At 37.7% G+C, this 71,885-nt stretch overlaps 5 protein-coding genes and 1 pseudogene across 20 annotated transcripts in view; 3 read left to right on the forward strand and 3 right to left on the reverse strand.

The window, feature by feature from the left end:
* The first annotated feature begins 1,574 nt into the window (after positions 1 to 1,574).
* On the forward strand, positions 1,575 to 2,888 carry LOC109810204 (protein neprosin). The gene is made up of 4 exons (XM_083064103.1): positions 1,575 to 1,601; positions 1,715 to 1,882; positions 2,013 to 2,066; positions 2,517 to 2,888. Exons 1-4 carry the CDS (start codon positions 1,575 to 1,577, stop codon positions 2,886 to 2,888), a joined length of 621 nt encoding a protein of 206 aa, XP_082920229.1.
* A 15,179-nt stretch (positions 2,889 to 18,067) lies between these two features.
* Positions 18,068 to 29,531, reverse strand: LOC145951916 (uncharacterized). The gene is made up of 2 exons (XM_083064104.1): positions 29,394 to 29,531; positions 18,068 to 18,481 (listed from the first exon to the last, which is right to left on the reverse strand). The coding sequence occupies exons 1-2, from the start codon at positions 29,529 to 29,531 to the stop codon at positions 18,068 to 18,070; spliced, it is 552 nt and encodes a 183-aa protein (XP_082920230.1).
* Positions 29,532 to 41,695: 12,164 nt separating this feature from the next.
* On the forward strand, positions 41,696 to 43,453 carry LOC109799502 (rust resistance kinase Lr10 pseudogene; annotated as a pseudogene).
* Positions 43,454 to 44,092: 639 nt separating this feature from the next.
* Positions 44,093 to 46,971, reverse strand: LOC109799501 (LEAF RUST 10 DISEASE-RESISTANCE LOCUS RECEPTOR-LIKE PROTEIN KINASE-like 2.2). The gene is made up of 2 exons (XM_083063444.1): positions 46,895 to 46,971; positions 44,093 to 46,180 (listed from the first exon to the last, which is right to left on the reverse strand). The coding sequence occupies exon 2, from the start codon at positions 45,537 to 45,539 to the stop codon at positions 44,181 to 44,183; it is 1,359 nt and encodes a 452-aa protein (XP_082919570.1). The 5' UTR covers positions 45,540 to 46,180; positions 46,895 to 46,971; the 3' UTR covers positions 44,093 to 44,180.
* Positions 46,972 to 53,164: 6,193 nt separating this feature from the next.
* On the reverse strand, positions 53,165 to 59,265 carry LOC109799353 (C2 domain-containing protein At1g53590). 16 transcript variants are annotated; one of them, XM_083063446.1, is made up of 13 exons: positions 58,617 to 59,265; positions 57,777 to 57,851; positions 56,946 to 57,089; positions 56,648 to 56,740; positions 56,413 to 56,544; positions 55,823 to 55,900; positions 55,648 to 55,699; positions 54,945 to 55,225; positions 54,579 to 54,689; positions 54,391 to 54,475; positions 54,105 to 54,228; positions 53,429 to 53,537; positions 53,165 to 53,275 (listed from the first exon to the last, which is right to left on the reverse strand). In XM_083063446.1, the coding sequence occupies exons 3-8, from the start codon at positions 57,021 to 57,023 to the stop codon at positions 55,143 to 55,145; spliced, it is 516 nt and encodes a 171-aa protein (XP_082919572.1). In that variant the 5' UTR covers positions 57,024 to 57,089; positions 57,777 to 57,851; positions 58,617 to 59,265; the 3' UTR covers positions 53,165 to 53,275; positions 53,429 to 53,537; positions 54,105 to 54,228; positions 54,391 to 54,475; positions 54,579 to 54,689; positions 54,945 to 55,142. The 16 variants fall into 16 exon arrangements, with proteins under 16 accessions (XP_082919572.1, XP_082919585.1, XP_082919586.1 ...); XM_083063459.1 differs by lacking the exon at positions 58,617 to 59,265 and adding an exon at positions 58,068 to 58,340 and having other exon boundaries at positions 54,945 to 55,220; XM_083063460.1 differs by lacking the exon at positions 58,617 to 59,265 and adding an exon at positions 58,068 to 58,340 and having other exon boundaries at positions 56,937 to 57,089.
* A 10,561-nt stretch (positions 59,266 to 69,826) lies between these two features.
* Positions 69,827 to 71,885, forward strand: part of LOC145951917 (uncharacterized) — an 8,176-nt gene continuing 6,117 nt past the window's right edge. Inside the window, exons 1-3 of the mRNA XM_083064106.1 lie at positions 69,827 to 69,883; positions 70,089 to 70,160; positions 71,099 to 71,885. The exon at positions 71,099 to 71,885 is cut by the window's right edge and continues 8 nt beyond it. Coding sequence (XP_082920232.1) covers positions 69,827 to 69,883; positions 70,089 to 70,160; positions 71,099 to 71,885 — 916 coding nt within the window. The remainder of the gene's footprint in view (positions 69,884 to 70,088; positions 70,161 to 71,098) is intronic.

Consider the following 71,885-nt stretch of genomic DNA (forward strand, 5'->3'; position numbering starts at 1 on the left):
CTTGGATTATAAATGCTATTTTGTCCACTAACTTCATAATAAGGATCAGCCAATGGTGTAACAGATGCTTGTGCATACTGCAAATTAAAGCACAATAAATTTAAATAACTATTCAAATTAAAACATTAGACGTGAGCGATTTATAGAAATTAATTACAACATCTGAAATTTGATTATATAAGAGAAAACTTACATGATAACCAGGAGCCTCTTTAGTCATGACATGATTTTTTAATAATAATTTGTTTCTAATGAGATCATCTTTCGTTATTCTTCGAATAGGAACGGCTCCTGTTGGACACTGGACCTTATGAAGCCCAAATATTGATCTAGTCTGTGAATTCGTCACATTTGTTTTTCTTCTTGATTTTTGATCGAAAGGTTTTTTCTATAATTAGAAAAAAGGGTTGAATTTACGAGGAAATATAATCAAAGAGAGACAAAGAAAGTTAAAAACATTTTAGCTATTAAAGGGAGTTGTTTACGGTAGAAATAGTTTTATGGATTTTTTTTACTCGAACTAGCACAGGAAATGTTTCAATTTAGGTATTTAATATTTTCATGAAATTATGAAATGTAATACAAGAAGAGAGACAAAGTAGAAAGTTTTAATGATTGCTTGTCTCTAAATATTCATTAATTATTATCAAGCAATGATGTTCATGTATGTGAATACTCAAATGCACAGAATGAACAACAAGCATATTAACGATATAAATCATGGTTCACTTCGCATAGTGATCAAATTACATTATATGTTAAAGTACATTGATCAAAGTATACAATTCTACTACGTGATTAAAAGGAGAATTAAGAAACTACACTAATTCTACTCCTAAATAGAGAAAAGGAAAATGGTCGAAAAATAGTCATACCCAAAAACAATTCCTTGCACGAAAGCCATATGCGCAGACGGAGAGTGCTTGAGAGTCTAGTTCTAGTATGAGTTTTTCCGACCCATGTAAATAACTACCTTTCTTATATTTATAGCACCATTCAAGGGTAGTTAACTTCATGCATGTATTATTATAGGGAATAACCGCTATCCACTATGCTTGTTACGTGGATTTGGGACGTAACTTCTTGTAACCGTTCTTCCCACGTATCTTATTTTTTGATCTTGCAGTTTAATAACTACCTTGATGCAACCACAAGAAACCTCCAATAACTTCTCTATTTTTCGATCCCATCAATGTTCTACTTGAACTATTTACCTTCAATTTCGAGTATGATCGAATAAGACCTGTACCATGTTCCTAGTAGGTGTTTGATTATTTACCTTATTTTCGAGTAGTATCATGCATATGGATTTCGACTCCTGTAGTTTTCGAGTAGGCATAACAGATGCCCCCTAGGAATTCAATCTAGTAAGCATTGCGATGAGAGATTTGAATTCCTATCGAGAACCATTTTCCGATCTTTCGTCGACTCGCTTAACTAGTGAATGACTATATTTCTTCGATGAAAACCTACTCTCATCCTGCATTTAATGCATATGATCATTTGACAGAACATTGATTGTTTTGACTAAAGATGATCTCATTAGAAACAAATTATTATTTAAAAATCATGTCATGACTAAAGAGGATCCTGGTTATCATGTAAGTTTTCTCTTATATAATCATATTTCAGATGTTGTCAATTAATTTCTATAAATCGCATCACGTCTAATGTTGTAATTTGAATAGTTATTTAAATTTATTGTGGTTTGCAGTATGCACAGGCATCTCTTACACCATTGGCTGGTCCTTATTATGGAGTTAGTGGACAAAATAGCGTTTATAATCCAAAAGTTCAAAGAAAGGATCAAATCTCTGCTTCTCATTTATGGGTTCAAAATGGACCGATACACGCTGTTAATAAAATCACGTTTGGATGGCATGTGAGTTTCAATTGATGCAATTATCATTTTTTGAGAAAAATATATTATATATGCATATGTTAATTATTTATTTTGAGCAAATTAACTATACAAAATATAGTACCTAATTAACCCCATGCATTAATATTAGGTGGATCCACAATTATATGGTGGTGATGAAGGAACTTATGTTTACGCAAGATGGGTAAGAAAATATATATATTATTTTACATATGTTTCATCTTTACTTAGCTTATAAAGATGAAACACATGATATTTTTGTTTGTTTATATAAATATCTAATATTTTCAATTTTCTTTGAATTCTAGTTTAACTTAAAAACATGTTTTATTTCTTCAAAATTTAATGTGATGTTTAAAAAATGACACTGTCAAATAAACTCAAGAACGGAGGATGCTTCAATATATTATGTCCAGGTTTTGTTCAAATTCACAAAGGATACTATCTTGGTGCACTTGTGACCGATACATCTATATATGGGGGAACAATGGTTGAGTATAACCTTGCTATTTATCAGGTCATGTTTGTGCCATAAAACTTTCACTCTATGAGATTAACATTATTTTCTTTTTCCAACCACGCAGTATATTAAATATTCATACTAAAAAATTACATAATATATATGTATTTTCAGGAACAACGGACAAAAGATTGGTGGTTAAGGATGGGAAATGAAAATATTGGATATTTTCCAGCAAAATTGTTTACCACTATGTTTTCAGCTAATATAGTGGGGTGGGGTGGATCAACAAGAACTCCTCCTGGTAGTCCTAGTCCCCAAATGGGATCTGGATATTTTCCCGATGATAACTTTGTTCATGCATGTTATTTTAGGCATGTTGGGTTTCAAAATACATCAAGACAATATTACGGACCCCCAAAATATACTGTAAACACATATAATGATAACCCTAACTGTTTTGGTGTTGAATACTACGGAGATCAAAAACGAGAAGTTGGATATTCTCTTCAATTTGGAGGACCCGGTGGAAATTGTGGAAATTAATTAAGTTTCAATTGTAACTTGTATGGAATATATAAACAAATCCTTTTTATGGATAAAAATAAATGATACTATCACCATTATTTAGATAATGAGAATAATTTCTTTGCTTGTCCTCTATTTTGTGCTAGTATATTGCACAAAGCTATTCATTTTGATCTTAAATTTGCTCTAAAGATATTACAAATAAAGTTAGGCACACCACTGAGAAGCATGTTTTATTTATAAAGTGAGAGAGAAAATGGTTTTATTTATGTGGAAAAGAGAGGTGAGAGAAACGAAAATAATTTAGTGAGAATGTGGGAAGGATACTAAAAATAATCTCTTCCCACATTTGACAAGATTTTAAGAAAGAAGAGAGAGAAAAAGAAAGCGACGCACATTTAAAAATTAGATGACATATTTATCTCTTCAATTTTGAAAGGAATAAATATTTTTATAGAATACATAACTATATATGTTGCTAGAGATAAATATTTCTTTACAATGACGAATTCAAAAATTTTAAATAGTGGGGTGATACTTAAATATCGACTCGTAATATTAAATATATAACTTAACATTTTTTTATTTTTTAAATTTTGTAAAAAAATATTCTTTTAAAATATAAATATATATTATAATTATTCTCTAAAAAGTCCCATTTCCAAAATATCGAATGATTCTTTTATTTTCAAAATTTTCAAAATATCCATGTAAATAATTAAATAATTAGTTAATCATTTATCTTTTGTATCAAAATTTTAAACTTTTTTTTTCTTTTAAAAATAGTATAATGTAAGTCTAGTTGGTCAACCATTTCTTTTTTACTGACTTAATAACTATAATTAATATTACATAAATATATTAGGAGAAAAAGAGGTACAAAGTATTTCTATTTAAAAATAAAAAGATAATTATAGCTGTTTAAATTAAAGGATAAGATATCTAGAAATTAAATGTTGTTAAAATAGAAAAATAGAGAATAGATAAATAAAAGATAATGAAAGAAAGTTATTTAAAAATTATTATAAGAATAAATTAATTTAAAATTTATATGCACTAAGAAGAAATATTCTTTTTATTAATAGTATATATACTTTAAAAATACTTCAAAATATTAATTTATTGTCTTTAATTTATTTATTTTTACATAATAAAACATCAAGAGAATAATAGACACACTTAACTTTTTTTTTAAATGATAAGTTAATTAAGATATTTTATTAAAATATGTATATGAAAATTGATAAGAAGATTTAGTGGGGGTATTTGCCCCGTAGTGGTAGACGTGCATGCCTCCCTAATCATAGACACCATTATGGTTTCTCATTAGTGTCGTGGGATGTTGAAGTCACATAGATTGTAATTTATTTTTGAAAAATACTAATTTTTATTTAAATTAATTAAGTGAAATTATTGAGTTATTATCTACTTAAAAAAAATAATTGTGTAGTTATCATTATTATAAGATAAAAAATAAACAAACTGAAGCATGAGTGATCTGCAGAATCTGCGGTCTGCACAAATAATCGGTTATCGGCCACAACCTCAACAGTTCGAGTTGAATTTGTTATCTCATCTATTACAACATTTTAAACGCTGACAGTTCAATCAATTGGGAATTCTTTGTTTCATCTAGTCCTCATTAACTTTACTTGTGTCTCCTTTTCTTGTCTTTTTTATTCTTTCAATGAAATATTTTATAGCATGAATCATGTTCTTTTTCTTCATAATTAACAGCTTCAGAACGAACTTCTGAATATCTTAAAGACGTAGGAGAATAAGAAGGGCAATAGTAGGACATCCACTTTCTGAAAGCATTGACTCCAAAAATATACTCTCACATCAATTTGGTTTGCAGAATCAAATTAAACCGGATCGCGAACTTCTCTATATACATATAATAAACTGTTTAATAGCAATATAATATACATGTATCATGTATGGATATTGTAATTTTTACATTTTACATTAAATAATAATAAGAAATTTAATATACATGTGTCTCTGCCAGAGCAGGTGGTGTACCACGAAGAGGGGTCGATGTAGCCTCTTCCTCTTCCCCGTTCGTCATGCTTAGATTAACCATGTATGTTATATTTCTTGTTTTTATTAATATATCAAAATTGACTCAATATTGGTGCCATTTTCTTTGTGTTTTTATTTTCTCTTCGTCGGAATCAATAATAAAAAAAACCAACATTGAATCACGTAGGATTTTGATATATTAATAAAAACAAGAAATATAACATACATGGTTAATCTAAGCATCTAAAGCATGAAAGATGTCGAACGGGGAAGAGGAAGAGGCTACACCGACCCCTCTTCGTGGTACACCACCTGCTCTGGCAGAGACACATGTGGCGGCGGAGGTGGTATTAGAGCCTTGCAAAATGCTCGGATGAGTAGCGCTACCACCATCCCCACCAGCAATAGGATGAGTAGCGCTACCACCTGTTAAGAATAAAAGGCATAAATTGGAAGCAAATAAACTCTCTGTATTCTCATTCATATTGCAAATAAAATGCTACACTTATTTATAGTAAAAAGAAAAAACTAACGTTTGCATCTTTAAATGTCACTCATAATTAACACCATTAATATTATTTAAGCAAAATAAAACTCCTAATTTAAGTTTCATAACAAATCTCCCCCTTAAACTTAAATTCTTTTCCCATCTCTCATTCCAATCAGCCTTTTACAATTCTCTAGTAGTGTAGTTGGCAGTGGCTTGGTGAATATGTCCCCAGCTTGAACTCAGCTTCTAACATGCTCTAACTCGACCTTTCCTTCTCTGATCTGTTCTTGGATGAAATGAAATCGGACGTCGATGTGCTTGCTCCTTCCGTGATTAACCGGGTTCTTTGCCAACTCGATTGCTGACTTGTTATCAACTCGGATCACAACCCCTTCATCTCGGATCACTCCCATATGCCTCAGTAAATTTAAAAGCCAAACTGCATGACAAACGCTCCAAGAAGCCGCCACGTACTCGGCCTCGCAGGTCGACAAAGTTACAATGGGCTGCTTCTTTGACAGCCAAGTAAAGGCCGTATTCCCGAGTAGGAATACATAACCCGAAGTACTCTTCCGATCATCAACATTTCCGCACCAATCACTATCCGAGTAACCTATTAATCGATAGTCATCTGATTTTGAATAGAAAATACCAAGTGATAGGCTTCCCCGAACATATCTCAGAATTCTCTTCAAGGCTTTCCAATGTTTGTAGCTTGGATCCTCCATGAATCTGCTCGTTATCCCAACACTCAACATTAAGTCGGGTCTCGTGCATGTAAGGTATCTGAGACTTCCGACTAAGCTACGATATCTCCCAGAATCAGCTCGTTCTCCTCCATCAAATTTTGAGAGTTTCGTGCCTGGTTCCATTGGAGTAGAAACCGGGTTGCAATCCTCCATTTTAAACTTCTTTAGGATTTCAAGCGCATACCTTTCTTGGGATATAAAAATCCCTTCATCCGATTGCTTCACTTCTAGGCCAAGAAAATATTTCATTAGACCTAAGTCTGTCATCTCGAACTCTTTCATCATTATCTTCTTGAACTCCTTAATCAGTTTTGCATTGCTTCCAGTGAATATGAGGTCGTCGACATAGAGAGCAACTACCATCATATCCTTTCCTGATTTCTTTATGTACAAGGCATGCTCGTATGAACATTGTTCATACCCGTTTTTCTTGAAATACCCATCAATTCTTTCATTCCAAGCACGAGGAGCTTGCTTCAGCCCCTAGAGGGCTTTTCTCAATCTCAGCACCTTCTTTTCATCTCCTCTCTTCATGTACCCAAGTGGTTGCTCGACGTACACCTCCTCCTTCAGCACTCCATTTAGAAAGGCTGACTTCACATCCATCTGTAGAATTTGCAATTGTCTCTGAGCAGCTAACGAGATCAGAAGTCGGATTGACTCCATTCTCGTGACAGGAGCAAAAACTTCATCATAGTCAATTCCTTCCTTTTGTTTATAGCCCTTCACAACAAGCCGAGCTTTATAACGCTCAACCTCTCCCTCAACATTCATCTTCTTTTTGTACACCCATTTTACTCCAATGGGTCGAGCTCCTTCAGGAAGGTTGGTCAGTTCCCAAGTTTTATTACGTTCAATCGCCCCAAACTCCTCATCCATAGCTGTTCTCCACTTCTCATTTTGGACAACTTTCTCAAAACTCAAGTCTTTAGAGTCGGCGAGAAGACATACAACATAAACTTCATTTGTAGTGTCGTATATTTCCCGCAGACTTCTCATCTTGGGCTGTTGTGGCTCGGATTCTTCATCTGAGAACTCGGTGGTAGTTGTTGTTGAAGGTACAACAATGTCCGAGCTAGTTTCTACTTCGGCCGAGTTACTCCAACACCATTGCTTTGCTTCCTCCACGTGAACATCTCGGCTCACCACCACTTTTTTGTTATCAGGATCAAATAACTTGTATGCTTTGGATTTTTCATCATATCCAATAAATATGTGCTTCTTGCTCCGATCTTCTAATTTTGTCCTGTGCTGTCTTGGTACTTGCCCATAGGCCAAGCTACCGAACACCCTAAGATGAGAAACACTCGGCTTCATGCCACTCCAGATCTCCTGAGGCGTCTTTTCTCCTAGCTTTGCATGTGGACATCTATTTTGCACATAGACTGCACACTGCACCGCCTCTGTCCAAAACTTCTTCGGCATGTTCTTCCCCTTCAACATAGATCGAACCATATCAAGAATAGTTCGATTCTTTCGTTCCGCTACACCATTTTGCTGCGGAGAATATGGGGCAGTCAAGAAACGCTTGATCCCATGTTCCTCGCAGTATTTGTTGAACTCAACAGAAGTGAACTCGCCTCCTCTGTCAGATCGGACTGCTTTGATGAATTTACTTGTCTCTTTCTCCACCATCACTTTGAATTTCTTGAAGGTTTCAAACACTTCTAACTTCTCCTTCAAAAAATAAACCCGTCTTTCTTGAAAAATCATCAATGAAAGAGACGAAATATTTCTTACCACTGAATGATTATGGAGTTATTGGCCCACACAAATCGGTATGGATCAGTCCGAGTTGCTCCTTTGCTCGGTACTCAAAACTCCTTGGGAAAGAAGTCCTCGCATGCTTCCCGATCACACATTCTTCACAGAACTTCTTTTCAAATTCCATTTTAGGCAGTCCAAACACCATCTCCTTTTTCACCAGCTCGGTCAACCCCCCAAAGTGAAGATGACCGAACCGCAGATGCCACTTCATGGCCTCATCCTCCAAATCAAGTTGCATGCATTCATCTTGAACTATTTTCAGCTTAAGTTTGTACATGCGATTTTTCTTCATTTCTACTTGGGCAATGAGTCTCTCGAGTTTATCCTTCAGTTGTAGTTCTCGGTCCTTCATTAGAACCGAGTACCCTTTCTCCATTAACTGTCCCATACTCAATATGTTGCTTTTGAGATCAGGTACGTAGTATACATTTCTAATCTCTCCGATTTTCCCATTTCTTTATTGATACCTGTAGACCCCTAAAATTGTCCGGGTCGGAAATAAAGCTTGAAGACTCTCGAAGACTGAAGGATAATCAGCCAGAAGGACTCCTCGAAGGCCCTAGGAGGGTTCTCTGTAGGTCTAGAGGTCTTAGAATAGCTCAAAATAAAGAAGTGGAGGGAAAAAGCCCAATACGGCCGTACTGAACCCCAATACGGCCGTATTGAAGCTTCAATATGGCCACAGTGAACTCAATACGGCGTATTGAAGTTTCTGAAACTTCAATACGGCCGTACTGAAATCAATACGGCCGTATTGAAGCTTCAATACAGCCGTATTGAATTCAATACGGCCGTATTGAAATTTCTGAACTTCAATACGGCCGTATTGAACTTCAATACGACCGTATTGAAGTTCAAAAATTTCAATACGGCCGTATTGCCCCTGTAGGCCGTATTGCGCCTATTCCCTATAAATATGACGTCAATTGGACGTCATTCCACACTTTTTTACTCAGTTTGGACTCCCTCCTTGAGTATTCTGGGGTTTTTGAGCAGTGTTCTGCCCTAGAAATCTCTCTGGGAGTCGATCCGACGAAGTTCTGGAATTCCGAGCACTTAGCTTGGAGATTCGAACCTAGTCGAAGGGAAATCCTCCGGATTTCCATAGTCAAAAGTTTTTAGGAAGGAGCGAGCGAGCTTGTAGAGCGAGGGAACGCCAAAAAGCTTCCCAGTTTTACTCAATATATAAAAGCACGCTTCAAGAGGTTTCTTCTTAAATCCTTCCTTTTACTGCTTTCTGTGTGCATATTTAAACTGTCATCATGTAGATAGTTAATTTATAATCGCTTATAATAAATAGGGGTAATTTAGTAATTTTACGCTATTATTTTAGAAATAATCTGTCATAGGGAACCCGAAAGGGGCGCTGTGGGGTGCTAACACCTTCCCCACGCGTAACCGACTCCCTTACCCAACTCTGGTTGTAGTGGCCAAAGTTGATTTTTAAATCAATTGCCTTATCCCTTTTTCCAATGTTTTGAGTAAAACATTGGTGGCGACTCCACGAACCCTCCTTTTATGAAAACCACTAATCCATGGAGGGTCCCGCTTGGGATTAATATGGATTAGTGAGCCTTTTAATAAAATTGCTCGTTTGACGAGGTCTCAGTTTGAGAATAAGTCATTCTAGCAATCCACTATTTTTAAACAAATAAACGAGTCCAACCATCCTTCGCGAATGCCGAAAGCCCGTTTCGGGCCGGTGGCGACAGATGGCGACTCCGCTGGGGAAGCCTTGAGAGTCAGTCCCATTTAGTGACAGATTATTTTTAACAAATAATAGTTAAAATTACTTTATTACCCCTCACTTGTATGATAATATGTTTTATATATTTGGCTTTAAATAACTGTTGTTTGTTTAAATTTCCGCAATTGTTTGAAATAAATTGCACACAAACCTTTGCACACAACAGTTCCCTCTATACCCGGGGGCATGAGTGGTAATCCATAGGGAGTGGATGTTAGTACGGCCGGTTGATGGGTTTATAGGAGCCTATGAGACCGTTGTCGAAAAGCATCACTCAAGGTGATAACCATGAACTTGAGTCCGACGGTGCGTTGGAGCTTTCCATCGACCTACGACAAGAGGAATTGGGTCCCTATAATGGGGGCACCTTGGGGGCCTTTGACCAAGTGAGAACAGTTAGATCCTCCTTGAATATGCACTTTTCTGCAGGAGACCCCTACCTCGTAATTCGCTCGTGACTGTTCGTGGATGAGTGAATTGTTTGTACATTCGTTATGTGACATTGTTTGTGCATTAATAAATAACCTCGTGATAAGGTCTAAAAATAATCCCCATGCATAAAAAACCATGACATGAGAGGAAAGACCATGTGTGAAAATATAATAAAAGTGAGGAGCATGTACATCATTACCAATAAGACATCATGCATCCTCATGAAAACATACATTTTAGGATCACCAATACCTCTTGACATGAGTGAAAGAGACCCATGACTATAGAGATTCTCCGTTGGGGAGAAATCATAGATAAAGAAGGGTGGTAAACTTCCGTCTTAAAAAGGCAGCGCCTTAAAGATGGAGGTTTATCAAGCTCGTGTTAAAGAGTGTATTCATTCCATAAAATAAACTAACTAAACATTCATTTTAGAAAGTGGCTGGTCATCTCTCTATCCTTACGCGCGCACGGAAAATCAAGAAAATGGAAGTGCTAGAGGAACAAAATAAGAAGCTCACAACCGAGCTCTCTCAGCTCAACAAGAAAATGGACGCGTTGGAGGAACGAAATAAGGAGCTTACAGCCGAGCTCTCACAGCTCAAAGAGCAAATGGCGCAAATGATGGAACTCATGAGTCACCACAACATACAAGGGGCTGAGCACAGTGACCATGAGTCCCATCATGTTGAAGGAAAAGTGAAACAAGAGCTGAAAAGTGGGAAGCTAGTTAAACCTTCCCAATCATTTAAAGCTAAGAAGACCTTTGGGAAGAAGAGGGAAGGAGGAGTCAATGCTATAACCATTTCCTCATCTTCTTCCACTTCGAAGTCAGGAAAGTCGCAATTCAACCCTGTGAAGAAGTTTGATAAACTTCCGACCACATATAGCGACCTCCTGCCGAAGCTATTGGAAGCACGTCTTCTAGCTTACGTTCCACTAAAGAAGATTGATCCACCTTATCCCGAGTGGTACAAACCACAAGATAAATGCCTATACCACTCGGGGGCATCGGGGCATTCAACGGAGAACTGTAGAGCTCTCAAATATAAGGTCCAAAGCCTTATTGATGCCGGGTGGATCACTTTTGATTCAACAGCGCCCGACGTGAGCAAGAATCTTCGGCCAAAGCAGGAATAGAGAGAAGAACAAGCCACGATAGGGCCCCTTCATATTTTTCTTCTCTTTTAGGGACTCATGATCAGTACCCGAGATCATGAGAACCTTTTCATGTAAATAAGGGTTTTTGTACATTTTACATATATCAATAAAGAGGCATTTCACACATCACTCTCTTTTGTTCTTTTCTCTCTTTCCTCATCAATATTAATAAATTCTAAACCTAAACAGAACCAATAAAATAATTGTGTCTGTAATTGTTCGCTCTAACCGGGATCCGAAGGTGAAAGGGTTGAGTTGGACAGTGATGAGGAGACCATTTCTCCGGATCTGCAAAGATTGCTAGATCAAGAAGCTCGTCAAGAGAAATTCGAAACCGTGAATTTGGGGCATGACCGAGAGATAAAAGAGGTCAACATTGGGACCCATATCAGTGATGAAATAAGGACACATGCTTCCACTATGATTATAATAAAATCATTCTTTCTCATTGCTTCTTTTCTTGCTTATAATAAAATTCTAAACCACATTTTTTTTAACCCTGTTTGAATAAACATGAATGAGGTTAAAATCATCTTAATAATAATAAACCCACATCATTTTTATGTGGAAGTGTGTGTGTCAACTTGGAGCACCTTTTCTTGGCCTCAATAAGTGCCATCATGGATAAAGAAATCCTAAAGATAAAAAGACCCGCTAGGAATCCCACAAAAGGGTGACCTAGGCAAAAGTTAGGGTTACAATAATAAACAAAAACAAAGGTCCGCTAAAACGCCACAAAAGGGTGTTTTAGGCAAAAATAAGGACAATCAAAAAACAAAAGAAATCCATGATGGTAACATGAACCGAATTCAAAAAGAAAGGTTCAAGAGCAGCTATCCAAGTTGTCAAAATCACAACGTCAATAAACAAAGATTTTCTTAACTTCATAAGTGTTTAATCAAGCAAGCCTAAACACATAAGCCTACCTTGGCCACCCATTCTTACAAAAACCATTTTTGAAAAATAAATCCCCTCTAAAGACACAAACTTTAGAACAAAAATATCTTTCCTTTCTCTTCTCTCTTGTCCCAAAAGATTTTAGAATAATCTAGTGGAAGCATGGAGAAATAAATCATCACTGAAAATGGATCTAATCTGAACAACAAAATGGTGGAAGAACTGTGCCAAGAGTTCAAGATCCAACACCGCAACTCTTCCCCATATCGGCCAAAGATGAATGGGGCAGTCGAGGCAACCAAAAAGAACATCAAGAAAATAGTGCAAAAGATGGTTGTCTCATTTAAAGACTGACACAAGATATTACCCTTTGCTCTTCATGGTTATAGGACTTCAGGAGGCAGTTCTACCCGTCGAAGTCGAAAAACCTTATATAAGGGTGATCATGGAAGCAAAACTTTCCGAGGCAGAAAGGGTTCAAAGCTGATACGACCGGTTGAACCTTATCCAAGAGAAACGGCTGAACGCCATATGCCATGGTCAAGCCTATCAAAGGAAGATCAAAAAGGCTTTTGACAAGAAAGTCCACCCTCGAGTCTACCATGAGGGAGAGTTGGTAATGAAGAAATTACTACCAACTCAAAAGGACAAAATCGGAAAGTATGCCCCAAATCACGGAGGACCATACGTGGGAAAACGAGCCTTCTCAGGAGGAGCATTGATCCTCACAAACATGGATGGAAAAGAACTTCGATACTTAGTCAACACTGACGTGGTAAAGAAGTACTATGCTTGAAGACGTTGCTTGCATAGGCCCGCTAGGATGAAAACCCAAAAAGGGCGTCCTAGGCAAAAGTTAGGGCAAAATAAAAAGCCTGCCAGTACAAGGGTACTAGGCAAAACAAAGGCAAATTCACCCCGTTAGGATACGTCCTAAGCAAAAGTTAGGGGCAAAAGAATAAGATGTAAAAGCAAAGCAAGCAACGATCGCTTAAACCGAAAACCGAAAGGCGGTTCAAGTGATTATCTTCTAGAAGCAAGCATCTTGCAGCATCTACACTCCTGGCTCAGGCCGAAGCAATTAGGAGAACGTAAAGAGCAACAATTACAGATATAATTGTTAAGCCCAATGTGTATAGCCTACCCTGGCCAGCCATTCTTCAGAAATTTCCTTCTGTATATCTTTCTGTAAAAACACTTGTGAATATCAATAAAAATATCCATTTGTTTCTTTTCTTTCTTGACCATGTGATTATGCCTCTGAATTGGTTTTTCATAAAATTGTACGAAATTCCATTAATAATCGGTCAATAAAAGAAAATTGGAGGGGTTCCTGTAAAATCCATAATCTCCTGCATAAAGGCTCACAAAAATACTCCCTCGCGTCAATGACAGAAAGTCCTCCAAGAAGAAGAGGATAGGGAGAGCCACTCACTTTTCTAAATAAATGAACAAAAGTAAAAAATTGTATTTGTGCATCACACACACATTAGTTGCACATTCAAAGACCTTATCATGAGGCAACCGCATAAAATAGAAAAATAGAAAATTGCTTGTGTATGACAGCAGCAAGCAAAATACAAAGATTCAGAAAATCAACAGCATCATACAGAATAACTGAGCCTGGAGAGGCTTGCCGAAAGAATACTCTCAAAATAACTGAGCCTGGAGAGGCTTGCCGAAAGAATACTCTCAAAATAACTGAGCCTGGAGAGGCTCGCCGAAATAATACTCTCTCAAAATAACTGAGCCTGGAGAGGCTCGCCGAAATAATACTCTCAGAATAATTGAGCCTGGAGAGGCTTGCCGAAATAATACTCGTACAGAATAATTGAGCCTGGAGAGGCTTGCCGAAACAATACTCCCACAGAATAATTGAGCCTGGAGAGGCTTGCCGAAATAATACTCCTACAAAATAACTGAGCCTGGAGAGGCTTGCCGAAATAATACTCTCTCATAAATCTAATTTCTTTAACACTTTTAATTTCTGTACAGCAAAAGCCAAAAACATAAAAAAGGCAAAATACAGAAAAAGCCAAAATCAGAAGAAAAGGCAAAATACAGAAAAAGCCGAAAATAAAAAAGGCAAGGATATAGAAAATCCAACAAACAATCTGTACCAAATAACTAAGCCTGGAGAGGCTTACCAAAATAATACTCCATATCCTCCACAGTATGCAGAATAACTGAGCCTGGAGAGGCTCGCAGAAATGATACTCCCCAGAGGGAACCTCAGCTCAAGCTCACGGAAAAATCCCCAGCGAGAGCTATCAAAGCAAAATCGACGCAATCCCCAATGGAAGTGAGATCATCCAAACAGTATATACAAGTCAAAGGACTTAACACTTCCTCGGTGGAAGATAGCTCTCCGACTCAAAGCACTGAGCGAGGCTAAGCCTGTAGAGGCTTCCTAAATAATACTCTGGGACACAATAAGATCCCCAAATCCCCAATCGCCTACTCAAGAGGCATCCCTGCAAAAAGGAGAAGAAAATCAAAAATATCAATAAGTATTCCCCAAGTGGAATCCGGCTCTTAGCCAAACATCGAACGTCAAGCCGATACGCCTAACAGAAGAGGCTAATCAAAATCAACGACAAAATCCCCCAGTGGATAACAGCCTACACAGAGGCAACACAATCAGAAAATCAAAGAGAGACACCCGAATAAGGATAACCGGGATACTCCACTCACGTCAAAAGGACGTCAGCCAAACATAAGGCATCGCTCAACTCAGAGAGCATCTGTGTCTACACCCCAAGGAGTCAAAAATTCCCATGGGTACCAACTAAGCAATGCAAGTTGGGACACAAGAACCTATGAATGACTGCACATCCCCTAGACGGATCCCTGCGTTATCCAGCCCTCAGCGGCACAAAATCAGAAAAACAAACCGTCGAAGCAGCATTGTGGACTGTGGAGACAAACTATACTCAACTACCTCATCTTTGAGAGGCAAAGTCTGGAGAGACGATACTCAAACGAAGTCTGGAGAGACGGTACTCAAACAAGGTCTGGAGAGACAATACTCAAACAAGGTCTGGGGAGACAGTACTCAAACAAAGTCTGGAGAGACAGTACTCAAAGAAAGTCTGGAGAGACGATACTCAAAGAAAGTCTGGAGAGACGGTACTCAAACAAGGTCTGGAGAGACGGTACTCAAACAAAGTCTGGAGAGACAGTACTCAAACAAAGTCTGGAGAGACAGTACTCGAAGTCTGGAGAGACAGTACTCGAAGTCTGGAGAGACAGTACTCAGAGTCTGGAGAGACGATACTCAAATAAAGTCTGGAGAGACAATACTCAAACAAAGTCTGGAGAGACAGTACTCAAGGTCTGGAGAGACAATACTCAAGGTCTGGAGAGACAATACTCAGCCATCAGCGTCGTCAGAGGCACGTTGGTGTTAAAATCAGCTACCGAGGATGTCAGAAGCGCCGAGGTATGCACCCACCTGGAGAGGCTACTCAACAATTTTCCACCGGAAGACATTACAAGTCAGAAGGTCGGCACATCACCCGGACAATTGGGTCAACTCCTTTACTTGTCAGCCGGTACACCAAAAGGCCGTCCGACTAAGTAAAGGGGGGGCAGCTGTAGACCCCTAAAATTGTCCGGGTCGGAAATAAAGCTTGAAGACTCTCGAAGACTGAAGGATAATCAGCCAGAAGGACTCCTCGAAGGCCCTAGGAGGGTTCTCTGTAGGTCTAGAGGTCTTAGAATAGCTCAAAATAAAGAAGTGGAGGGAAAAAGCCCAATACGGCCGTACTGAACCCCAATACGGCCGTATTGAAGCTTCAATATGGCCACAGTGAACTCAATACGGCGTATTGAAGTTTCTGAAACTTCAATACGGCCGTACTGAAATCAATACGGCCGTATTGAAGCTTCAATACAGCCGTATTGAATTCAATACGGCCGTATTGAAATTTCTGAACTTCAATACGGCCGTATTGAACTTCAATACGACCGTATTGAAGTTCAAAAATTTCAATACGGCCGTATTGCCCCTGTAGGCCGTATTGCGCCTATTCCCTATAAATATGACGTCAATTGGACGTCATTCCACACTTTTTTACTCAGTTTGGACTCCCTCCTTGAGTATTCTGGGGTTTTTGAGCAGTGTTCTGCCCTAGAAATCTCTCTGGGAGTCGATCCGACGAAGTTCTGGAATTCCGAGCACTTAGCTTGGAGATTCGAACCTAGTCGAAGGGAAATCCTCCGGATTTCCATAGTCAAAAGTTTTTAGGAAGGAGCGAGCGAGCTTGTAGAGCGAGGGAACGCCAAAAAGCTTCCCAGTTTTACTCAATATATAAAAGCACGCTTCAAGAGGTTTCTTCTTAAATCCTTCCTTTTACTGCTTTCTGTGTGCATATTTAAACTGTCATCATGTAGATAGTTAATTTATAATCGCTTATAATAAATAGGGGTAATTTAGTAATTTTACGCTATTATTTTAGAAATAATCTGTCATAGGGAACCCGAAAGGGGCGCTGTGGGGTGCTAACACCTTCCCCACGCGTAACCGACTCCCTTACCCAACTCTGGTTGTAGTGGCCAAAGTTGATTTTTAAATCAATTGCCTTATCCCTTTTTCCAATGTTTTGAGTAAAACATTGGTGGCGACTCCACGAACCCTCCTTTTATGAAAACCACTAATCCATGGAGGGTCCCGCTTGGGATTAATATGGATTAGTGAGCCTTTTAATAAAATTGCTCGTTTGACGAGGTCTCAGTTTGAGAATAAGTCATTCTAGCAATCCACTATTTTTAAACAAATAAACGAGTCCAACCATCCTTCGCGAATGCCGAAAGCCCGTTTCGGGCCGGTGGCGACAATACCAGATCGTTCCTCGGCCTTTGACGGCTACTTTTGAAGCATCGCCGAAGAAAACGGATCCGAACTCCTCCTTTGAAAGCATTTTGAATAAATGCTCGTCACCACACATGTGATTACTTGCGCCGGTGTCCAAGTACCAAACTGAGTTATCAGAACAACTCGGTTTGATCTCGGAAGAACAGCTCAGTTTGATCTCGGTTTCTGGAATGGTTGTCACCAGCAGCAATCTTTCATCTTCTTCCTCAACAAGAAAGTTGGTTGGTTCCTCCTTTTTCTTCTCGGACCTACAATCTTTGGAAATATGACCCAGATTTCCACAATTGTAGCATTTGATCAGGTAACACTCCTTGGCAACATGTCCATACTTCCCACAGTTATAACATTCAATAATGTTATTTGTGTTTGATCGGCCACCCCAGGTCTAACCTTGGCCTCCCCGAGTTTGACCTCGGCCACCCCGAGCCTGACCTCGGCCACGCCAGTTCTGTTGGCCGACATACTCATTACCTCGTCCTCCTCTTCCTCCACCACCTAGGCCTCTACCTCTTCCTCGGCCTCTATTATTTTGAGCATAGAGCACCTTCTCCTCCTTTATTGTTGCCTTTGCCTGGAGAGCTTGTTCAAGGGACTCCCCCTTCTCCTTCTTATTCTTCTTTCTCTGCTCATACGCCTTCAGGGACCCAGTAAGTGTAACAGCCCAAGCAACCCGTATGTGGATATTGTCCGCTTTGGCCCACGGCCTCACGGTTTTGCTTCTGGCAATGGCACGCATGCCACCCCAAAAGGCCTCCACACAAGGAAGGTATCCACACCCATATATATGGCATGCTTCGTTCTCCTTCCTAACCGATGTGGGACTTCACAATCCACCCCCCCTCAAGGGAGTCCAGCGCCCTCGCTGGCACACCGGCCCGGGTCCCGGCTCTGATACCAAATGTAACAGCCCAAGCAACCCGCATGTGGATATTGTCCGCTTTGGCCCACGGCCTCACGGTTTTGCTTCTGGCAATGGCACGCATGCCACCCCAAAAGGCCTCCACACAAGGAAGGTATCCACACCCATATATATGGCATGCTTCGTTCTCCTTCCTAACCGATGTGGGACTTCACAGTAAGCTCTTCGACAGTGAGCGTTGACAAGTCCTTGGACTCTTCGATTGCACACACTATATTCTCAAAGTCATCTGTCAATGACCTTAAGATCTTCTCCACAACTCGGCTTGAGGGAAGATTCTCTCCATTCCTGTTTAGTTTGTTCGCCACGGTTTCTACCCGAGTGATAAATTCGGATATTCCTTCGGACTCCTTCATTCTCATGTTTTCCAGTTCGCCCCTAAGGGTTTGAAGCCGAACTTGCTTCACGCGTTCATCTCCCTTTTTTGCTTTCTCAAGTATATCCCATGCCTCTTTTGAAGATTTAGCATTAGCTATCTTCTCAAAACCTGACTCGTCAACAGCTCGGTACAACAAATACAGTGCTGCCTTGTCCTTTGCTCGAACAACCTTCAATGCATTCAGTTGGGCATTGTAGACCCCTAAAATTGTCCGGGTCGGAAATAAAGCTTGAAGACTCTCGAAGACTGAAGGATAATCAGCCAGAAGGACTCCTGGAAGGCCCTAGGAGGGTTCTCTGTAGGTCTAGAGGTCTTAGAATAGCTAAAAATAAGGAAGTGGAGGGAAAAAGCCCAATACGGCCGTACTGAACTTAATACGGCCGTATTGAAGCTTCAATACGGCCGTACTGAAGTCAGTACGACCGTATTGACACTTCAATACAACCGCAGCGAACTCAATACGGGCGTATTGAAATTTCTGACTTTCAATACGACCGTATTGAACTCCAATACGACCGTATTGAAGTTCAAAAATTTCAATACGGCCGTATTGGCCCTGTAGGCCGTATTGCGCCTATTCCCTATAAATATGACGTCAATTGGACGTCATTCCACACTTTTTCACTCAGTTTTAACCCTCTCCTTGAGTATTCTGGGGTTTTTGAGCAGTGTTCTGCCCTAGAAATCACTCGGAGAGTTGATCCGACGAAGTTCTTGAGCCCCGAGCCATTTTGCTTGAGGATCGAACCTAGTCGAGGGGAAATCTTTTTGATTCCCTTAGTTAAAATTTTGTTCTAGGAGAGCGAGGAGCGGGCTTGTAGAGCGAGGGAACGCCAAAACGCTTCCCAGTTCTTTGCAATATATAAAAGCACGCTTCAAGAGGTTTCCCTTCAATCCTTCCTTTTACTGCTTTCTGTATGCATATTTAAACTGTCATCATGTAGATAGTCAATTTATAATTGCTTAGAATAAATAGGGGTAATTTAGTAATTTTACGCTGTTATTTTAGAAAATAATCTGTCATAGGGAACCCGAAAGGGGCGCTGTGGGGTGCTAACACCTTCCCCACGCGTAACCGACTCCCTTACCCAACTCTGGTTGTAGTGGCCAAAGTTGATTTTTAAATCAATTGCCTTATCCCTTTTTCCAATGTTTTGAGTAAAACATTGGTGGCGACTCCACGAACCCTCCTTTTGCGAAAACCATTAATCCATGGAGGGTCCCGCTTGGGATTAATATGGATTAGTGAGCCCTTTAATAAAATTGCTCGTTTGACGAGATCTCAGTTTGAGAATAAGTCATTCTAGCAATCCACCTTTTTAAAACAAATAAACGAGTCCAACCATCCTTCGCGAATGCCGAAAGCCCGTTTCGGGCCGGTGGCGACAGATGGCGACTCCACTGGGGAAGCCTCGAGAGTCAGTCCCATTTAGTGACAGATTATTTTTAATAAATAAAAGTTAAAATTACTTCATTACCCCTTTGCTTGTATGATAATATGTTTTATTATATGGCTTTAATAACTGTTGTATTTTTAAATTTACGCAATTGTTTGAAATAAAAACTGCACACAAACCTTTGCACACAACAGTTCCCTCTATACCCGGGGGCATGAGTGATTAACCATAGGGAGTGGATGTTAGTACGGCCGGTTGTCGAATGGGTCTATAGGTGCCCGTAGACCGTTGTCGGAAAACATCACTCAAGGTGATAACCATGAACTTGAGTCCGACGGTGCGTTGGAACTTTCCATCGACCTACGACGAGAGGAATTGGGTCCCTATAATGGGGGCACCTTGGGGGCCTTGGACTGGTGAGAACAGTTAGAACCTACCTTGAATATGCACCATTTCTGCAGGAGACCCCTACCTCGTGATTCGCTCGTGACTGTTCGTGGATGAGTGAATTGTTTGTGCATTCGTTATGTGACATTGTTTGTGCATTAATAAATAACCTCGTGATAAGGTCTAAAAATAATCCCCATGCATAAAAAACCATGACATGAGAGGAAAGACCATGTGTGAAAATATAATAAAAGTAAGGAGCATGTACATCATTACCAATAAGATATCATGCATCCTCATAAAAACATACATTTTTAGGGTCACCAATACCTCTTGACATGAGTGAAAGAGACCCATGACTATAGAGATTCTCCGTTGGGGAGAAATCATAGATAAAGAAGGGTGGTAAACTTCCGTCTTAAAAAGGCAGCGCCTTAAAGATGGAGGTTTATCAAGCTCATGTTAAAGAGTGTATTCATTCCATAAAAATAAACTAACTAAACATTCATTTTAGAAAGTGGCTGGTCATCTCTCTGTCCTTACGCGCGCACGGAAAATCAAGAAAATGGAAGCATTGGAGGAGCAAAACAAGAAGCTCACAACCGAGCTTTCACAGCTTAAAGAGCAGATGGCGCAAATGATGGAACTCATGCGTCATCACAACATCCATGATTCTCATCATAGTGATCATGGGTCCCATCATGAGGGAGAGGAGGAAGAGCATGAAAAAGATCCTCCAAACGCCGTGCCCCTTGGGGCAGGAATTATAATAAAAGAGCCCGAGGTCTCAAAGGAACAATTCCATGCCCTCGAGGATCGGCTAAGGGCTATGGAGGGGCATGACTTCGACATTAAGGATGCCGCCGACATGTGTTTAGTGAGGGACATTCAATTCCCTCCTAAATTTAAAGTGCCAGATTTCCCAAAGTACGTGGGATCGACTTGCCCTAAAAGTCATCTCACCATGTACTGTCGCAAGATGGCTGCATATGCCACAAATGAAAAGCTCTTGATCCACTGCTTTCAAGAGAGCTTAGCTGAAACTGCACTCAACTGGTATATGCAGCTAGATGGAAATCTAGTACACACATGGAGGCAGTTGGCCGACGCCTTCCTCAAGCGCTACAAATACAACATCGACCTAACACCCGATAGGTCAGATCTTCAAGCCTTGAGTAAAAAGAACGATGAATCCTTCAAGGCGTACGCCCAACGTTGGAGGGAGTTGGCGGCACAGATAGAGCCCCCGCTGTCGGATAAGGAGACGGTGTCCTTATTCATCAACTCGTTGACTGGTCCCTATTACGATAAAATGATAGGGAACACAACGACACTCTTCTCGGACATCATCACCATTGGAGAAAGGGTGGAACAAGGACTTAAAAGTGGGAAGCTGGCTAAGCCTTCCCAACCATATGAAGCTAAGAAGGCCTTCGGGAAGAAGAAAGAAGGAGGAGTCAACGCTGTAACCATTGCTCCGTCTTCTTCCGCTTCGAAGTCAGGAAAATCGCAATACAACTCTGTGAAGAAGTTTGACAAACTTCCGACCACTTATAGCGATCTCCTGCCGAAGCTAGTAGAGGCGCGTCTCATAGCTTATATTCCACCAAAGAAGGTGAATCCACCCTACCCCGATTGGTACAATCCACAAGACAAATGTCTATACCATTCGGGGGCACAGGGGCATTCAACGGAGAACTGCCGAGCTCTCAAGTATAAGGTCCAAGACCTTATCGACGCTGGGTGGGTCACTTTCGATTCGACGGCGCCCGACGTGAGCAAGAATCCTCTACCGCAGCAGGAGTAGAGAGAAGGGCAAGCCATGATAGGGCCCCTCCATATTTTTTTCTTTTAGGGACTCATGATCAGTACCCGAGATCATGAGGACCTTTTCATGTAAATAAAGGGTTTTGTACAGTTTTACACTCATATATCAATAAAAAGGCATTTTTCACATTATTCTCTCATTTTGTTCTATTCTCTCTCTCTCATTAATATTAATAAACTCTAAACTTAAACAGAACCAATAAATAATTATGTCTGTGATTGCTCGCTCTGACCGGGATCCGAAAGCCGAGGGTGAATGGGTTGAGTTGGACAGTGATGAGGAGACCATCTCTCCGGATCTGCAAAGACTGCTAGATCAAGAAGCTCGTCTACTCCAACCGAATCAAGAAGAATTGGAGACCGTGAATTTGGGGCAGGATCAAGAATTGAAAGAGGTCAACATTGGGACCCGTATCAGTGATGGAATAAAAACACAATTGATTCAATTATTGAGGGAATACAAGGACGTATTTGCATGGTCGTACCATGATATGCCCGGGTTGGACTCCAACATTGTCGAACACAAGTTGCCCTTAAAAGAGGGGTTTCGACCCATCAAGCAAAAGCTTCGACGAATCAAGCCCGAATGGTCCTTAAAGATTAAGGAGGAGGTAGAAAAACAATTGGACGCGGGATTCTTGGTTGTATCCCAGTATCCCGAATGGCTGGCTAACATTGTGCCAGTTGTCAAAAAGAATGGGAAGGTTAGAGTGTGTGTTGATTATAGGGATTTGAATCGTGCCAGTCCAAAGGACGATTTTCCCTTGCCACATATTGATACACTCGTGGATCACACCGCCACAAACACACTCTATTCCTTTATGGATGGATACTCGGGGTATAATCAAATCAAGATGAATATAGAAGACCGCGAGAAAACTTCTTTCATTACACCCTGGGGAACTTTCTGCTACAGGGTGATGCCTTTCGGACTTAAAAATGCGGGTGCCACCTACCAACGAGCGATGGTGACTCTATTCCACGATATGATCCACAAAGAAATTGAAGTATACGTGGATGACATGATCGCAAAGTCAAAAGACGAAATGGACCACATCCAATATTTGAGAAAATTATTCAATCGGCTTCGTAAGTATCAGCTTAAGCTAAACAAGGCTAAGTGTACTTTCGGAGTTCGGTCGGGTAAGCTTCTTGGGTTCATCGTCAGTGAAAAAGGCATAGAGGTGGACCCCGATAAAGTAAAGGCAATAATGGAAATGCCTCCTCCTAAAACTGAGAAAGAAATTAGAGGATTCCTCGGCAGGGTGAACTACGTCGCAAGGTTCATCGCACAGTTGACTGACACGTGCAAACCAATATTCAAGCTGTTGCGCAAGAATCATTCCGAAACTTGGGATGAGAATTGTCAACGAGCTTTTGACAAGGTCAAACAGTGCTTGGCCAATCCACCAGTATTGGTGCCACCTGTCGAGGGAAGGCCATTAATCCTCTATCTGACAGTGCTTGATGAGTCCATGGGAGCCGTGCTAGGGCAACAGGACGAAACTGGAAAGAAAGAACAAGCCATCTACTACCTGAGCAAAAAGTTCCTTGATTATGAAACCCGCTACACGCCATTAGAAAAGACTTGCTGTGCGTTAGCGTGGGCAACACAAAGGCTCAGGCAGTACATGATAAGGCATACTACTTGGTTGGTTTCCAAAATGGACCCAATTAAGTACGTGTTCGACAAACCAATAATCACTGGGAAGATTGCCCGATGGCAAGTACAATTATCAGAATTTGACATCATACATGTCACACAAAAGGCCATCAAGGGTAGTACCTTAGCTGATTACCTAGCACATGGACCGACCAACGACTACCAATCCCTTCAGGATGATTTCCCCGATGAGCATATAATGCATCTACAACATGAAGAGCTTAAAGATGATGCATGGACCATGTACTTTGATGGAGCCTCCAACATGCTTGGACAGGGGATTGGAACAGTACTAATCTCCCCACAAGGAAAGCATATCCCCCTAACGGCAAGACTCAACTTCGACTGTACAAATAACATGGCCGAATACGAGGCTTGCGCGTTAGGAATCCAAGCAGCAATTAACAATGGTATCCTAAAGCTCAAAGTATTTGGAGATTCGGCTTTAGTCATTCATCAACTACGAGGTGACTGGGAAGTCCGAAATCCTAAACTGATACCATATGTTGAGCATATCAAAGATTTGACACAATTCTTCCAAAGTGTCATCTTTGAATACATTCCAAGGGAGGAGAATCAGTTTGCTGACGCCCTTGCTACACTATCATCGATGTTCGCCTTGGATAAGGAGCATGAAATGCCCATCATCAATATCCGGCGGCACGATAAGCAAGCGTTCTGCCTACTGATAGATGAAGCTGTTGATGATCATCCATGGTTCCATGACATCAAACAATATCTGTCAAAAGGGGAATATCCTGATATGGCTAGTGATAATGATAAAAAGCATATCCGAAGAAGGGCCATGGGATTTCTGTTGATTGGAGAAACCCTTTACAAAAAGAATTATGACTCGGTCTTGTTGAGATGTATAGACCAAGTCGAAGCTCAAAATGTAATCAAAGAAATACATGAGGGGGTTTTCGGTACCCATATTCCCGGGCCTGCAATGGCTAAGAAAATTCTCAGAGCAGGATATTACTGGTCGACCATTGAAAGGGATTGTTACCAATACGTCCGGAAATGCCACAAGTGTCAAGCATATGCCGACAATATTCATGTCCCACCAACGCCACTCAATGTTCTGGCTTCACCATGGCCATTTGCAATGTGGGGCATGGATGTTATTGGACCCATCGAGCCAAAGGCATCCAATGGACATAGGTTCATCCTTGTGGCCATTGACTATTTCACCAAATGGGTAGAAGCGGCATCGTATGCTCATGTGACCCGAAAGGTGGTAACATCCTTCATCAGAAAGAATATCATATGCAGATACGGTATTCCCGATAAAATCATCACTGATAATGGATCCAATTTGAACAATAAGATGGTGGAAGAGCTGTGCAAAGAGTTCAAAATTCAGCACCATAACTCTTCCCCATATCGACCAAAGATGAATGGGGCAGTCGAGGCAGCCAATAAGAATATCAAGAAGATAGTACAAAAGATGGTTGTCTCATTCAAAGACTGGCATGAGATGCTACCCTTCGCTCTCCATGGTTATAGGACTTCAGTACGTACATCCACAGGAGCTACTCCATTCTCCCTTGTTTATGGAATGGAGGCAGTTCTGCCGATTGAAGTCGAGATACCGTCTCTGAGAGTAATCATGGAAGCAAAACTTTCCGAGGCAGAATGGGTTCAAAGTCGATACAACCAATTGAACCTTATCGAAGAAAAACGACTGAACGCCATATGCCATGGTCAAGCCTACCAAAGGAAGATCAAAAAGGCTTTCGACAAAAAAGTCCATCCTCGAATCTACCATGAGGGAGAACTGGTGATGAAGAAATTGCTACCAGCTCAAAAGGACAAAATCGGAAAGTGGGCCCCAAATTACGAAGGACCATATGTGGTGAAGCGAGCTTTCTCCGGAGGAGCATTGATTCTCACAGACATGGACGGAGAAGAACTTCGATACCCAGTCAACGCTGACGTGGTAAAGAAGTATTATGCTTGAAGACGTTGCTTGCATCAGCCCGCTAGGATGAAAACCCAAAAAGGGCATCCTAGGCAAAAGTTAGGGCAAGACAAAAAGCCCGCCAGTACAAGGGTACTAGGCAAAACAAAGGCAAAATTATCCCCGCTAGGACATGTCCTAGGCAAAAATTAGGGGCAAAAGAATAAGATATAAAAACAAAGCAAGCAACGATCACGTGAACCGAAAACCGAAAGGCGGTTCAAGTGATAATCTTCTAGAAGCAAGCGTCTTGCAGTATCTACACTCCTGGCTCAGGCATCTCACCCGAAACAACTAGGGAAACGGGAAGAGCAGCAATTACAAATATAATTGTTTAAGCCAAAAATGTATAGCCCACCTTGGCCAGCCATTCTTCAGAAATTCCCTTTGTAAATCTTTCTGTATAAACATTTGTGAATATCAATAAAATATCCATTTGTTTCTTTTCTTTCTTGACCTTGTGATTATGCCTTTAAATTGATGTTTCTAAAAATTGTAGGAAACTCTTAATAATCGGTCAATAAAAGAAAATTGGAGGGGTTCCTGTAAAATCCATAATCTCCTGCATAAAGGCTCACAAAAATACTCCCTCGCGTCAATGACAGAAAGTCCTCCAAGAAGAAGAGGATAGGGAGAGCCACTCACTTTTCTAAATAAATGAACAAAAATAAAAATTGTATTGCATTTGTGCATCACACACATTAGTTGCACATTCAAAGACCTTATCATGAGGCAACTGCATAAAATAGAAAAATAGAAAATTGCTTGTGTATGACAGCAGCAAGCAAAATACAAAGATTCAGAAAATCAGCAGCATCATACAGAATAATTGAGCCTGGAGAGGCTTGCCGAAAGAATACTCTCAAAATAACTGAGCCTGGAGAGGCTCGCCGAAATAATACTCTCTCAGAATAATTGAGCCTGGAGAGGCTCGCCGAAATAATACTCTCTCATAATAACTGAATTCAAAATCCTCTAGCAATTTAAGTTCTGTACAGCAAAAGCCAAAAACATAAAAAAAAAAAAGGCAAAATACAGAAAAAGCCAAAAAATAAAAAAGGCAAGGATACAGAAAATCCAACAACCAGTTTGCACAGAATAACTGAGCCTGGAGAGGCTTACCGAAATGCTCCTCATCCTCCACATCAAAGAATAATTGAGCCTGGAGAGGCTCGCAGAAATAATACTCCCCAGAGAAACCTCAACTCACGCTCTTGGACTCAAAAATCCCCAGCAAGAGCTATCAAAGCAAGATCGACGACATTCCCAATGGAAGTACGATCACCCAAGCAGAATATCCAAGTCAAAGGACTTAAACTTCCTCAGCAAAGATAGCTCTCCAACTCAAGTGTCGAGTGAGGCTAAGCCTGTAGAGGGTTCCTAAACAATACTCTGGGGTACATAAGATCCCCAAATCCCCAGTCGCCTACTCAAGAGGCATCCCTGCAGAAGGAGAAAAAAATAAAAAAATCAATAATCATCCCCCAAGTGGAATCTGGCTCTCAGCCAATCATTGAACGTCAAGCTGATACGCCTAACAGAAGAGGCTAATCAAAATCAGCGACAAAATCCCCCAGTGGATAACAGCCTACACAGAGGCAGCAAAATCAGAAAACCGAAAGAGACACCCGAACAAGGATAACCGGGATACTCCACCAACGTCGAAAGGACGTCAGCCAATCATAAGGCACCGCTCACATCAGAAAGAGCATCTTTGTGTCTGCATCCCTGAGGAATCAGAAATTCCCCAGTGGGCACCAACTACGCAATGGAAAGTTGGGACACAAGAACCTATGAGTAACTGCACATCCCCTAGACGGATCCCTGCGTTATCCAGCCCCTAGTGGCACAAAAACAAAAAACAACCGTCAAAGCAGCATCGTAGACTGTGGAGACAAAATCATCACGAATCCCTGGAAAGGAGATATTCACGCTACCCCGTCGTCACAAACACGGAGGTATGCAGCTTCCGGCTCGGGCAATGAGCGAAGCTATCTCTGGAAAAGGGGTACTCACCGCTTACCGTTGTCATGAGGGTACTTAGCTTCCGGCTCGAACAAAGAGTGAAGTTAAGCCTGGAAGGACGGTACTTACAGCTTCCAGCTTGGGCAACAAGCAAAGCAAGGCCTGGAGAGGCAAAACTCACACTGCTCACCATTGTCACAAGGGTACTTAGCTTCCGGCTCGAACAAAGAGTGAAGTTAAGCCTGGAGAGACGGTACTTACAGCTTCCAGCTTGGGCAACAAGCAAAGCAAGGCCTGGAGAGGCAAAACTCACACTGCTCACCGTCGTCACAAAGGTGCTTGGTTTCCGGCTCGAACAAAGAGCGAGACTAAGCCTGGAGAGGCGGTACTCAACCATCAGCGTCATCAGAGGCGCGTTGATGTCCAACTTCCGGCTCGAGCGTCGAGTGAAGTTGACCTTAGAGAAGGTAAACTCAGCTACCGAGGATGTCAAAAGCGCCGAGGTATGCACCCACCTGGAGAGGCTACTCAACATTTTTCCACCGGAAGACGCTACAAGTCAGAAGGTCGGCACAATACCCGGACAATTGGGTCAACTCCTTTACTTGTCAGCCGATACACCAAAAGGCCGTCCGACTAAGTAAAGGGGGGGCAGCTGTAGACCCCTAAAATTGTCCGGGTCGGAAATAAAGCTTGAAGACTCTCGAAGACTGAAGGATAATCAGCCAGAAGGACTCCTGGAAGGCCCTAGGAGGGTTCTCTGTAGGTCTAGAGGTCTTAGAATAGCTAAAAATAAGGAAGTGGAGGGAAAAAGCCCAATACGGCCGTACTGAACTTAATACGGCCGTATTGAAGCTTCAATACGGCCGTACTGAAGTCAGTACGACCGTATTGACACTTCAATACAACCGCAGCGAACTCAATACGGGCGTATTGAAATTTCTGACTTTCAATACGACCGTATTGAACTCCAATACGACCGTATTGAAGTTCAAAAATTTCAATACGGCCGTATTGGCCCTGTAGGCCGTATTGCGCCTATTCCCTATAAATATGACGTCAATTGGACGTCATTCCACACTTTTTCACTCAGTTTTAACCCTCTTCTTGAGTATTCTGGGGTTTTTGAGCAGTGTTCTGCCCTAGAAATCACTCGGAGAGTTGATCCGACGAAGTTCTTGAGCCCCGAGCCATTTTGCTTGAGGATCGAACCTAGTCGAGGGGAAATCTTTTTGATTCCCTTAGTTAAAATTTTGTTCTAGGAGAGCGAGGAGCGGGCTTGTAGAGCGAGGGAACGCCAAAACGCTTCCCAGTTCTTTGCAATATATAAAAGCACGCTTCAAGAGGTTTCCCTTCAATCCTTCCTTTTACTGCTTTCTGTATGCATATTTAAACTGTCATCATGTAGATAGTCAATTTATAATTGCTTAGAATAAATAGGGGTAATTTAGTAATTTTACGCTGTTATTTTAGAAAATAATCTGTCATAGGGAACCCGAAAGGGGCGCTGTGGGGTGCTAACACCTTCCCCACGCGTAACCGACTCCCTTACCCAACTCTGGTTGTAGTGGCCAAAGTTGATTTTTAAATCAATTGCCTTATCCCTTTTTCCAATGTTTTGAGTAAAACATTGGTGGCGACTCCACGAACCCTCCTTTTGCGAAAACCATTAATCCATGGAGGGTCCCGCTTGGGATTAATATGGATTAGTGAGCCCTTTAATAAAATTGCTCGTTTGACGAGATCTCAGTTTGAGAATAAGTCATTCTAGCAATCCACCTTTTTAAAACAAATAAACGAGTCCAACCATCCTTCGCGAATGCCGAAAGCCCGTTTCGGGCCGGTGGCGACAGGCATTTGTATACCCCTCGGTAGTCACCGGTTCCTCGTGCCCATTCGCAACCACGTCCCAGTTATCTTGGGAGCCAAGAAGGGCCTTCATCTGCACCTTCCAATTGTCGTAGTTGACATCTTTAGTCAACTTGGGTAGTGGAATGCCATTTGTTAAACCTGCCATCTCTCTTGAGTTTTTACGCTCGATTCACACCCCTCACAAGACTTTTTAACACTCTTCTCTCGGGCTGGGTACACCAGGTCGGCTCACACACTCACCTCTCGCACACAAGCTCTGATGCCAATTTGTTAAGAATAAAAGGCATAAATTGGGAGTAAATAAACTCTCTGTATTCTCATTCATTTTGCAAATGAAATGTTACACTTATTTATAACAGAAAGAAAAAACTAACGTTTGCATCTTTAAATGTCACTCATAATTAACACCATTAATATTATTTAAGCAAAATAAAACTCCTAATTTAAGTTATTTTAATTTGAATAGTTATTTTAAGTTTATTGTGCTTTAATTTGCAGTATGCACAAGCATCTATTACACCATTGGCTGGTCCTTATTATGGAGTTAGTGGACAAAATAACATTTATAATCCAAGTGTTCAAAGAAAGGATCAAATCTCTGCTTCTCATTTATGGGTTCAAAATGGACCGATACACGCTGTTAATAAAATCACGTTTGGATGGCATGTGAGTTTCAATTGATGCAATTATCATTTTTTGAGAAAAATATATTATATATGCATGTTAATTATTTATTTTGAGCAAATTAACTATACCAAAAATAGTACCTAATTAACCCCATGCATTAATATTAGGTGGATCCACAATTATATGGTGGTGATGAAGGAACTTATGTTTACGCAACATGGGTAAGAAAATATATATATTATTTTACATATGTTTCATCTTTACTTAGCTTATAAAGATGAAACACATGATATTTTTGTTTGTTTATATAAATATCTAATATTTTCAATTTTCTTTGAATTCTAGTTTAACTTAAAAACATGTTTCATTTCTTCAAAATTTAATGTGATGTTTAAAAAATGACACAGTCAAATAAACTCAAGAACGGAGGATGCTTCAATATATTATGTCCAGGTTTTGTTCAAACTCACAAAGGATACTATCTTGGTGGACGTGTGACCAAGACATCTACATATGGGGGAATAATGATTGAGTATAACCTTCTATTTATCGAAGGCTTATAGGGAGACTAATTTACTCAACTATTTCAAGACCTGACATAAGTTTCCCTGTTAACAAACTTAGTCAGTTCATGAAGGAGCCTCGCAGCATACACATGACGGTAGCCCATAATCTTCTCATATATCTGAAAGGCACTATAGGTCAAGGTCTTTTATTTCCCAGCACTTCAAAACTACAATTAACTGTTTACTTTGATGCAGATTGGGCAAGGTGTGAGGAATCTAGGAGATCTACCACTGGATATGCAGTCTTCTTGGGAGACTCTTTGATCTCATGGAAGTCAAAGAAACAACCTACTGTTTCTAAGTCTTCAACAGAAGCAGAATACAGATCTTTATCTGCAGGTGCTAGTGAAACAATTTGGTTACAACAACTCTTGACCGTTTTTGAAGTCGACATACCTTCTGCATATGTCCTTTGTGACAACATGAGTGATATATACTTAGCATCCAATCTTGTCCACCATGAAAGCACCAAGCACATTGACATAGATCATCATTTCATTTGAGAATTGGTTAACAAGAAGCAACTCAAAGTTCTTCATGTCAAGAGAGAACATCAAGTGGCAGATTTTTTCACAAAAGCTTTACCTGCACCCGTGTTTAAAATTTTTAGTAGCAAGTTAGGAATTCATAATATCTTTCTTCCTACTTGAGGTGGGGTATTACAGCCTATATTAATTCATTAGTTCTAGGACAGCGGTCAGTTATCTCTTGTATATATACCAGTGCTTTTCCTCTTAATAAAATATGATTTTCAGTTTCACAAATCTTGTTAGGTTTCTTTACTTAATAACGCTGGGAAGAACTCCCCAATTTATAGACTAGAAAAGCCATACTCTGCAAAAGGTGTATATTCCCAATACTCAGGCTAAATTTTCTCATGAATGACAAGATGATCTCTCCCTTCTCTCCCCTCTTCTTTGTAAGCAACCTACCATAAACTTAACTAAATTGTGGGTATCTACCAATCTCCTTTTATTCCCCTCCCCCTTCACTTTCTAAAACATTATTTAATATTTGAATCAAAAGAAGTATATGAAAGTATATATCTAGATTAGAACCCCGAACAGCATCATCTATAACAGGTCTAGATTTGGACAGATGCTCTGCCAATTCAAATTTTGCTGTCCAAATAAGGGCCTGTCTGTCTGATATAATGTTGTGACGTGAATCAGTTTAAGAACATAAAGAATGGGATTTAACCAGGTCATCTAGTTCAACCATCATAATAATAAAAGTGTTAATTCTGCCTCTTATGTAATTGTAAAGGAACTATGCTACTAATACTGTCATGAGGAAGTAAGAGATTGAATTAGCCACTAGTGTAACATTGTTAAAAAAAAAAAAAGAGGCTGATTCAGTAGCCCAGAACGGGCCGTTGCCAAACTGGAACGGGCCGTTCCACACTACTGAATTGAACTACATATTGTAGTTAAGAACGGGCCGTTCTAGGAAGGAGAACGGGCCGTTCTAGGAAGGAGAACGGGCCGTTCCGGAGGGAGAACGGGCCGTTCCGGAGGGAGAACGGGCCGTTTTGGATGAGTCCCGGAACGGGCCGTTCTGGGCGTGGATTTTGTGCGTGATCTGGGAGTTCAGAACGGGCCGTTCCGATATCGGTACGGGCCGTTCTGGCCACTCCGGATTGCCTATAAATAGGGGTGAGGGGGGGCCGTGAGGAGTTCTGGTTCTAGAGAGAAGTTTTAGAGAGAAGGTCTCTGGGTCAGTGAGTTCCTTTCTCTCCCAAATTTCTCTGTTTAACTCCTTTTCTCCTCTAGATCAATAACTCCTTCTGTCTTTTCTTGAAATTCAGATTAGAAAGCTTGTTTTTGGGAGGATTGAAGTTCCGAGTTGAGCCTCGAGGGGAAATTCTACTTTTGTTCAGTCTTTGGCTATCTGAGCCAATCTTCAGGTAAGGGAAGCTAGATTGTTTGCATGTGGCTGAATTTGTTAGTTTGGATGAGAGTTTTGAACTCTCTGAATAGTTTTAGGCCGGGCGCAGGTTGAGCGCGTCAGGCGTGGAAGAGCTTAGAGCTCTTGGGTTGGTGTTAGGTCAGGCGCGAGTTGACGGCGTTGTGCTTAAGTATATTTATAAATAATTGATGCTTATGCATGTTTAAAGTTGAAGATTTGTTTCATGTATGTATGATATATGATGTATGGTGAGGTGTGATTCATATGTATGCTTTGTGATGATACATATGAATGTTTGAATATGATATGACATGCGTATATGTTCATATGAGTATGTTTATTGATCATAATGGTAGGTAGACCATTATGATGTATGATGCATTATTGCATGTTATGTCTTATGACATGTGTATGATTGTTGATCATGATGGTGGGCAGACCATTATGATGTATGATGCATGATTGCATGTGATGCCTATGGCATGAGTCTAGCTTAGGACTTGAGGAGAGGAAAAATATTTTCGAACTAGAAGAGCTCACATAGAGTCTCTTGAGAGTGGTGCTTGGATAGGCCACTGATATATGAGAGTGGTGCTCTGGGAGGCCACTGGTTTTGGGAGAGTGGTGCTCAGATAGGCCACTGGGTTGGGTGAGTCTCCTCTAAGTCCTTAGCTAGTGTTGGAGCGGGGTATGAGGTCGAGGGTTATTCCCTTAACCAAGTACTCGGGAAGGTGTGTGGAGCCTTGCGGATAGTCGGTGGGTGAACTCCATAATTGACTTGGTTAATGCATGCCAAGGTCGTGGTAAGCCCGTACCCAGTTGTGCTATACCTGACGGTGGATCTGGACTTCCAATTGTGTAAGTGACATCATCCGAGTAAACCCGAGTGAGGATTATATCCTGTTTAGTTGTGACCGAGCGGGCGCATTGGGCGTGAAAACGGTTGGGGTGGTTTTGGTAGGATGTAATGTCACTTATACAGCTCTATTATTATGGAGATCTCCTAGGTGTATGCGTGACGACGCAGTAGATGATTGATATGCATTGATATCTGTCATGAATGAATGATTGATTGATTGAGATGAAAAGGTCCTTAGGGACAGGATTTGGGATGCATGTGTAATATAGATTTTATTCTGTACTTGTAATATTGATTTTTTTGAATACTAGCTTACCCTTTTGTTTCCATGTGGTGGAACTGCGATGATCATACTTGGTATGAGAGCAGGTCAGGGATAGCTTGGAGTAGATGTGATCGTTGTGAGACGGGGAGCTGAGTCTCGTGTTTTGAGTTACCATTTTGGGTAACATTTTTTTGTATGTGCTTGACCGGCACTAAGGAATATTTGGGATGACTGTACATATTTGGTGCTATATTTTATATACAGAAACTTAATTATTTTGATCTTTATATTTATGCCTATATGTAGGTGTTATCCAATTTAATATTCTCTTAGTTAACTAGTTAGTGCGATTCCACTAAGTGTAAAGACCGTGGCGGGTCGTTACACTTTTATGGTATCAGAGCCGGTCAAGTCTTTTAGGATACTTTGTGGGGAGTGATCCTTCTAGGTTTCTGTTGTGTCATATCTCTGATATGTGCTAGCCTTTGGTGAATTGTGAGGGGTATTATGTTACTAATAGGATGTTTGAATTCTTGTAGTATGGCGAGACCCCAGTATGACCAGATTGCTAGGGCCATGGAGATGATGGCCATGGTGATGCAGCAACAGAGTGCTCACTTTGCTCATATGGAGGCAGGTAGAGTTGCGGCTGAGGCAGATAGACCGGTGGTCTCTTAGGAGGGGAGAGATTTAGCAGAATTCAGGGGATGTCAGCCTCCTCAGTTCAGAGGGGATTCAGATCCTGATATGGTGGATCAGTGGTTGAGGGATATGGAGAAGATCTTTAGTGTTTTGGGATCTTCTGATGAGAGAAAGTTGGCTTATGCAGTTTACATGCTGGGGGGCCAGGCTGAGTACTGGTGGTGAGGCACCAGGCAGATGTTAGAGAGCAGGGGTGTGCTTATTGACTGGGATTGCTTCAGGAGGGTCTTTTTGGAGAAATATTTCCCGGATAGCGTTAGATACGATAAGGAGGCAGAGTTCATGAGATTACATCAGGGGAGCTTGTTTGTTTCTGAGTATGATATGAGGTTTGAGCATCTAGCTCGTTTCTACTCTCAGGCCATATCTGAGGCTTGGAGATGTAGAAAGTTTGCAGAGGGATTGAGGCACGAGCTGAAGAGGGTTATAGTCCCTATGTCCATAGTGGAGTTTCCTGCCTTGGTTGAGAAGGCAAAGACTGTTGAGAGTTTGGAGGGTGGTGGTAGCAGCGGTAAGGCTGCTAGAGTTCAGGAGGGATCATCTAGGTCCAGGAGGGGAGGCCAGAAGAGGGGACCCTATGACAGACCTGTACAGTCTCAGAGAGAAGCTGTTAGTAGGGGACCTCGTCCTGCTACTCCTCAGGGTGGAGCATCGTCAGTGCGGTGCTACAGATGTGAAGGAGGACATATGGTTAGAGATTGTTCCCTTCCGGGGAATGTTTGCTTTAGATGTGGTAGGCCAGGCCACATCTCTAGAGATTGTCAGACACCACCAACTTCATCTGGGAGTGCTCTGAGGCCACCCAGACCTACAGCTGCGGGGAGAGTGTTTACATTATCAGGTACAGAGGCTTCCACTTCATCAGACTTGGTGAAGGGGAAACGGAAGGCAGCAGGTGAGGATGTTTTATTTTTGTTCGATTCTGGTGCCATGCATTCTTTTATTTCTGGTGATTGTGTGAAGAGATTGGGTTTGTCAGTATCTTCCTTGCATGTTGATTTGTCTATGTCTACTCTGGCTTCAGTTTCTGTGGTGACGTCGGAGATGTGTGTGAGATGTCCGATAGAGGTGTCTGGTAGGAGGTTCCGAGTGAACCTGATTGTGTTGCCCATGGTGGATATCAACATAATCTTAGGGATGGATTGATTATCTGCTCATCACATCCTTATAGATTGTGCTCGGAGAGAGTTGATGTTTCCTCAGTTGGAGGATGAGGTGTTGGTATCAGCGGGTCAGGCTGAGCAGTTGATGAGGGATGGAGCTGAGTGCTTCATGTTGTTTGCAGCTTTGAGTATTGAGACAGAGAGAGTTATCGCTGGGATCGAGATTGTCAGTGAATTTCCTGAGGTGTTTCCAGATGATGTGTCAGGATTGCCACCCAGGCGTGATGTTGAGTTTAGCATTGATCTGGTACCAGGTGCAGGACCGGTATCAGTGGCTCCTTATAGGATGGCTCCAGCTGAGCTGGTAGAGCTGAAGACACAGATTGAGAATTTGTTGGAAAAACAGATGGTGAGGCCCAGTGTTTCTCCTTGGGGTGCTCCGGTACTGTTAGTGAAGAAGAAAGATGGTGGGGCCCGTTTGTGTGTTGATTATCGGCAGCTGAATAAATTAACGATAAAGAATAAATATCCCCTTCCGAGGATTGATGATTTGATGGATCAGCTGAGGGGAGCTTCAGTGTTTTCAAAGATTGATTTGAGATCCGGATATCACCAGATCATGGTGAAGGAGAGTGACATACCAAAGACTGCTTTTAGGACTAGGTATGGTCACTATGAGTATGTGGTGATGCCTTTTGGTGTCACTAATGCTCCAGCAGTGTTCATGGATTACAGGAACAGGATCTTTAGACCGTTCTTGGACAAATTTGTGGTGGTCTTCATTGATGATATTTTGGTGTATTCTAGATCATTGGAGGATCACCGTGAGCATTTGAGGTCGGTTTTGGAGGTGTTAAGAGAGAGACAATTGTATGCCAAACTGTCCAAGTGTGAGTTTTGGTTGTCCGAGGTGAGGTTTTTGGGGCATGTGATATCGGCAGAGGGGATTGCAGTAGATCCAGCCAAGGTGGAGGCTGTAATTCAGTGGGAGCGTCCGATGACTGCTACAGAGATTAGGAGTTTTCTTGGGTTGGCGGGTTACTATCGGAGGTTCATTGAGGGTTTTTCTCGAATAGTAATGCCTTTGACTCAACTGACTCGAAAAGATCAGCCTTTTGTTTGGACGGACGCTTGTGAGCAGAGTTTTTAGGAGCTAAAGAGACGGTTGACCACTTCTCCAGTTTTGGTGTTACCTAACACTGGTGAGCATTTTGATGTGTTGATGCAGGGAGGGAGCGTAGTGGCATATGCTTCGAGGCAACTGAAGACCCATGAGAGAAATTATCCTACTCATGATTTGGAGCTTGCAGCTGTGGTATTTGCCTTGAAGTCGTGGAGGCACTATCTGTATGGTGCGAGATTCAGTGTATACAGTGATCACAAGAGTTTGAAATATCTGTTTGATCAGAAAGAGTTGAATATGAGGCAGAGGAGGTGGATGGAATTTCTAAAGGACTTCGATTTCCTGTTAATGTATCATCTTGGAAAGGCGAATGTGGTAGCTGATGCATTGAGTAGAAAATCCATTCACATGTCGGCTATGATGATTAGGGAGTTGGAGTTGGTTGAGCAGTTCTGAGATTTGAGACTAGAGGTGGAGGTTGTTCAGGATCACATTAGTTGTGGTATGATCACCATAACTAATGAGTTCTTGAAGCAGGTGGGAACTAAACAGTTACAGGACCCAGAGTTGTTAAGGACTTTGGGATTACTTGGTACTGAGAGGGCAACTAGTTTTTAGCTTGGTACTGATGGGATTCTGAGATTCAGAGGTCGGATTTGTCTGCCTTGTGATTCAGAGTTGAGGAGAGCTGTTCTAGAGGAGGGACACATGAGTCGTCTTAGCATACATCCTGGTATGACTAAGATGTATCAAGACATCAAGAAAAGTTTTTGGTGGCCTGGTATGAAGAAGGAGATAGCAGAGTTTGTAGCCGCTTGTCTGACTTGTCAGAAGGCGAAGATTGAGCATCAGAGGCCCGGAGGGGTTTTACAGTTGATGGAGATTCTTGAGTGGAAGGGGATAGTGTGTCTATGGACTTTGTGGTTGGATTGCCTAGGACAGCTAGGAACAGTGACTCTATCTGGGTGATTGTTGATAGGTTGACAAAGTGTGCTCACTTTCTTCCTGTCAACAAGAGGTGGTCCTTGGAGAGGCTTACACAGTTATATATCCGAGAAATAGTACGGCTGCATGGAGTGCCTTCCAGTATTATTTCTGATAGAGATCCAAGGTTTACTTCAAGGTTTTGGCAAACTCTACATCAGGCGTTGGGGACGAGATTGAGGTTGAGTTCTGCCTATCATCCACAGACAGATGGTCAGTCGGAAAGGACAATTCAGTCACTAGAGGATCTTCTGAGAGCTTGTGTGTTGGATCATCTGGGTAGCTGGGAGGAGGTGTTGCCATTGGTAGAGTTTACCTATAATAATAGTTATCATGCGAGTATTGGCATGGCACCTTTTGAGGCTCTATATGGCAGGAGGTGTAGGACTCCATTATGTTGGTATCAGGAGGGTGAGTCAGTAGTGGTTGGTCCAGAGTTAGTTCTTTAGACTACTGAGATGGTGAGACAGATTCAGGAGAGGTTGAGAGCTACTCAGAGTCGACAAAAGTCTTATGCTGATAAGAGGAGGAGACCTCTAGAGTTTGAGGAGGGAGAGCACGTGTTTCTCAGGGTGACACCTACTACTGGAGTGGGAAGGGCTGTAAGGGCCAAGAAACTCACACCGAAGTTCATTGGTCCTTATCAGATCCTTCGTCGTGTAGGTCCGGTAGCATATCAGTTGGCGTTACCTCCGATTCTGTCCAACCTGCATGATGTGTTTCACGTTTCACAGTTGAGGAAGTACATCAGAGACCCGAGTCACGTGATAGAGATGGATGAGGTGCAAGTTAGAGAGAACTTGACTTACGAGAAGAGACCGGTAGCTGTAATTGATCACAAGTTGAAAGAGCTTCGAGGCAAGTCCATTAGCTTGGTGAAGATTCTTTGGGATGCAGCTACTGGTGAGGCAACCTAGGAAGAAGAGAGTCAGTTCAAGGAACAGTATCCATTCCTCTTTTCAGGTAAGCCTATTTTCGGGGACGAAAATTCCTATTTGTTGGGGAGTATTGTAACATTGTTAAAAAAAAAAGTGAGGCTGATTCAGTAGCCCAGAACGGGCAGTTCCCAAATTGGAACGGGCCGTTCCACACTACTGAATTGAACTACATATTGTAGTTGAGAACGGGCCATTCTGGGAAGGAGAACGACCGTTCTAGGAAGGAGAACGGGTCGTTCCGGAGGGAGAATGGGCCGTTCCGGAGGGAGAACGGGCCATTCCAGAGGGAGAACGGGCCGTTCCGGATGAGTCCCAAAACGGGCCGTTCTGATTTCAGAACGGGCCGTTCAGGGCATGGATTTTGTGCGTGAACGGGCTGTTCGGTATCGGTACGGGCCGTTCTGGCCACTCCGGATTGCCTATAAATAGGGGTAAGGGGGGCCGTGAGGAGTTCTGGTTCTAGAGAGAAGTTTTAGAGAGAAGGTCTCTAGGTCAGTGAGCTCCTTTCTCTCCCAAATTTCTCTGTTTAACTCCTATTCTCCTCTAGATCAATAACTCCTTCTGTCTTTTCTTGAAATTCAGATTAAAAAGCTTGTTTTAGGAGGATTGAAGTTCCGAGTTGAGCCTCGAGGGGAAATTCTACTTTTGTTCAGTCTTTGGCTATCTAAGCCAATCTTCAGGTAAGGGAAGCTAGATTGTTTGCATGTGGCTGAATTTGTTAGTTTGGATGAGAGTTTTGAACTCTCTGAATAGTTTTAGGTCGGGCGCAGGTTGAGCGCGTCAGGCGTGGAAGAGCTTAGAGCTCTTGAGTTGGTGTTAGGTCAGGCGCGAGTTGACGGCGCTGTGCTTGAGTATATTTATAAATAATTGATGCTTATGCATGTTTAAAGTTGAAGATTTGGATCATGTATGTATGATATATGATGTATGGTGAGGTGTGATTCATATGTATGCTTTGTGATGATACATATGAATGTTTGAATATGATATGACATGCATATATGTTCATATGAGTATGTTTATTGATCATAATGGTAGGTAGACCATTATGATGTATGATGCATTATTGCATGTGATGTCTTATGACATGTGTATGATTGTTGATCATGATGGTGGGCAGACCATTATGATGTATGATGCATGATTGCATGTGATGCCTATGGCATGAGTCTAGCCTAGGACTTGAGGAGAGGAAAAATATTTTCGAACTGGAAGAGCTCACATAGAGTCTCTTGAGAGTGGTGCTTGGATAGGCCACTGATATATGAGAGTGGTGCTCTGGGAGGCCACTGGTTTTGGGAGAGTGGTGCTCAGATAGGCCACTGGGTTGAGTGAGTCTCCTCTAAGTCTTTAGCTAGTGTTGGAGCGGGGTATGAGGTCGAGGGTTATTCCCTTAACCAAGTACTCGGGAAGGTGCGTGGATCCTTGCGGATAGTCGGTGGGCGAACTCCATAATTGACTTGGTTAATGCATGCCAAGGTCGTGGTAAGCCCGTACCCAGCTGTGCTATACCTGACGGTGGATCTGGACTTCCAAGTGTGTAAGTGACATCATCCAAGTAAACCCGAGTGAGGATTATATCTGTTTAGCTGTGACCGAGCGGGCGCATTGGGCGTGAAAACGGTTGGGGTGGTTTCGGTAGGATGTAATGTCACTTATACAGCTCTATTATTATGGAGATCTCCTAGGTGTATGCGTGACGACGCAGTAGATGATTGATATGCATTGATATCTGTCATGAGATGCATTTATTGCATGATTATTAATATGATGAAGTGTGGTGTTTGACTTCATGTTTGATGAATGAATGATTGATTGAGATGAAAAGGTCCTTAGGGACAGGATTTGGGATGCATGTGTAATATAGATTTTATTTTGTACTTGTACTATTGATTTTTTTGAATTATAGCTTACCCTTTTGTTTCCATGTGGTGGAACTGCGATGATCATACTTGGTATGGGAGCAGGTTAGGGATAGCTTGGAGTAGATGTGATCGTTGTGAGACGGGGAGCTGAGTCTCGTGTTTTGAGTTACCATTTTGGGTAACATTTTTTTGTATGTGCTTGACCGGCACTAAGGAATATTTGGGATGACTGTACATATTTGGTGCTATATTTTATATACAGAAACTTAATTATTTTGATCTTTATATTTATGCTTGTATGTAGGTGTTATCCAGTTTAATATTCTCTTAGTTAACTAGTTAGTGCGATTCCACTAAGTGTAAAGACCGTGGCGGTTCGTTACAACTAGCAAAAGGGTATAATATAAGGAAGACTACATACTACTTGATAGAAGGTTTTTTAGCTTAAATTATGTTGTCAAATGTTTTCCTTTGTAATTTGATTCTGATGAATCTATTCTATATTGTTAAATAAATGAAGTCAACACATATCTTTAAATAAATAAATCTATTGTATATAATTTCAAACTTGGAGAAAATGTTGTTAAATAAAAAGCACAAAAAGAAGAAACTCTTTCTATTAGTCGTTGTCATCTCTTTGTATTCTCAGTCATGGAGTTCCTTGTCAGCCATTCACTTGAATAAATAACACGGAAAATGTTGTTTACTCATGACATGTCATTAGTACATACAAAAAAGTGTTCATGAACTTCCTTTGCCTTTGGCCTTTCATATTTAACCAGATATTGACCCGTGTGTTAACCGGTAAGAAATGTGTAAAAATATGATATTGTCATGTAAGCGTATTACTTCACAACTTAGGATTTATATATTATAAATAGATTAGCATTATCCTTGGTGGATTGTACCACGAAAGAACAGAAAACTAAAACTTAGTATTTGTCGTAGAGATTTCGTTCTTATAATTGTGTCTTCCCTCTTGTAAGTTTGCTAACCAGCTTATGCCATTAAGAATATTCATTCTCAAAATAAAACCTTAGACCGAGGGGGCAACTGTAAAATATAGAATTAATGATCACAATCATGTGATGTTTACTATAGATCTTGTAGATATATCCTTCTTCTTCCATTCGATTTTGCAGACAAGTCTCACATCACATCCACTACCTATTTTTGAGTTCTTATCAACGAACCAATGAAAAATGCATTAGGGCTTACCATATCCTCTACAGTTAGTAGGTTTTAACTTTTAAGCCCGTTATATTTTCGTTTTTTTTCTTTTCTAATTCTACATTGGTTTTGTTTTATGTCACAAATTTTGACAGTGTAATAACACGTTACAGTTGTGATCCTGTCCTTGTTGATTTTTTTGGTTTGGCGTTGTAGAAGATCCGAGACCAACACTGAAAGCAGCTCAGACATATTCCTAACTAACATAATGGATAAATTTTCGAGCAATGTGGGAAGTGAAAAGCCAATCAGGTATACTGCTAAGCAGCTCAGGATTGCAACTGATAACTACTCTACCTTGTTGGGTTCAGGAGGTTTTGGACAAGTTTATAAAGGAAATTTAAGTGATGGAACCACTGTGGCTGTGAAGGTTCTACGCGCGAACTCAGATAAGAGAATACAGGAACAGTTAATGGCAAAAGTGAGTACAATTGGAAAAATCCATCATTTCAATCTAGTTCAGTTCTATGGATTTTGCTTTAAGAAAGATCTGAGAGCACTGGTTTATGAATACATGGGGAATGGCTCTCTTGACAAGTATCTGTTTCATGAAAACAAGACCCTAAAATATGAAAAGCTTCATGACATTGCAGTTGGAACAGCAAGAGGCATTGCATACTTGCATGAAGATTGTCAACAAAGAATAATCCACTATGACACCAAACCAGAAAATATTCTCTTGGACAGCAACTTCAATCCTAAAGTTGCTGATTTTGGAATGGCTAAGCTTTGCAATAGGGAAATATCTCATATAACTATGACTGGAGGTAGGGGCACTCCTGGTTATGTTGCCCCTGAGATTTGGATGCCACTTCCTGTAACTCACAAGTGTGATGTTTACAGCTTTGGAATGTTATTATTTGAAATCGCGGGAATGAGAAGAAACTTGGACATTAACCTTCCAGAAAGCCAGAAGTGGTTCCCAATATAGGTTTGGAAAAAATATGATGCAGGAGAATTAGAAGAAGTAATAACGGTTTGTGGAATAGAGGAGATTTATAAGGAAATGGCTGAAAGAATGGTTAAGGTTGCATTGTTGTGTGTTCAGTATAGGCCAGAATCAAGACCAATAATGAGTGATGTGGTGAAAATGTTGGAAGGTTCAGTGGAAATCTCTAAACCTTTGAACTCATTTCAGAAAATCATGGATGGGACTTTCTCTGATCATTTAGTCCAAGAATCACGCACCAATGCTAGTACAAGTATTAATTCTAGCTCTTCTGCTACGGTAACAGAACCAGTAGTTGTACATGATTCTATGAGGAGGTATGATGAAATTGAATTGTGCTTTACCAGTGGTGATGAATGAGACATTATTTGATGCTTGTTTTCCATTACTTAAAAATGTTACGGAATATTTCTTTTCTACTGTTGACCATTTATCAGTACTTATTTTTGCCCTGAACTATCTAAAACAAGCTAACTTATTTTGTAAGTGAAGGAAAGAAGTATAGGCATGTAAGTGGCTTGAGTACGACCTCAAACAGCAACATCAGCTATAACAAAATGTGTGAATTTTTCTGAAAGCTGTCTATTCAAACTTTGCTGTCCAAACAATGGCAAGTTTAATCTGATAAATATTATTTTTTTTCACTAATTATTTTTGCTTAGCCAAGATTTGAAAATGGAAATGCTGGTTATGCAACACCCAAGCTTCGAATGTCATCTCCCGTAACTCAAAAATGCAATGTTTACAGCTTTGGAATACTTCTTTTGAAATCATTGGTCGGATAAGAGACCTGGACATGTACCAGTTAATCACATCCAGTCCAACCATCTGAATTATGATAGTAACCTTACCCTGCAATGTATGTGCTACTCCTATTTATGATCAAGAGTTGGGATTAGACTCTAGCAAATAGTATAATGGGGGAACGAAAGCTAATTGATGGGGTATCCATGGCTTAAATTATGTTGTAAAAACATTTTAGTTTTTGTAATTTGATTCTGTTGAGTCTATTCTTTTTCATTAAATAAATGAAGTCAACACATATCTTTAAATAAATAAACCTACTGTATATAATTTGGAAAAGATACTTATAATCAATATGTATACACAAATTTATTCCTATCTTATAGGCTTTACTTCTTTCAAACGTGGAAAATGTGATTATGTATGTGACAGAAGCTTACAAGACATAATACATTATGTATGACTAGAGTTTGCAAATTGTTAAATGTATTCTGTTTTGTCATTGAAGGACAGCCTTAAGAACACAAGGGAGAAGTTGGTAGGAGTGAATATTGGAAGTGTTGATAGAATAAAGAGGAAGGAGAACCAGAGATGCATTTAACATTCACAAGTCCAAATAGTTAAAGCATCCTTTGCTTTCACTCCTAATGCCCCTCCTCTAATTACCACATTCCTAATTTCACTCCTGCCTAAACCACCCTTGCTTTCACTCCAGTCCTCTGGTTTGATGAAACGTACAAAATTCTTTTTGCAAAAGTGTTGCCAAGGTTTAAAAAAAATTCTGAGACGTTTTAGATTAGGCACCAAGAATTTGGTTTCAGAATATGCAATGCAATTCCAACAGAGCTCAAAACAACACTTTTTTTGTATTAAATGCATAAAATAGGATGAATTTCTATTTTACTACAATCTTTATACTGTTATGATACAATTAAGTAGATTTTTCAATCTGAAATGTATTTTGCTTGTATTCTCCAGAAGATTTTGTCTGCAATGATGTAGTATCTGAATCTGCAAAGTTTGGCTTCCTAGACTCCAGGTTTTGGAAGGGAAATGGAGGTGGAGAAATTTCAATTTCACCCTCTAACATCTTCACCACAATACTCATAAGAGGTCTATCATTTGGTGAATACTGAACACAACATAGAGCCACCTTTGACATTCTTTCGGCTTTCTCCTTGTCTTTCTCTTCAATTCCACAAAGTGAAAGCATTACAGACAATTCATTATTCTCAAACATATCCCAAGTCCATTTTGGAAACCATTGTTGCGATTCATTGCAGTTGTCATCACAATGCCTTCTCCTCCCTACAATTTCAAAGAGAAGAATACCAAAACTATAAACATCACACTTGTGAGTCACCGGATAAGGCTTCCACATTTTAGGAGCACCGTATCCCACTGTTTCTCTGTGTATTGACGAAACATTACTTCTTCTGCTACAAAGCTTTGCCAGGCCAAAATCTGTTACCTTCAGTCCCAAGTTCAAATCAAGAAGAACATTCTCAGATTTAATATCATAATGAATTATCCTTTGTTGACATTCCTCATGTAAATAAGCAATTCCTTTTGTTGTTCCAATTGCAATCTTATGAAGCTTCCCCAACTCGATGTCTTGGTTTTGGCTTCCAAACAAGTACTTGCTGAGAGAACCATTTTCCACAAACTCATAAACAAGAGCTCGCTTGTCCCGGTGGAAGCAAAAAACATAAAGCCAGACTAGATTGACATGGTAAATTCTTCCAATGGTGCCAATTTCTGCTAGAAGTTGCTCTTCCATTGCTATATCCAAACTATTGATAACTTTGACAGCCACGTATTCTCCATTGGACAATTCCCCTTTGTAGACAACCCCAAAAGCACCAGAACCCAATATGGTTGAGTAATTCCATGTAATTACATCAAGTTGTTCAGGAGAGAATCTGATGGGTTTCTCCTTGTTGATGTTGCTTAGGAATCTTTTCATTGTTGCAAACTCAGCTTTTGAACCTTGAACCGTGGAATCTGGAGGTATCACTACTTCAATTTCACTAGTTGAAGGATATGACTTTGAATCCTTTTCTGTACTTGGAAGCTGGGAATATGCAGGAATTGTTTCTCCTGCCTTCTTCAAGCACTGAATTATGGCATATATTATAGCTATAATTGTTGTTACTACCACCAATCCAAAAATTGAAAATTGAAATAGAACATAATTAAGAGATTTACATTTTCTAATAAAAGGTGAAATGGTTGATATAAAAATATCATGGCAAAGTGCTGGTAAAACTGAAGAAGTATATAGTTTCATGGCAAAGTGCTGGTAAAACTGAAGAAGTATATAGTTTCACGATAAATATGTTGTTACATGTTAATCCTTTTATTAGAAAATGTAAATCTCTTAATTATGTTCTATTTCAATTTTCAATTTTTGGATTGGTGGTAGTAACAACAATTATAGCTATATTATATGCCATAATTCAGTGCTTGAAGAAGACAGGAGAAACAATTCCTGCATATTTCCAGCTTCCAAGTACAGAAAAGGATCATAATGCTTCAAAGTCATATCCTTCAACTAGTGAAATTGAAGTAGTGATACCTCCAAATTCCACGGTTCAAGGTTCAAAAGCTGAGTTTGCAACAATGGAAAGATTCCTAAGCAACATCAACAAGGAGAAACCCATCAGATTCTCTCCTGAACAACTTGATGTAATTACATGAAATTACTCAATCATATTGGGTTCTGGTACTTTTGGGGTTGTCTACAAAGGGGAATTGTCCAATGGAGAATACGTGGCTGTCAAAGTTATCAATAGTTTGGATATACCAATGGAAGAGCAACTCAAAGCAGAAATTGGCACCATTAAAGTATAATTTTTTTACCGATGAGTGTGACGATCCTCCTGCACTTTAAGTTCTTCAGAATGAGAAGGTCCAGATTGATGTTGCTCCCTGAACAATATTATTGCAATTTACATATACTATGACATTGAAAAAGATTTAAAGAATTTCATAGTACAAAAGAATCATAGAATCATCATGTATACAAAGTGGGAATTTCATTATTGCAAATAATGAAATCAAATACCCATCAAGATATTAAGCACCTCATACATATAGAATGTCATAACAATTAACATTTTCAGATTCTACTAGTTTTGATATTTGGAAACAGGTTTTTGAAAGGGTAAAGAGAATAAAATGTTATTTTCAATGTGATGGCAGCAGTTTTTTGCTCTTGTCTTTATTTTGTCCAGAAGGCTAAGCCAGAAGCTAAAATATTTATCTTTAAACAGAAGAAATTAATGCAGAAACCTGCACAGGAGATGATTATGCTGATATATGAATAGACTAATGTAAGAATAGATTGAAATAGAAATACAACAGATAAAGGTTTTCTTTTAATTGTTGTAAATAGAGGTTAAGTATGCCCTCTTTTTCTTGTGTATATTTTGAGCTCTGAAATATATAATTTCAATTTTTTTAAAAAAATATTTATAACCATAAAAAACATTCATCTATATTAATCATGGGGAAAAGAAAGTTAAGAATAAAGCATTCACCTATAAACCTTCACCAAATATGTATGAACATTCAAATATTCTTAGGACGCAGAAAGTAATATTAATAATTCAATATATTTCAAAAAAAATGTAGAAATCATACCAAGTATTTTAATCCATTAAGAGAAAATCCTTTGGTATGTTTTAGGTGATCTAAAACTCGTCCACCAAATATGTATGAACATTCAAATATTCTTAGGACGCAGAAAGTAATATTAATAATTCAATATATTTCAAAAAAAATGTAGAAATCATACCAAGTATTTTAATCTATTAAGAGAAAATCCTTTGGTATGTTTTAGGTGATCTAAAACTCGTCCAGGAGTCCCAACCTGCATGAATATGAATTCATCACAAATAAATAAATAATAATAAAAAAATATAGGACTTCTAAAATGAGAAGGGCAAAAGTTAGTGATAAACTAAAGATTTACTTACTTCTGTTTTCATTTTTTTTAGATCATTTTTATTTTCACTCTTAAATATAAAACTATCATCTTTTTAATTTAATTTTGTTTTCAAAGATTAGTACAGCAAACGGAGAAAACAGAAAGGGGAGTTATTTTCGGTGTTTGTTTGCAAAGATTTATACAGAAAACAGAGAAAACAGGGGGCAGTTATTTTTAGTGTTTCTTATACAAATCTTTGAAATTGGGAAACAGGTTAAAAACAAGGTAGCAGTTTTGTACTAAATTTACTCAACAAGTGAATGTTAAAGGAACCATGTTAAAAAGCTAAGCATTAACATTTGAAAGCTGACATGCTAAAAACAAAAGGAAGGAAAAATCAATAGGAATTCATTCATATTGAAAAATTATTTCCAAGGCCACACAAATCAATAATAAACAGATTATAAAAAAATCACTGAGTGAGTATTCGCATTTTTAATCTTAATTGTGGGAAGCAAAACCGTTCGTTTTTTTAATAATTTTTGTTTCTAACAGCGAGTCAACGTTGTATGGATTCTTGAAGGGTAACAAGCCAGATTTTCACGTTGCCATGGCGCCACAGAGAGCCAAGGTCTTCTATGCCTCTTTATTTGACAGGTTTAGGAACGCCTATAACAATGATGCAATCAAGGGTATGTTGCTACTTTCGTTCCTGTTTCTGTAATTAATAAAATCTTATCTTCTCATCTTTGGAATAGCTTAAGTTTCTTCCATAAAGTTTAGATTAGTTTATAGGTGTGTTGGCAAAACTAGCTCATAAGCTAGCAGAAACTCATTAGCTAACTGAAAGTTTACAAGTTCTAAGTTAGGAGTCAAAAACCTGAAAGCTTATTAGTTTATTGGTTGGATTGAAAGTATTTGGTAACATTAGTTGATAAATGTAGAATGACATATTTAGTTATTTAAGGTAAAAAGAGATTTCAAATAATTACAAAGGATAAAAATGAAAAAATTAATTAATTAATTAAAAACACTACTAGCTTATAAGCTAGCCAATTTTCATAAGCTAAAAGCTTACATACCAAATAAGTTTATTTTGGTATGTAGCAAAAATTATCTCTTACGTACCAAAAAAACAAATTAATTTGGTAGAATTAGCTTATAAATTCCTCCAAAGTCTTTTCACAACATACACTATATATAAGTCAGCTTTTGGAGATGCTAAATGAGAGATCTTTTATAATAAATATTCATTAGAGAAATTTATCCAAGTAGGGTCTATTTTATGCTATAAAATGTAGTGTATGTACATATAGTGATTTGGATTGGAGTGTTGGACCCGGTTTCCACCGAGAAATTCTGGGTTTTATGAAATTTCTATCAAATCCTTTCATTTTTCTCTCCTCACTGACAGAGCAAAGGGATGTTATATGGTATGCAACTAGGACTAATTTTAACAAGTTGTGTATTCTGGTCAATAAAGACAAACGCCAGTGCAGTATTTTCGTGCACTCTATCAATTCAAGAAGAAGTTAATTCAAAAACAAAATAAAATTGGCATGCAATGGCCAAAGCCTGAATTCAGTCTTATCAACATTGTAATAATCAAGTCCTTTAGCTGATTGCTAGTTACATTATAAAAACATAATATTCAGAATTCCTATGATCATGAAGACTGTTCAATTTTTCCCCCATGGACTTGGAAATAATTAGTTGTTCTATGAGATTAGTCAATACTGATTTCCTAGAGCACAGCACACTTAATTTCAAAAAAAAATACTGTTTATAATAATAAAATAATAAACAGTGAATCATTTAAAAAAAATTATATTGAAACTCACCACAGCACACTTGACACCAATTTCAGAACCTAGAGCTTCAAACTGCTCGGCAATTTGAATAGCAAGCTCTCTAAATCAATATGGGAAGATCAGTGCCAAGGGTTTGACAACAATGCTTCCAAGCATTTAAAACCATTTGCATTAAATTGTTGTGTTTGTGATCTAATAAATGTATTTTTAAAATACACCTATATATTTTTATCCCATTAACAGATGTACTGTGTGCATTATATAAAATCGAATTAAAATACATCTTTAGTGGATAGTGTATACTGATAAGGTTTCTTAAAATACTTTGTCGCCAGCAAGTGCAAGATTTGGAATCTAAATTTGTGAAAGGAAAGAAAGGTACATGCCAATCCTAACTGCAGAGATGTGTTACACTTTTCTGAATCTAGAGAATAAAACACAAGGGAACAAGGGATGGGAAATAGAGAGGGGTATTCAATTTAAAACTTGTTAACTATAGTAAAAGCAATTATATCATAGAATGACATATTGACACAGCTCATGCACAGAAGTTTCTCAAGAGGAGCACGCACACGGTACACATCAACATGGTATTTATATTTTATACATCAGACTTCACTAGGATATATTAACACTAGTATGATATTCATTACATTCATAATTACAATACTGATCACTTTCTGAAATAGAAGGTCAATTATTACATTCATAATTACAATACTGATCACTTTCTGAAATAGAAGGCACTAATTGACCTTACTCTTACCGTTTTACGCACAAGTCTACAAGATATTTCTAACATGGATTCATGAATATAGCGCACCAAATTCGTTATATATGGATGATGAGGTTCTAGTACAGAGCCACTCGTTCTTTTTCTTCTCACAGACGGTCAAAACTTCATTTGGGTTCATTAAAATTCAAAAACCACAAAACTAATCCAAATACTATCAAACACAAAGCACACGAGGCTAGCATAGATTAGTTTGCCACACTGACTAAACAAAAAAACACTGAATGGGTAATATATTATCTTAAGTTAAGAACCAACACAATCATTACAAAATTTTCATCTGTAGCTATTATCTGGAATCTCCTTTTCTTTCCTCTTTATATTAATGTGTTGAAGAGGGACTATGAAAATATAAGTTGAACAAATCCTCCTTTCCACTTCCACATTTGGTATAAAGTATAATTTAATAGAAAATTTTAACTACTCCATGAGAAATATTCCTGAAATATGATAATTCAATCTGAGACATTAGCAATCAATAATGATTACCAATTAAGCAAGTGGAGCACGTATACAAAGACATAAGCAATCAATTTGCTCGTGTCATCTTACCAAGCTTAAACAGCAGCACAAATCAAGGTTTCACATAAAAACAAGAAGAATGAACAATTCATGCACCCCTCCTTTCAGAAAATGCAAAAGTCTATGCTCATGTTAGTGAGACCCAAGATAAAATTAAAAAAACGAAGAAAACTTGGCACTATTTAACAACTCATTCAGCTAAGTTAATTTAAAGAACAAATATCTAAATACTGTACATTCGATCTCAGAAAGATAAATGCAAAATCCAATATCTCTAACATTATTTCGTTTTGTGCCATTAGGATAAATGTTTTATGCAAGTTGTAAGCTAAGGTATCAACTCACACAACACTTTTTTGCAACTAAACACAGACGTGAAACCAGGCATCTTACCTATTAAGGTAAAAGTTTTCATTCATATGTGGCTAACATGTAAAATACCGGGATTGGCTTTGTGTATGTCTAGCAAGCAACTTGTGTTTGTCTTTCTTATGACAGAGTATCTTGGTAGCTATAGATTGGATTACGTTGACAGAGTATCTTGGTAGCTAATGATAATTTAATAGATTGAATTATCATTTTTTTTCTTTAATCTTATAAAACGCTTTTACAGAAAGGAAGTAATCCAGATGTCTCAAATTTTGAAGGCCTAACCCTGAAGCTTCAACAATACAAAAGGGATTTGAATATATTATTTTCTTTGCAACACAAATAATCATGTGGATTAAACTATAACATTAAATAAATACGACAATGGAACTTTTTGTCAAAGAAAAAATAAAAAGGAAAAACAAACCTTTGCGTCTCGAACTTGGAAGAAGCAGTGGAAGAGACTGGAAGAAGATGCTCTCGCAGGAGTCACAGAAGCAGTCGCAACAGCAGAAGAAGCCCTAGAAGCACCAAAGGCAGGCACAAACGGCGACCGGTGGCCACGGTTGAGAACAGTGGCGCCGAAGACGTGGTGAACGAAAATGAATCCGGTGGCTTCAACCCTCCTGCATCCTAGAAAACGAAAATGAATCAATGGTGCCAAAGAACGAACTCGCGAAAACGAAAATTTAAGCGAAAACGAACTCGCAATAAATTTATTGTTAAAATGTCCTTTTGTTGAAATTTAAGCGAAAACGAAATCAGTTCATTCTAGGTAGCCTACTAAAATAGCTACAACAACATATGAACGGATTGAACAGCTACAACGAAGATGACGAACATACCTTATGGGAGATGATGAACTCGCGATGAATAGCTACAACGAAGATGAACGGATTTTACAATATTCAAAATCAGTTCTAAATTTCAGTAGAAGATGAACTCGAGAGATAAACCTGGGCGAGAAATAGAAGGACATATTTCAGTAGGGTATTTAAAATCGGTTTGCTGAGAACCGATTTTGTATTATGCAAACAAAATCAGTTCTAAATGAAACCGATTTTGTATAGACTATACAAAATCAATTCTTTGTGAACCGATTTAAAAAGTCAGCGAGAATACACTTTTTAAAATCGGTTAAAATGTAACCGATTTTAAAAGATCTTTCAAAATCGGTTAAATGGTAACCGATTTTAAAAATTGTAGCATTATTTACAAAAATGTCACCGCGTTCTTTTTAAAATCGGTTCCTTGTTAACCGATTTTAAAACCCTGTTCTTAAAAGCATTTTTTGCACTAGTGTAGCTAATTAGCGAGGGATTTAATCCCTCGCTGATCTGTAGCAAAATCCGTCGTCAATCCGTTGCTAAGTTCCTCGCTAATTATATTAATGATGCTTACTATTTGCTCGCTAATTTGCGGTCAAGCTTCCCCGCTATTCCCTCGCTAAGGAGTCGCAAAATATCCCTCTATAATTTGTAGCTAATCCCTCGCTAATGTTCCCTCACAAACCCCTCTCTATTCCCTTGCTACATTTCTTAGCTAAGGCCTCACAATTCCCTCGCTGAATATCCCTCGCAGACCCTTCTCTATTCCCTCGCAATATTTCCCTAGCAATTATTTCGCTATTCCCTCGCAATATTTTCCTAGCAATTGTCTCGCTATTCCCTCGCAATATTTCCCTAGCAATTATCTCTCTATTATCTCGCAATACTTCCCTAACAATTATCTCCCCTTGAACCATTATTTCCTTGGGAACCATTTGATGCGTGAGCCCTAGAACCACTATTCATCCATTCCCTGAATATCTGTCTCACTCTTTCTCTCTCAACTTCTCCAAAATCGGAGGAGTTTTCACGACTAGAATTGTTTAGTGCATGTTTGGATTGGATTTTCAAACTTGATTTTACACTCTCCACGTTGAAGATGGATTTTACGTGGAAGCAAAAATTTTTTGCTTCAACTAAACGTGAAAATTCACGTTTGCATTGAAACCCAAACATGCACTTAACTAATAAAGTGAATAGTTTGCTACAAAAAATTAAAGACTAAATTAGGATTATGCATAGTTAATAAATGAAAATTGATGGAAGCAAGAGGCAGCAATCCCCACAAGGTGGAAATCCTTGGATAGGACATGATAGTTGCTTTAAGACACCAATTAAGACTTTCAGACTTTGAGATTGAGATTGGAGAGCACAGAGTGTGGACTGTGCTTTACGTACCTTTATTTACCTCAATATTCAAAATTCTGACCGGGTTGGATCCAAATTCAACTTTAACAATATTAAGATGCCAGAGATACCGTGGTTTTACGCTTGCTTGTCGCGGCTGATATTCCATATTCCCCCACTTTTGTTCTGCCTTTTTATTCTTTTGGGACCTTGTGCGGGGGACACACAGGCACACAGTTTACTTCATGTAAGATACGATGCAACATGCTACCAAGAAAAGAAAATACTACTCCTACCACATTAATGCTTCTTCACCTCATTTTTATGCCTGTCCACTAGTATGCAAAGTTGTCCTCCCATTCTGTGAATCTTGAGCAGATGGATCAGCTCCAGCTGCAAGCAATATCTGCACCAGTTCTCTCCCCTCTATATATTTGGCATGAACAAACAAAATCAGATAATTCATCTATTTCTCAAAAGAGAATAAATAGCATAAATGATATTAAAATAACCATGTATTAACTCTCAAATTTGAAATATGAATGCAAATGTATTCTAGTATGCATAGGAACTGATTACCACATTTCATTTTATCATGAATTGTTTCCCTAATTAGTTTGGAGCATAAATTCCAAAAAGAACATCTGTGTTCAATGATCTTTCTTGGGCTTCATCCATGACAATAATCCTGAAACAGTTTCAAACCAAATGATTGGTAACATTGTTTTTTGCAAAAAAAAAAAAAAAAAAAAAGGGTGAAAATGTGGAGGGCAAAAGTTGCTAATACATCCATACCGATACTTGTCAAGATCTCAGATAAGCTAAATCTACATATTTTGCACACAACTATATCCACTGATAAGATTATTTTTCACAAAGAAAGCATAAGAAAAGTTCAGGTTTTTATCTAGCCTGAAATTGCTAACTCAGACCAACACACTACTGGTTTATATGTTAAAAATAAAATAAAAACAAAAATAATCATTTTTCCTTAAGATCATAAATTTGTGTAAACAACTAAACAAGTAGTGCATTAGTTGGTGTTTTATGGACTACATGTAGGTCGATTGAACCTTTAAAATATCTAAACCAGCCCTTCCCAGTCGCCACCGTATATGCCATATAAAATCTCTTGAAGATAAAAGTCAATATATTAAAAAGCTCACCAAGTTGATTGAAGAACTACCACCTAAATTATGAGTCCATATATGCCAATACTGTCAGAAACTTAACTGGAAGGAAAAATAGAAACTACCTAGCACAATGCAAACTTCACTATGCATCCTAATCAGCTTCCCCTTCATTCAAGGATAAGCTAACTACAGCTGAAGCAGCATTTGTAGAAACCTTCTCTGTTCAATTATCAAGCCATTGAATATCTAGTTCAAAAACAAAAGTCTCACTTTCAAGGCAAGCTGCAGTTTCTTTAACAAACATATTTTATTATGATAAATGGAAATAAATGAACGTTAAAAAAAAAGTTTGATCAGCAAAACACAGGGAATTAAACGGAAAGGAGAAGTAATGAAAGCAACCAATACCACTTAGTCAGGGAAGTCTCACTTGCTTGTCGCGGCTGATATTCCATATTCCCACTTTTGTTCTGCCTTTTTATTCTTTTGGGACCTTGTGCGGGGGACACACAGGCACACAGTTTACTTCATGTAAGATACGATGCAACATGCTACCAAGAAAAGAAAATACTACTACCACATTAATGCTTCTTCACCTCATTTTTATGTTTGTCCACTAGTATGCAAAGCTGTCCTCCCATTCTGTGAATCTTGAGCAGATGGATCAGCTCCAGCTGCAAGTAATATCTGCACCAGTTCTCTCCCCTCTATACACCCATCACCAATGGCAAGACAAAAAATAATAGTCAAAAGTAAAAAGATATATACAAATTTAATTACATGACCATTAGTTAAATTTTAATCTTAATTATCTATGTATTATATGACTTGAATTATAATTTTAATCTTAATTTTTATTATCTATAAAGTGTTTACTTTTTGGAGACTACATGAACAAAGATGGTGTTAATATAAACACTTAATGACAATAAACCTATTACTTCAAGAGAAGGAACAATTACCAGTATCTCAACCGTTGATCAACTTCTGCAAAATATCACATAACATGCACAAGTTAGAACATACTAATGAATACAGCTTCTTCAGGTAACCAAGATTTCATGGAGAATAGGAAAATCCTCCTGCAGTAGTCCCTGCTTTGTGCCAAGTTGAGATACTTGTGGCCAAATTCATCTCTGACACCCCAGGAGCACAAGTAGCTAATTGTCATCTGGTTTCTTCAAGTTCAAACAATTATCTGATGCTTGCCTAAACAGCTCCTGAACTTCATTCAATTCCTTCTCTGACATCAAAAACACAGTGTTAGGCAATTTCACATTCCTCAAAACATTCTAAAATTCACAAAGCACAAATCGTTTAAAATTTTAATATTATTGTATATACTGAAACACTTGTTATTTTAATTTTTGAGAATTTGAATAAGAACCACATATAAAGCCAATAATATGCATACTTGCCTTTATTGAATTAAACAAATCACTTTTGTATTTTCATTTTGTTTTTCTCAAATTAAACACAGTCCTTATATTTTCTATGTATGACAATTATTAACCAGGACATCTTATTCCATGAATCTTACTCTTCATCAAACTTAGCAAAACTTATTTTTTTCTATTTAACACAAATATATACTTTCACATGTTATAAAAGAGAAATCAAGATAGAAGTTTAGACTTCAAATATAAACAAAAAACTGGCACAGACCTGCAGCTTCCAATTGCTTCTGAAGTTCTTGGCCTATTGCATCATTTTCAGCCTGAAAGGAAAATGTAAAAACAATGTAAAAACATAAATACTCTATGTTCCAATTACATCATTATTTATTATTAATTACACCAGTCAATCACATAAAAAACAGAGTGAGCTGTGAGTTCCATACTTGTAGTTCTGTAATCCTCTTAATTTGTGCTTCTTCACCTCCCACAGATATGGGAAACGCTGTAACCAATGCATCAAACTGCAAAAGAAACGACAGATATTTCAAGGGACCACTCATAAGTGACTAGCTCAGAAGATTAAAACTGTAAAACTTTCACTTTGTTTCCTACTTACAAATATTTGAACAGGATAAATCTTCAAAAACAGCAAAAAAGTGGAAACAAAAGAGAAAATTTTGTAGTTACATTTAAAAACAGAATTAAACAACAAACATTTTTGCAAACTAACATGTAACTTCCTCTGCCATCCTGTTAATTCTTCTTTTTAATTAGAATTACTAGATTATTTTAAGGTTAACTACTAACAAACAAAGTGCAACACCACCGCCATCCCCACACAATACACCCCTATCAACTCTTCCTTCCAAAGGATAGTTTGTAAGAATCAAACTACATGTGAGAGTATTGGGAATTTCAGTTAAAAAATGTTGGCCACATGCACATTCCTGAATCCAAGCTTGTATCCAAAAACATGTAAAAAAATAATATTCAACAAACAAATCACGGTAAAATCAAAATCCCATCATCATACCTTCCCTTCAATATGCATTCCCGTAATGTGAAGTTTTGTCCACATTCCAAAGCCCAGTCTTTTTCTTAGTTTCACAGCAAGTATTGCACTCATATCATCAGCCGTGAGAAAATTCATTCCTAACTCCAGAACCTGCATAGATTACACCATAATATCTAAATCAGACCGAACAAAATGTCATTCACAGATGCAGAATGGGACATTCTCTTGATATGCTGCTTTAAATATCACATACCAAGTGATCATCATCACTCTGGCGAAGAACCCTCATTTCAGTAAACAAAGGTGGATTTCTTCCCAAGTATAGATTCTGAACAACAGCTTCTTTCTGCAAAATATAGTACAGAGATATCAAACTCTGATACACCAAAAGTGAAGATATCAATTTTATATTCACAAAAACTGCATCTTTCTTGATAAAAGTTGAATAGAGAATATGAAATTCATATCACATAATTTTCAAGAAAATGGTCAAAATTCGTATTATGATCAACCACAATCAAAGACAAATAACCGAACAGTACGAGTCATACAGCAGTCCAAGGTTTGTATTTCTCTAAGAACCACGGTATGATAGGGAGTAAAATATTCTGAGAGGCAATCTTTTCCATACATATGGGCCATATGTTTTCAACTGCATGGTTCAACCACCGGACTGTTTCAGAATCCGAAAGCACCTAGTACAAAAGAAAAAAGGACATTGCCAGTTATATCAGAAAATCATCATAGAACAATCCTTTGCAATTAGAATATGAGCATGTTTAGATACAAGTCTAGATGAGCTTTTAAGAGCTTCTATACTAAAAAAATACTCTTTATTGAGCTCTCAAAAATTTGTTTAAATTGTATCCAAACAGAGCCTATGACATCTTAAATTTAAACTTTCAGTGATAAAATAAAATATACCTAAATGAACTGATATTAATTTACAAATATATATATATATATATATATATATTAACTACTGGGGAATATTTTTTTTCTTATTACTACAGTTTTAATCATTTCTTCATTTAATTAAGTCATATAATTTTATTTTCATCATCAAAATGAAAGCATTTTTTTTCAAAGGCATCAAAAAGAAAACTAATTAGCTTATCACTCAATAGAATCTTATTGATAAGTAATATTGTAATAATCCATTCATGGATGTGGATTCTAACTTCCTCTCTAAGGATCACTTTCAGTTTCAAGTTAAGGGAACAGCTAAACTTCAAAGAAGAATTTATTCAGACATTAGTTTGTTTTCTTCATTCACCACTGCTTAGTGTTTATACACTTAAAAAACTCATTAAGCTACTATTTTCCCCTAAAACTTCATGATCCACAAAATCAAATAACCACACTAAAACCAGCAGAATTACCCTTCTTTGGTTGGCTTGCTTCCTCTCCTCAAACTACAACTTCTTCCGCAGCCTCCTAACATAACGCTCATGAACCTTACCCAAAAAAAAAAAAAAAAAATAGATCAAAGTCAGAAACATAATAATATTCCCCATCCTTTTCTCTTGCCTTTAAACAAACACTACAAAGCAGAAAAAATCCAAAACACGATTCCAGATCATCAAGAATGCAAAAACAAATATAAAAGGCAAAGAAAGCAAATAATGAAAATCCAAAGAAAAGTTGCCAAAATCGCCGACCATGATCCTCACCAGGTAAAGATATATCAAAGCTACAAAATAAACAATCGGGTGGCACCAATTGAATGCAGAGAGGAGCCATAAATAAAGGGTTTTCGTGCGAACTCTTCAACTTTCTGTGATAGGATTTGGATTTTTAGGGAGAACCGGTAAAAATCCTTAGTTCTAAACAGGAGCCCCAATGAAGGAATAGAGCTCGGTGCAAAGAACCCGTATTGCGTAGCAGAGAATTAGTTAGAAGAGAGAGAATAATTTTTCAAAAGTGAATCATGTTCTTTCATTCCACTTGGTTGCACATCTAATAATATGCACGGGTATTACACCCTGCCCATACAATCTAGAATCTTCTACCCAGCCACATCAGCTTGTAAAATAGAGAAAAATCGCACAGTAAAAATATAAAAGCCCATAACAGTAAAAAGTAAAAACACCAAGGTATATGAAAAGAGAAAACTCATGACATGTGATTATTGTTAACAATAGATAATTACTATAACACTTTCACTAATACCGGAAGCTCTCGTAGAATCAAAAGTTTGAAAGCGGAAAAGAACAACATACCCGCAGGAGTTAGGGTTTTCGATGATGATGTTTTTCACGGTCTGAGAAGAGAGTCTGGGTGCTTACTATTAAGGAGTTAGGGCTTTCTTTGGAGAACGATGGGAATCAACTGGGTGCAGGTCACGTGACCTACAGCTCGGCCTTCCCTTTTGAGACTTCCTCTACCCACATCTCTATGTGCCCGCAGCACTTCCATACGGAGAAAGATAGGCTTACCATGTTCTATCAATAGCACCTAACCTATGCCGATTTTGGCGGACTGTGCTCCACCCCGGTGAACTCATGCGGTTTCGACGTGCCCAGAGGCCAGAGGCGAATCCATTGGACTTTCTTCGGAGAGGAAGGAGGGAGGCTTTCTTTGGAGATGGCACGGCGACTTTGTTTGGAGATGGCACACGCGGGTAGGGAAAGTTATCCTATTCTACTAGTACTAGTACTACCTCCTTAATTAAAACAAGATGATGGGTCCATGTACCTGGCTCTAGAGATATTATTGAAGGTGATGTAATAAATTCGTACGGTACAACCTATCTTCCCATCATAATTGTTTTGTGTTCAGATGTTCTTGTCTCCTTTGCGGGGGGAAATTCTCTGGCTTGGTATTTGTGCATTGCCCATGTTTTGAGCCCCGTGTTCCAGCCATATTAGAGATGAGAAGTTGAAAAACAATTGTGTGTCTACACCTAATAGTTTAACTTTTTTGGTGTATTGCTACTTGACAAAATCAATAACATATTTTAAGTCAACATAAAATTGGAAGCAATGTGTGTTTAACTTTCGTTTGTAAAAAATTCTGCATGAAACATGTTTCCTGCAGATTTTTATAAAATTTTTACAGAAAAATTTACATGAAATTTAATAATTTGTAATAGTGGTCAGAAACTCTACAATAAAAATCATTTTACATAATATTTTAGAGATATAGATGGAAAAGATGTAATTAGTATTACATTGAAAAACTATCATAACTCTTAATTCTAAATTTGTTTTTTCTTCTAATATGATATTTTATTATGGGATGGAGGGATTAATATTTAAAGTGATTATTTCATTAAAAAAAAATTGATAAGCAAATTTGTTTCACGAGAATTTTGTTTAGAATTTCTTTTTATAAAATGGATTAAATGAGAAAGTTGCGAAATTTTTAAGAACTAATTAGTAAAGCTTATATCTTGTAGGGAAAATATTAAGCCAAAGCAATCAAATCCAAGTCACTAATAAGTACTGACATGAGTATCAAAAACATTTATGCCTTGATTGAAGCATTAGGTATAGACCATTATGCATATCTAAACAATTTTTTTTTCTCATGAATACTATATTCTTCAATTTGAACTAAAAAAACACTAGAAAAGTTACTTATCAAACTTCAAAGAAAGGGGTGGGTGGTGACTAAATGAGTTAAAACAATCTAACTATCATTGAAGAATCGATTGGGTTGGTCTTTGGTGTAACATCCCAAATTTTATACAATATTAATAAAAGGGTTATTTTTATGTATTTTAAATATTTATGAAATTATTAAAGGGTTTAAAAATGTAATATCCCAAATTTTAATAAATAAAACAAGTTATTTTGATTTTAAATATTTATTGAGATTATTAGAAGGTTTGTCATATTTTTATTTAAGTATTTTACTATTTACGTATTTTACTATTCATGTATTTTACTATTCACGTATACGTTTTTCACTATTCATAAATACGTATTTACGTATTTGTAAAATAGTATTTTACTGTGCATGTGCACAGTAACTGGCGGGGCTGCGGATCTGAAGTTTATAAATTTTAATAAATTTTATTATTTTAATGAATAGTGCATAGTGCATAGTAATTTATAATATTATTTTAATGAATAGTGCATAGTGCATAGTAATTTCAAAATTTATATAAATAGGGGCCTAAGGTTTTGAAAATTTAGAATTCTAGAGAGAAGGAAATTCTGGAGAAATAGAGAGAGGAAAGAGAGAGGGAATCCAAAAGAGGAGGTTCTGCTCAAGTGGTAGCTCTTGTTTATCTAGGTAAGGGGGAGGAGAACCTTATCTCTTTAAAATCTTATATACTATTATGTATATTTATTTATGTCACTATATTTATTTATTTATTTATTTATTGGGGTATCCCTAACCTCATCTATTTACTTATATTTATTTAGTGAGGTGTCCCTAACCTCATTATTGTTATATTTATTCAGTGAGGTGTTACTAACCTCATCTAACTCCTTAACTTTTAATTACTATATTTATATATTTATTCAGTGAGGTGTTACTAACCTCATCTAACTACTTAACTTTTAATTACAATGTTTATTTATGTTATTATTATATTTATTCAGTGAGGTGTTCCTAACCTCATCTAACTACTTAACTTTTAATTATTATGTTTATTTATTTACGTTATTATTTAGTGGGGTGTTTCTAACCTCATATATTTGTTTAACCTTTAATTACTATTACTTATTCTATGATTATTCTTATCTATAATAATTATTAATATATTCACATTTTATATTGTTTAATTATTTTATAATAATTGTCATTGTCATTTAATTAATTAGTGCTCTTAATATATTTTATTTAAATTTGTGTTATTTAATTAAAGCTTAAATAATGATAAATTGTTAAATCTATTTTGAGTAATTTTTTATGATTAATATAATTTGTTAAAATGTCTTTTACTCATTTTAAAGATAATTAATACTCTATGGCCATAGATGATAAAGTTTGAATTATTTGTAGCTGGAGGTTTAACCTTGGAGATTTAAATGAGTAAGAAATGGAGGTGGAATATCTTTTGGTTGGTGTTATAATGATGCTCATTTATCCTGACTAGTCACTACAAGTATAATTCAAATTTTATTGTATCAAGAAAATCTAATATTTAATTTGTATATATATTTATATATATATATGTTAAATTTTTGTTTATAAATAATTCTGTTCATTCTTTTGAATTATTATATTTATTGGATATTGTTCTTACTCCTTCCTTTCTTTGTTTTTAAATTAAATATATTATAAATAGACGGACCAACTTGAGGTTCCAGATCATTTTGTTGTCCTACATGGAAGGAAATTGGAATATGGAGGCTATTTGATGGATTTATTATAACTTTACTTGTCAATCATATTATTTTAATTGTAATTTTCTTTCTGTTATGAATATATATATTGTATTAAAAGAGTAAGGAAAAAGGAATAATGTGTAAAAGAATACGTTATTCTAAATATTTTAGAACGATATATTATATATTAAATTCACAAGATATTCTTTTCTTTACTTTTATTAAATAAATATATAGATATTATTAGTGATATAATTGCGAAAACATTATAAAAAAAAATTATAATTTTTATTGTATAAATTGGGTATTAGAATTTGGGCGTTACATTAATGGTATCAGAGCGGTCGATCCAATCGGCCGTGAGTTATGAGTTTACTATGCTTGTTTGGTAGATGAAGTCTATAGTTACAGTAATTAAATCCAAAGAGGATGTATGTTGCGAATTGGAGTTTTAAATATTTTTGATAAAAACCAAAGTGTGAATCTTTGTTATTTTTATTATATGATTTAGAATTTATAAATTATTCCTAACTAGGAGGCACTGCCACCTTTACTGGAATTAATTTATATTTCTTTTATTATTTTTAAACCTTATTAAATAATTTATTAAATTTGATATTTACATATTGATTTTTTTTATGGGTTAGATTGTAAGAGGACTTTATTTTAGTTTCTAAGTTCTTTGTGCTAAATATGAAAGTTATTTTGGTTCAAGATTGTAGGAAGAAATTTAAATAATGATTTGGAAGTATCTTAAGGTATTTTTGGGGCTTTAGACTTTGGTGCACTCTTTTGCTGATCAATGCAGGGAATGTTTTAGCTGCAGTTTTGTGATGCCAGTACAAGTATTATATTGACAGAGTTGGATTTTATGAATTTCATAAAAGTTGTAAGTTGGATGTTTACTTGTCAAGGGCACCAAAATCAGGTACAATGGAGATCTAGAACTTTCGTTATGAATATTTTAGTGATCAAAAGTCTAGCTGTTAAGCGCTGATTTAATCTACTACAATTTTTGAAATTTTTAGTTAAGTATATGATCATTTTAGAATTTCAAGTCTTTATAAGAATGATAACTTATCCTGTTAGCTTTCTTTTGGTGATAAGTTTGGGATTATTTGGTGATTGGTTTGAGATTATTTGGTGATAGCCTATATAATTTTCTATGTATCATTTTCTTTGATAGTTGTTAAAGAGATATATATGTTGTCATGATATTTGTGAGTTATTAGGAAATCGATTTTATTCTAATATATTGAGGTGTTATCTTGTGGATCAAAAGTTTCTTTAAGGTTGTATGATGTTATGTGGTAAAGGTTGTTCATGTACAGGCTATACGGAGTAAACAGTAATTGATTCATACATGCTTAAGAATGGTATATATGAAGATTTATAGTAGGTATTCTAATATGATTTGATATGCATGTATGCTGATATGAGGATGGACGACCTTAGGAGTGAATTAATGAAGGTTGTGAGATTGACTTTAGGATGTGATATCATCGTATTATAATTGAGGATGAAAATATATTCAAGACAGCTTATGCCAAGTTATCTAAGTATGAATTTTTATGAGGTGAATTTTCTAGGTTGTGTAATTTCTAGTGGAGATATAACGTAGATCTATTTATGATAGAAGTTGTGGGAGATACCTAGGTCAATTAGTTAGGTTAAGAGCTTTGTTGCATTAATTAATATAGGAGATTTATTGAGATAATTTCTAAGATAGTATTACCTGTGTCTGGATTAACCAAGGAGAGAGAGTTGCCTTTATGGAATAGTAAGTGTGATAGTAGTTTTGAAACTCTTAAGGAAAGATTGACTAGTGTTAAGATTATCAAACTTTAGTAAGTGTTATGTGGTATATAGTAATGCTTTGAAGACAGGTTTGGGTGGATTATTTCCATGACCTTGAATTAGAAGTCGTAATAGTTACGCTTGAAATTTTGGAAACATTATTGGTATGATTCTAAGTTTGAGATATTTAGTGATCATAAGAATTTTACATAATTGTTTGATCCAAAGGAGTTGAATATGAGACAAAAGAGATAATTGGAAACTGTGAAGGATTAAGATTTTAATCTCAGTTGTTATTCAGAAAGAGTCAATGTGGTGGTCGATACTTTGAGTAAAAAAAAAAAAAAAAAAACTCTATATATCTCTTCTTATGGTTAAGGGATATCTTTTAGCTCACATTAAGAATTTAAGTTTGATTTGTGAAATTACTTCTAGTAGTGTGAAACTAGGTATGACTCGAGTAAAGAATGGACTATTGAAGGAAATTAGAGAAACATAATTAGTTGATTCATTTTGATGGCAAGACATGAAAGTATAAGACAAGATAGTAGATATGAGGTTGCCTTGGATATAGATATGGTGGTAAGACTTAGAGATTGATTATACGTATCTAGTAAACTTACGTTTAAGTACTTTATCCTTGGAGAGGGTCTTAAAAATTTAAGTAATATGGTGACAAATGCCTTAAATAGGATGATCATTGATCTATCATTTTGATGATTTAAGGGTTGGATTTGATTGAAGAATTTAGAGACTTAAGCTTGGTAAGTGAGCTTACCTTAGGAGCATTAAATTGAGTATGTTGAAAGGACTAATAGATTAATAGATGTGATTAGAGGACCTAAGAGTTAAATCTTTTCTTAATAAGCCAAGTAGAAAAGATTGGTAGAGGTATAAATAACCCTTATGCTTGGAAGTGGATGGTGTTTTAAGATAGAATCTATGTGCCTAATAATCTCGAATTAAGGAAGATGATCTTAGATAATGACATAAGAGTACTCTTAACATTCAGTTAGGAGTTACTAAAATGTATCAGAGTAGCGCAGCGAAAACATGGCTTAGGAAGCAAACTGCGAGGAGCTATTCCTATTTTCAAGAAAATTTCGGGGACGAAATTTTTAAAAGGAGGGGAGAATTGTAACATCCCAAATTTTATACAATATTAATAAAAGGGTTATTTTTATGTATTTTAAATATTTATAAAATTATTAAAGGGTTTAAAAATGTAATATCCCAAATTTTAATAAATAAAACAAGTTATTTTGATTTTAAATATTTATTGAGATTATTAGAAGGTTTGTCATATTTTTATTTAAGTATTTTACTATTTACGTATTTTACTATTCATGTATTTTACTATTCACGTATACGTTTTTCACTATTCATAAATACGTATTTACGTATTTGTAAATAGTATTTTACTGTGCATGTGCACAGTAACTGGCGGGGCTGCGGATCTGAAGTTTATAAATTTTAATAAATTTTATTATTTTAATGAATAGTGCATAGTACATAGTAATTTATAATATTATTTTAATGAATAGTGCATAGTGCATAGTAATTTCAAAATTTATATAAATAGGGGCGGTTTTGAAAATTTAGAATTCTAGAGAGAAGGAAATTCTGGAGAAATAGAGAGAGGAAAGAGAGAGGGAATCCAAAAGAGGAGGTTCTGCTCAAGTGGTAGCTCTTGTTTATCTAGGTAAGGGGGAGGAGAACCTTATCTCTTTAAAATCTTATATACTATTATGTATATTTATTTATGTTACTATATTTATTTATTTATTTATTTAGTGGGGTATCCCTAACCTCATCTATTTGCTTATATTTATTTAGTGAGGTGCCCCTAACCTCATTATTGTTATATTTATTCAGTGAGGTGTTACTAACCTCATATAACTCCTTAACTTTTAATTACTATATTTATATATTTATTCAGTGAGGTGTTACTAACCTCATCTAACTACTTAACTTTTAATTACAATGTTTATTTATGTTATTATTATATTTATTCAGTGAGGTGTTCCTAACCTCATCTAACTACTTAACTTTTAATTATTATGTTTATTTATTTACGTTATTATTTAGTGGGGTGTTTCTAACCTCATATATTTGTTTAACCTTTAATTACTATTACTTATTCTATGATTATTCTTATCTATAATAATTATTAATATATTCACATTTTATATTGTTTAATTATTTTATAATAATTGTCATTGTCATTTAATTAATTAGTGCTCTTAATATATTTTATTTAAATTTGTGTTATTTAATTAAAGCTTAAATAATGATAAATTGTTAAATCTATTTTGAGTAATTTTTTATGATTAATATAATTTGTTAAAATGTCTTTTACTCATTTTAAAGATAATTAATACTCTATGGCCATAGATGATAAAGTTTGAATTATTTGTAGCTGGAGGTTTAACCTTGGGGATTTAAATGAGTAAGAAATGGAGGTGAAATATCTTTTGGTTGGTGTTATAATGATGCTCATTTATCCTGACTAGTCACTACAAGTATAATTCAAATTTTATTGTATCAAGAAAATCTAATATTTAATTTGTATATATATTTATATATATATGTAACAGCCCAAGCAACCCGCATGTGGATATTGTCCGCTTTGGCCCACGGCCTCACGGTTTTGCTTCTGGCGATGACACGCATGCCACCCCAAAAGGCCTCCACACAAGGAAGGTATCCACACCCATATATATGGCATGCTTCGTTCGCCTTCCTAACCGATGTGGGACTATATCGTTTTGATTGTGAAGTCCCACATCGGTTAGGAAGGCGAACGAAGCATGCCATATATATGGGTGTGGATACCTTCCTTGTGTGGAGGCCTTTTGGGGTGGCATGCGTGTCATCGCCAGAAGCAAAACCGTGAGGGCTGCGGCCAAAGCGGACAATATCCACATGCGGGTTGCTTGGGCTGTTACATTTGGTATCAGAGCCGGGACCCGGGCCGGTGTGCCAGCGAGGGCGCTGGACTCCCTTGAGGGGGGGTGGATTGTGAAGTCCCACATCGGTTAGGAAGGCGAACGAAGCATGCCATATATATGGGTGTGGATACCTTCCTTGTGTGGAGGCCTTTTGGGGTGGCATGCGTGCCATTGCCAGAAGCAAAACCGTGAGGGCTGCGGCCAAAGCGGACAATATCCACATGCGGGTTGCTTGGGCTGTTACATTTGGTATCAGAGCCGGGACCCGGGCCGGTGTGCCAGCGAGGGCGCTGGACTCCCTTGAGGGGGGGTGGATTGTGAAGTCCCACGGCCAAAGCGGACAATATCTACATGCGGGTTCTTGGGCTGTTACAATATATATATATGTTAAATTTTTGTTTATAAATAATTCTGTTCATTCTTTTGAATTATTGTATTTATTGGATATTGTTCTTACTCCTTCCTTTCTTTGTTTTTAAATTAAATATATTATAAATAGACGGACCAACTTGAGGTTCCAGATCATTTTGCTGTCCTACATGGAAGGAAATTGGAATATGGAGGCTATTTGATGGATTTATTATAACTTTACTTGTCAATCATATTATTTTAATTGTAATTTTCTTTCTGTTATGAATATATATATTGTATTAAAAGAGTAAGGAAAAAGGAATAATGTGTAAAAGAATACGTTATTCTAAATATTTTAGAACGATATATTATATATTAAATTCACAAGATATTCTTTTCTTTACTTTTATTAAATAAATATATAGATATTATTAGTGATATAATTGCGAAAACATTATAAAAAAAAATTTATAATTTTTATTGTATAAATTGGGTATTAGAATTTGGGCGTTACATTTGGTATATATATATTCAACTTGATATTTTTTTTTTGTTGTATTCATCTCCAATTCAAGAATAAAGGATCCGATCGTTAGATTTTTTTTTTATCAACAATGACTACATTAGGAAAACCTCAATTTGAAATGTATTAGAAAAAATTAGATTCTGGCTCGTTTATCCACCAAAAAAAAAAATTGAAGGTTGTTCACACGTTAAAAAAAGAGAAAAGTGAGAAGTGGACAGGGAACTTTTAAAGAAAGAGAAAAGTGAGAAGTGAGAGAAAGAAAGAAAAGAGAGAAAGATAAAAATAATCTTGGTAAAGGGGAATAGAACTTTATCTTTTTAAAATTTTATATGTTATTATGTTTATTTAATTATGTTATATTTTGTGTATATTTATTTAGTGAGGTGTCCTTAACCTCATTTATTTGCTTAATCTATGATAATTTTTACTCATAATAATTAATGAGGTGTTCCTAGTTTGTGTTGTTTAATTATTTTATGATATTTATCAATGTTAATTATTTGATTAATATTCTCTAATACATTCCATTTATGTAATTTAGTTCAAGTAATCTTTTGATATTAATATTAATTATAATATAATTTTATTGAAAATATCTTAAATTCATCTTATTGATAAAATTATTTTATGGCCATAATAATAAGTTTGAATTAATTTTTAGTTGGAGGTTTACCATGGGGATTTACATGAGTAAAGATTTAAGGTGATATAACTTTTAGTTATTTATTATTATAATATTCATTTATCTTGACTAATCACTATAAGTATAATTCAAATTTTTATGTTAAGTATCATTAATATATTTTCTAGTATTAACTATTGATATGCATGTTATTTGATTATAAATATTTATTTGAAAATTGTTCTCACTCCTTATGTTTCTTGTTTAAAAATTTAATTAATTATAATAAAAAAATAGATGGACCTACCGACACTTCCAAGACCTTTCACTTTCATCATCTTCGCGGTATTTCCAAGAACCACTTGGTCTATAGATGTTGTCGCCAACTCAGTCACTTTTCAAGAATTGACACTATCAACTTTTATATTTTCTCCTACTCAAGAAATTTCTATCGTTATTGATGGACCGATAGTGGTCACCTTTTTCTTACCTCCAACCAACAACTACTCAAGAAATTCCTATCGTTATTGATGGACCGATAGTGGTCACCTTTTTCTTATCTCCAACAAACCATGTCAATCCTATTGTGAACTTGTATGATCAAACAAATATGTAAATATTATAAAAATAGTGTAAGAAATAAGTAGTTTATAAGTATGTACATTATTGTAAATATATTTGTTTAATATGTGATGTAAATATAAAGTACTATATGTAAGCAAGTTCATACAATTTTCTTTTATTTTATATATAATAATATTAATGATATAATGTACATAATTATTTTATACGTATAATATTGGACTTAATATTCACACGACTAGAAGTTTCACAACCCAATAGTATGTAAGACAAAAACAAATGTGAAAAAGAAATAAATAGAAAACAAATTCATTTAAAACTCATAATTGATCATAAAACACTACTAGAAAAGTGTTATTTTCCTGTAAAATATTAACAGAAATTTTTTGCGAATTTTCTTGCAAAAAAATATTCGCAAAAATTTTTTTGCGAAAAATAATTTACGGATATTTCTTACAAATTTTGCTACAATTTTAATTATCATATAAATTTTTTCCATGGTAAAAATTTGTAGAAAATATTATAAGTATTTTATTTTATTTCTTGCAGATTTTCTTGCAAAAATAAATTTGCAAGTAATGTTTACTAAATGATAGAAAAATTTTGCAGGTAACTTTTTTTGCGAATTTTTCTACAAATTTTAATCCACAGGAAAAATAACAACATTTAAATTTATAAGTTTAATATTTTTAAAAAAATTTCAAGTCCCACATCGATTGAAAACAAAACAATTAAAGAGTATATAAGTTTGGACAACACTTTCCTTACAACTTGATTTGTATGGTTGAGTTTAGGCTTATAATCTACAATCTTAGAATTTAAAAGATTATGTATCACATCACATGTTGGAGGCATGGAAACAAATGTTTCAGATGAATTCATTGTGAGCCTTTAAAAGTTGAAAAATTATTGATAGAATTTATAGTAATTTCTTTAATTTTTTTCATAAAAAATTTCCCTGCAGAATTTCTTGCAATTTTTTTTACAAGAAACTTTCCTGCAAATTTTTTCATAAGAAATTTTCCTGCGAATTTTAAAATTAGCAAAAATGTATTATCCACGAAGGTATTACCGCAAAAAAAATTTCGTAGTTAAGAACAACATTTCCTGCAAATTTTTCATAAAACTTTGCAGAAAAAATCACATCTAATAAGAGAAATTCTAGTAGTAAAATAGGAGCTTCATCGACATAGTCGTATCAAGATATAAATCTTTTACCATTGAATAAGAATGATATGATAAGAGATGATTGATGTTCATCTTGCACCTTTTGCGTAGTACTATTTTTTGTTTCTGCCATTATCTTTGTCAGTGTACAATGAGGTGCGCATCGGTCAACTTTGGTCAATTTTGGAGTAAGAAAGCTTTATCCGATGTAAGCTGAGTAACAAATTTTTGGTATGTAACGGGTTACGAATTCATCGATTGGGAATGATTGGATTGATGTTTCCATAACCTTTCAAACTCCATTAATGTCACAAAGACAAAACCTTTAAAGGTTTGTAACTGCAGAAATAGATAACAGAATGCACTAATATTTATGTTGGCTCACTTAATTTGTGGTGGTTTGAATTTGCTAGAAATTAGTGATTTGGGGTGGAGTGGGGAAGAGTGGAAATTTGCTTGGGATTGAGAAAGGAAAAAGGGATGAGGTAGAATTTGGAAATGAGTTATTGATTCTACAAATGAGCAAAGGATGCTTTGTCCATTTGTAGAATTAGAGAAACATATTGGGAATTTGGGAATGAGTGAGATGCAAAGGATTCTCCGGAGAAGAACAAATCAGAGAAATTGGGAGGAAAAGGGCAAAGGAGACGAAACAAGATAGAAAAATTAAAAACTAACACATTATTCAATATGACTCTGTACCGTCCCGGCCTATTTCCGATACGATTCATAGGAGTGGTTGCTTAAGCCCTTTCGCCTTTCAAGCTCAAGGTTGGAAGGCAAGTGTACCGTCCCGGCCTATTTCCGATACGATTCATAGGAGTGGTTGCTTAAGCCCTTTCGCCTTTGAGGCTTAGGGCTGGAAGGCTAGTGTACCGTCTAGGTGAAAACCCGACTAGTATACCGTCTAGGTAAAAACCCAACTAGTATACCGTCTAGGTAAAATCCCGACTAGACCCTCGACTCGTCTAATACCCGACTGGACCGTCACAGGGTGTGGCAACTCGGTTCTAACCCCAATTACATGCACCCGCGAGGGGATTCACCGTTTTCCCGACAGGTCCCCTTGTAAAGGCATTCTCGGTAAAATACCGACTTGACTAACAACCACTCACCCCCATGGCTTCAGGATAAGAGCGGTTAAGGAGAATCCCAAAAATCGCAGGGCCCACGAAGCCCATAAACACAAAAGTATAAAACCCAAAACCCTAGAGCTAGGACGACAGATTACACTTTTGAATGCTCTGGCTTTGAGACTTGACCTAGGAAAAAACCCTAGTCCACCTTTTGGTCGGAACATTTTGGCGCCCACCGTGGGGTTACGGTGAAACTTTCCCTACGCCCCAAGAAATACAAAAAACCTACGCCCTACTATGGCAAGAGGCGGAGCACTCAACCAATCGTCAAACCTCTCCGATGACAGACAGTTCCACTTCCAACCTCCAAACCCAACAGAAACGGCGCGCCCGCCACCAACGCCAACGCCAGCCCCATCAAGTCCCAACTCTACAACCCCAACCATCAAGTTTACCAGCCGCAATCGCGCTACCATGGGCGGTGCCGCTCCCACTGCAACCTCTGTTGCTGCTGCCGCTTCTGGACCATCCTGATGATGCTCGACGTGGTGCTCCTCGCCGCCATTGTCAGCGCCGCACTGTACGTACTGTACCATCCCCACCGCCCTGAATTCTCCGTGACGAACCTCCGCATTGCGAGGATGAACCTGACGACGCCGTCGGACTCGCCCTCGCACCTCAACACGCTCTTCAACCTCACGCTCATCGCCAAGAACCCCAACAACCACATGGTCTTCTTCTACGACCCATTCTCCGTAACGGTGTTCTCGAACCCCGTCCCCGTGGAAAACGGCTCCGTGACGGCGTTCTCCTCGGGCAAGAACTACCAGATGAGCCTCCGCGCGGTGCTCTCGGGGTCGCAGGATCTGGACATTGACTCCCTAAGCAGTGTGAGATCGGGTCTGAAGATGAAGAAGGGTTTCCCCGTTCAGATTCAGACGGACACCAAGGTGAAGATGAAGATGGACTCGCTCAAGAGCAAGAAGGTCGGAATCAGAGTCACCTGCAACGGAATCAGAGGCACCGTTCCCGCCGACAATCACGAGGTTGCATCCGTCGTCGACTCCGAGTGGAGTACGAGGAACTGTTGGAGGGCATGCGCGAGCATTGATCAGCGGCTTGAAAGAGAAGGCG

The sequence above is a fragment of the Cajanus cajan genome, chromosome 9 (assembly GCF_000230855.2).
Source record: "Cajanus cajan strain Asha chromosome 9, NIPB_CcT2T_4, whole genome shotgun sequence".
In the NCBI taxonomy this organism is placed as follows: domain Eukaryota; kingdom Viridiplantae; phylum Streptophyta; class Magnoliopsida; order Fabales; family Fabaceae; genus Cajanus; species Cajanus cajan.

What these genes read in the sequence shown, in the direction of transcription:
- LOC109799501 (XM_083063444.1), bottom strand. Translation starts at nt 45,539, where the DNA reads ATGAAACTATATACTTCTTCAGTTTTACCAGCACTTTGCCATGATATT.
- LOC109799353 (XM_083063446.1), bottom strand. Translation starts at nt 57,023, where the DNA reads ATGGAAAAGATTGCCTCTCAGAATATTTTACTCCCTATCATACCGTGG. An exon ending in AATACAAACCTTGGACTGCT is followed by an intron (nt 56,741 to 56,945) that starts GTATGACTCGTA and finishes TATATTTTGCAG; the next exon opens with AAAGAAGCTGTTGTTCAGAA. An exon ending in GAATGCATATTGAAGGGAAG is followed by an intron (nt 55,901 to 56,412) that starts GTATGATGATGG and finishes TTTCTTTTGCAG; the next exon opens with TTTGATGCATTGGTTACAGC.
- LOC109810204 (XM_083064103.1), top strand. Translation starts at nt 1,575, where the DNA reads ATGACTAAAGAGGATCCTGGTTATCAT. An exon ending in AAGAGGATCCTGGTTATCAT is followed by an intron (nt 1,602 to 1,714) that starts GTAAGTTTTCTC and finishes TGTGGTTTGCAG; the next exon opens with TATGCACAGGCATCTCTTAC. An exon ending in CTTATGTTTACGCAAGATGG is followed by an intron (nt 2,067 to 2,516) that starts GTAAGAAAATAT and finishes ATGTATTTTCAG; the next exon opens with GAACAACGGACAAAAGATTG.
- LOC145951916 (XM_083064104.1), bottom strand. Translation starts at nt 29,531, where the DNA reads ATGGCAGGTTTAACAAATGGCATTCCACTACCCAAGTTGACTAAAGAT. An exon ending in CGAATGGGCACGAGGAACCG is followed by an intron (nt 18,482 to 29,393) that starts GTGACTACCGAG and finishes AATGCATTGAAG; the next exon opens with GTTGTTCGAGCAAAGGACAA.